Source organism: Fundulus heteroclitus, unplaced genomic scaffold, assembly GCF_011125445.2.
Source record: "Fundulus heteroclitus isolate FHET01 unplaced genomic scaffold, MU-UCD_Fhet_4.1 scaffold_114, whole genome shotgun sequence".
Lineage (NCBI taxonomy): Eukaryota > Metazoa > Chordata > Actinopteri > Cyprinodontiformes > Fundulidae > Fundulus > Fundulus heteroclitus.
In genome coordinates this window covers 158109-230197 of record NW_023396527.1, presented here as the reverse complement: position 1 = coordinate 230197, position 72089 = coordinate 158109, and the positions used below count along the sequence as shown (strand labels likewise).

Sequence of the window (72089 nt, the reverse complement as noted above, 5' to 3'; positions counted from 1 at the left end):
AACAAAGCTTACCGTTCAATCGACTCGGCCCGTTTTCCGGTGTTTTTAAGCCCTCATCGTTTGAGCTGAAGGTTGGTGTGTTCTTCGACAGTGCGACCAGTAAACCATGCGCCTGGGACACCGTCTTGGGAAAGTTTAATGGCTGCAAAGTCGGTCATATCGCTGGTTCTGTTGCGCGTGTAATAACTGGCTGCTACGGGCGTTCTGTAACTGTCTGCCCTACCTAAGCGGCAAAAGGGGCGTTGCTCTTGAGACGGTGACGTCACGTGCGCGGTACCCCATTGCTGCATGATTGCGGTTCAGGCGCTTGATCATTTCCAGCGTGGAATTCCACGGCGTTGGCACGTCTTGGATCAGTGGCTCCTGCTGCTGTCCCAGGGCCGCTTGCTGTGCTTTAAGCTCCATGCTGTTGGCTGCGCTGTGTCTGAAGTGACCCACAATTTTGCGACACTTGGCCAATACATTTGTAAATCCACTATCGGAGAGGCTCACGTTGATGCTTCTCTGCAGCATGTGAGCGATGCAGGGCATGTGCTCATATGGCAGCAGTTTAGCCGCAGCTGTCATATTACGTGCACTGTCCGTCCCTATTGTTGTGATTTTTCCTTCTATTTTCCACTTGTGTGCCACGGTTTGAAACTGTTGAGCACATGCCTCTGCGAAGTGACGCTCTTCTGATTTAATTACGGTTAAAGCAAACGACTTCAGTTCCCAGGTTTCACTGATGTGATGCGCAGTCACTCCCAGATAATTATTGTTACTCACGGAGGTCCAGTGGTCTCCTGTCAAAGCAACATGTTCCGCTGAAGCCAAATCCTCTTCCTTCGTTTTCATTTTAGCCTCATAAAGTTCGTTGATTTTAGTCATCACTGTGCCTCTCGACGGTGGCTTGTAGAATGCATCTAAAGTTGCCACTTTCAAAACTTCTGCGAGGCCCGTGTCCTCGACAATTTTAATCGGTCTACAGTCCTCTGCTATCCATCTGGCAATTTTGTCGGTCAGCTTCTCAGACGTAGACTTACTTAAGGCCCTGCGCTCGGTGAGGGTGACGCATGCCAGGCGTAACACCTGAAGTCGAAGCCCCAACAAATGTATGCTTGGCGTTAAGATGATATTTAAGGCTCGAGGTGCTTAGGTGAAACGAAAAGTCCTTCTTGCAGTGTGAGCAAACCACAACATGTTTATTTATTGTTCCGTCTTTGTTTTTATACTCGAATTGTCCATCCAGCGGTCCAACGGGTTCTTCTGATTTCTCCATCTCGCTCATGTCGGACAATTGAATTGTGGGTAAAAAAGGGCGGGACTGCGTTAATGCGTTAAAAAAAATTGCGTTAATTCCGGAAATTAATCATCTCGCGTTAACGCGTTAATTTTGACAGCCCTAATATTTATACATCAATCTTTAAATAATGTAGTCATTATTAAACATTTTAACTGAATAATTAAATTAAATTTCCACAACAGAATGACACTAAAGTTACCGGTGATCATTTCTAGGGTGAAACTGTCAGTTCCTGAGGTTCAGTTTTCTCTTCACTGCTGATCAAATTTTTTTCTCTAAACTGAATCTTTCCCATCGTTGTAACATTGTAAAGATCTAGTTGTTGATAAAGCATGTAATGTGTTTCAGTGTTGGCTGCAGATGTTAAAGAAGAGGCTCCTGAAGAACAGAGTCCTGAGGGGGAGCAGCAGGAGTCAGAGCCCCTCCACATAAAGGAGGAACAGGAGGAACCCGGGGCCCGTCAGGAAGGAGAGCAGCTCCTTGTGAAGGAGGAGACTGATAGCAGGTTTCCATTAACTGCTGCTCCTATCAACAGTAAGGATTTATTTAGTTTGTTTCTGTGTCCTGTGTTGTAGCTAAAGTCCAAAACTCTCTGGATTGAGTGGCATCCAATCAGACAAAACTATAAAGATTAACCTGTGTCACTGTTATTAAAATGTTATTTAAATGCAAAACACAATAGGATTAATTTATGTCGTAATGTAGGAAATTTTATACATTGCCCGAATCCACACTGCATACATCTAATCCTACCAGAAAGATAGTAATTAGAGGCACACACATTGAAGAGGTGAATAAGTGATTCAAGCTGTGTGGTAATCAGGTAATTATTTTAGTGCCACAGTGTCAGAAAAATATGAGAATGTTAAAACCTATATTTACACTATCTTTATATCCCCTTTGTAATCCAGGGAGGAAACACCATCAGCTTTGCACGTTATACATCTGCATTGTGAAAATGGAGCAGGTCTCCTCTCTGCTCTCTTTGCTCTGACTGAATGCAGGTTTTTCAAGGCAAGGCAAATTTATTTGTATAGCACATTTCAGCAAAGAGACAATGCAAAGTGCTTTACATGATTAAAATACAGGTAAATAAAACAGAATAAAAGCAAGTAGTAATAAAATGGAGAAACAGAATGGAATAGAAACTAAAACCAAACATTAAAAACAGTTTGACTACAAAGTTGAACTAATAATGTTTCACTAAAACAATCGAAGGCAATCCTGAACAAATATGTTTATAATCTTGATTTAAAGGAACTCAGGCTTTCAGCACTTTTACAGTTTTCTGGAAGTTTGTTCCAGATCAGTGGAGCATAGGAACTAAATGCAAACTAAATGAACTAAATTCTCCATGTCTGGTTCTGGTTCTGGTTCTGCAGAGCAGGCTGGAGCCAGAAGACCTGAGTGGTCTGGAGGGTTGATGCCCTGATAAAAAGTCTGTGATGTATTTAGGCGCTAATTCAGGGATTTATAGACTAACAGAAGGATTTTAAAGTATATTCTCTGAGATACAAGGAGCCAGTGTAAGGACTTTAGAACTGGGGTGATGTGCTCTACTTTCTTAGTCTTAGTGAGGATGCAGGCAGCAGCGTTCTGAATCAGCTGCAGCTGTTTGATACACTTTTTAGGCAGACCTGTGAAAACACCGTTGCAGTGATCAGTTCTACTAAAGATAAACGCATGGATTATTTTTTCCAGATCCTGCTGAGACATCAGTCCTTTAATCCTGGAAATGTTCTTCAGGTGATAGAAAGCCAACCTTGTAATTGTCTTTAGATGCTTTTGGAGGTTCAGGTCTGAGTCCATCACTACAACCAGATTTCAGGCCTGATCAGTGGTTTTTAGCTGAAGCAGCTGAATCTGTGTGCTAACTTTTGATCTCTATTGGTCCAAAGATTATTACTTCAGTTTTTTTATTCAATTGAAGAAAATTTTGGGATTTTTTTCAGGATGAGACAGCTGCCTGTGCCTGTGAGGCAGCGCTGAGGGAAGTAGGGAGGGACTCACTGTTCTGAGAGAATGACAATAGACCCACTCAGTTTTTAGTGGTCCTTAATATTAATGATGTCACTCTAAATGTAACTTTTCCTTTAAATTCTACATTGAAAACCTTCTTTGTCCTTGGCCAATCGGTGAAAAGGGTCTGTTCATGTGACATTATGAGACAGTAGAGATGAAAAAGTCACACTGCTACTGAAAAAACTATAATCTAAATGCTCAGAAAGGCGGTGGATCCGAGTAGAGCCGGGCAAATGGAACCATTTTTTTCAATCATCCTTTGTTCTTGAGCTTCTTATTTTATCTTTAATCTCAATTAAATCCACAAATAAAACAAATTGAAAATCGGTCTTATTTTGAACACGATGGGCTAGGCTGAACAGTTGCTCTGTGACCACTCCTACAGTGCTGCAAAACGATCTGTATAAAATCCCAAAATCCAAAAAAATGTTGCCAATCTGTCTTTTTTTAACTAGAAAAATAGCTGTGGGTGGGTTAACAGTTTCACGTCATTTGGTGAGTTTTTAGAAGGAATTAATCAGAAGATTATATCAAAACACTGTAGTTGTCATGTTGTGGCAGAATAGTCAAAACTTCTACATTTAAATAAAAAGACGTCTCCTTGCACTCATTTTATTACTGTATTTTTCGGACTATAAAGGACACTGAAAGTCCCTTAAATTTTCTCAAAAATGGATAGTGCGCCTTATAATCCGGTGCGCCTTATATGTGATTAAAGTTGTGCTTATTGACTGATCTTATGTACAATTGACTCAAAAATCTGTTAAACTGTGTAAGTAAGACCTTGGTTTGCAACAAAGCCGCTCCACTCAATAGATATTCAGAGCATTACGGTACACTTTGTCACTACCTGATCCAACCCCTGAGCTGTCTGCAAGCAGGGTCCGAACTTAAAGGCATACTATGCAACATTTTTCAGTTAATTAATGTGTTCCATACCGTTTTGGATGATTAAATGAGTCATTTCAGGTCAAACAAAGGTTTTCTCGGCCGCCCTGGGGGTCTGTGGGGGAAATACCGCACTTGCAATTGCAAGAGCTCACGGCCCGCACACACAGAAGTCTCGCTTTACGGCGAGAACTCCATGTGTTTTTGCCCTGCCATTCACTATATGCACGCGCGAAAGCAACAACAAAGAACCGCGTGTTAACGTCAAATTAACATGCAATCATATCGAGTTTTATTATTATTATTATTATTATTATTTTTTTTTTTTTATGTTGGCGAGACGCTACCGGCGCGGCTTGGCGAGGCGGTGGCGGTAGCGTCTCGCCAACATAAAAAAAAAAAAAAAAAAAAAAATAATAATAATAATAATAAAACTGGCGAGGCGGCCATGGCCGCAGCTTGGTGAGGCGGCCGCCGCCTCGCCAAGATAGCGCTGCGGGAAGCTTGATGTTCATACCTTCACTGTGTTAGTCATTGTTTGTAGTGCCGTTTTTTCCACTTTTCGTTGCGTTCGCCTGTCTGCTAAGCTCAAAACAACCGCGCCTGACTTGACGGGGAAACCAGAACAGCTGAGCATCTTTACAACAGTGCACTTTTACTTTCGCCCTCTGGGGGGAGCCTCGCTGGAAAATCAACCCCGGTTGCATAGTATACCTTTAACATAGTATACCTTTAACTCGCCAGACACCAAATGCGAGTAAATTTCCCGTTTGGCGAGCGAATTTCAGAGGGCTAGCTGCCACATGGCGAGTAAATAATTGTACTAAATAAATTGTGTTTTTCAGTCATTGGGTAGATTCTTCTGTATTTTTCAATTCATATGACAAAAAACACACGTACGCAAACACTCACATGTGACGTGAGAACGACAGGATCTGGGCTGCAGATGATCCGTTCACAGCTCTGTCCATCCAGAGCTCAGTCTAGACCCGCCTTCTGCGGAGCTGGTTCTGCTTCTTTCACTGCTTCTTTCTGCTGCAGTTAACAGAGTAGCAGGAAGAGCGATCAGAGTCATGATTTTTTGGTCTCAACCAGCGGTGAAAGTGCGAAGCAGGAGGCGAAGGGGGTAGAGTGGCTCCCAGATAAAGCCTTCATTCAGAACCAGTCATGGCTGCATGCTGGATCAGAACAGACCTGCTAACCAGATGCAGTCTCAAACGCCAATTAGTCTGTTTATAAGTTTCGTTTTTATTTATTCTTCATTTTTTAACTACGTGTGCCGTGTTTCTGTGCCTCAACCGTCTAACTGCTCCTCTCCCCTCCCTTTCCTCGGAACCAGGTGCTTTTATCAGCGGCCAGCCTTTAAAATGTGAATCACTACGTTTAATGTCCTTCCACTAGTGACAAAATGTCCCAATTAAAATCAATAGGAGAGTCAGTAGCTGTGTTTCATGCTCTTTTGTTTTTAACGACACAGAACCAGTGGTGCTTCATTGAGCTGCTGCCTTGAGCTTGAAGTCAGGTGCGCAAAATTGCGTTACATGTAATTTAGGTAAAATCTAGCAGCTGGATCATGCATAAAGACGCAGCGTGAACCCATGTGTGCTTTAAGTGATGCAGCTGAGGGGGAAATGTTGGACCGTATAGGCTTGATGAAACTCTGCCTCATTCACCAATGAGACCAACATTGATAAAGAAACCCGTAGAATAATGATAATCTGTAGTGTTTTCATTGCCTGGATGTGAATATGATAATTCACATTGTGCCTTTTATAATCGACTACAATATTTTCTTATAATAATTGGACTGAACTTAAATAGAGCTTTTCCAGTCATGCTGACCACTCCAAGCCCTGTACACTATAGCCACTGTTGTGCCAGTTCAGACGTGACGAAAAAAAAAACTGCATTAATTCGGGACGTGACGGACTGCGTTACCCATGCTGCAATGTGGTCAAAATGGCCGCCAACTCCCATCATGCAACGCAGCCCAAAAATGGCCGCCGCCCTAACAACAGAGCAGAGAGATAACGTTACTAGGAAAAATGTATTTATTGCGGCCACACACGAAAATCTGCCTTCTTCCCTGGCAAACAGCCAACCTGAGAAAACAACAGCTGTAAGCTCCGTTGGGGCAAATCCCACGCCACATGCTCGAGTTTCTCGCTGGACCGAGATTTCTCGGAGCAACTTATTCCCTGCTTACTTAGCAGGAGGTCAACTCAAAAAGGTACCCTTTTTAATTCCCTCTGATCAAATACTGGAAGCCGCCTTATCTCCCAGTGATCGAAGAGGACTACGCTTCTGCTTGGCCGAGCAAAGCGCCGTGAGACCGTCCCTGCTGCCTGCTGCCCGCTCTGGTGCGTTCAGGACGCCACGTGATCCGGAGCTCTCACTGACTCACCGGGACTTTCAACCGGATCCACCTCAAAGTAACGGGGTTCTCCCTTTTTATTTCTTTTTCACCCACACCACAGGGTGTTTAGAAGTGCCTGGGCAGGCGTTAGAACTTTGTAGGTGTTGATTAATGCTTTTATTCCACGGCGAAGTTGGAATTATTTTGCTGAATATATTCTCTTTGTATGTGCATGCATTTTACAATTGATTTTGCTGTGTTGATCTGTGATTTATTAATAACCCCGCCGTGGGTCACTGTTTCAGTTCTTTTCCCATCTTCTTCCATGCTTTCCCCCACTCTCTCTTTTCACTTCTCCTTATCAGTTTAATCTCTTTGTTCGAGCCAATTCGCGGTCTTCGCCAAACTCCCAGTTAGCCGCGCCTTCTCGAAGCGAGGCATTATCCCATCAGCGTAAGCGTGGTTACGTCATTAGGACCTCCCCCCCACGCATCAAGCGAATTGGTAGACCATACGTCATCGTAGCAGCTATCTTGGGAGGGTGTTGTACAACTGAACTGTAGGGAGCTTAGCTGAATTAGCTGTTGTAAGACATCAAGGCGTCCAGTGGGACTCTCGAAGCTGTTCTGTCTGTCAATGCTGCTACTTTAAATGCCGATGTCTCTGAGTGTGGTTTAAACAACTGTGAGTTGAACTAAGATTTGCCACTCGCTCATTTTAATCCATTGCTTATTCTTGTTTTGTTCTTTTATTTCCACCTATATTTTTGCATGTGTAGTTTTAGTAATGAATAAGATTTCCAAAGTCGTTGAATCAGAGAATTACTGTAACAGGGAATTTCTTTTGGTTTAATAAACAACCACTGCGGAATAGACATTGTTTTGTGTTCAGTCCAATGGGGTACCGCGCACGTGACGTCACCGTCTCAAGAGCAACGCCCCTTTTGCCGCTTAGGTAGGGCACACAGATAAACAACAGATAAAGAACGCACGAGTACCCAGTTATTACAAGCGCAACAGAACCAGGATATGACCGACTTTGCAGCCATTAAACTTTCCCAAGACGATGTCCCAGGCACACGGTTTACTGGTAGCACTGTCGAAGAACACACCAACCAATCAGCTCAAACGATGGCTTGAGTGTCTAGGGCTTAAAAAGACTGGAAAAATGATGAACGGTAAGCTTTGTTTTTTTTTTCCTGCGCGGCGATCATATCAGGTGTGGGGGATGCGCGGCGGTCATGCCGTATTCGGCCGTTTTTTTTTTGTAATCACCGTCCGTGTTTAATGTTTCTCGTTTGAAATGTTTTTGAGTAGGCTATCCTGGTAGCAGGCTATCATGTTAGCGCCTGCTACCATGACAGCCTATATGCGATCATGGTAGCAGGCGCTTCTTTATTAACATGTCGGCCACCAAAATACTCTTACCTTGACTTGATGTCGCTGGAATTGGGTCAGGATGTTCTTCGGTTGGGCCCTTTCCTCCGACAAAATGCTTGCTACATATGTAGGCCGACCGGACCGGTGTACCGAGCGCACACATTTCTCCTTGGCAGTCTTGAAGAAAACATCCTTCATATGCGGCCGATCAGCGTACCTCGAGTCGCTGTTGCACGTTCCATAGCAACAATGTTTAAAACCATGGTCTTAGATTTGGAAAAAGCAGTCGTTTTAACGAGTAAAACCTAGGCTAACGCACGTCTCTTTTAAAGCAAAACAGCGGCGGCTTTCAGGAGTTTGCCCCACTGCGTACCACGTGATGTGACGTCATCGTGACGTTACGTTTCTAAAAATAGCTCGTTGGCGGTACCCCATTCACAGTTGCCTGGGTATTCAGAATTCAGAGCTAACCTCCTTTGGAGTTAACATCTGATATTAATACAGAGACAATATCATTGGATGGTGATAAGGAATAAGGATTTAAACTCTAATTGCAGTTACATTGGGGTTCTCACAGTCTGCCGGATAAACCTCGTCGGTTAACAGTCCGACCTGATCATTTATTCCAGCATAAATGAGTTCATAACAGCAAATTAACAAATGCATTAGTGGTATAAATACTTACAAGCTTATAGCTAACATCACCACCATTTGAACTATATTTGTTATAGCGGAATTTTGAGTTGAATGACTTATTACTTAAATTATAATACCAAATTATAATTAATAATAATAATAAGCATATTCAACCAGCTTCTGGCATAACACCACATTCACCCAGTAGCTCTCACTAACGCGCGCACATTCATACACCGAGACACAGCTCGGTGGGCAATTTGGGGTTAAGTGCCTTGCCCAGGGTGGCAAGGGGAAGCTAGAATCGAACCCACAACCTTCTGATTGCCAGACGACTACTCAAGCCACAGTCGCCCTTTATCAAAGTGAGGAAAAAAAGATTTCTCTTCCAGGGTCCAGTCAGCCACGCCCCCCGGAAATTAACATAACATAAAAACAACATTGAGAGGTCTGGTCAGGATTAATATTTTGGTCGGTAAAAAATATGCCTGGCTGGTTGATTTTTACATCTACCGGCCAACTTGGCCGTCGAATCAGGAAGTTAATTTCGGACACTGCCTACAAGACTGCCTGACTGAAATGTCTAAACTAGAAGTGCATTCATGTAAGGCGATCCGTGCCCGGAGTCCGAGCTAGCAACAATAAACCAAGTAAGTTAATTCAATATAAAAGTTACGTTTATTTTGGCCTTTTGTTAGAAACAGGGCAGTGTAGTCCAACTACGCTGTCCTCCCAACAGAGACGGATAGAGAACTGTGGACGTGAAGAGACGGAGTGATATTACACACTTGGGAAGAATATTTAATGCGCCTTATAATCCGTATATGTGAACGTAGATGCATTAAGCACATTGGACAAAGCCTAACATTTTGTTTGAAAAGCATGGCTGAAAAGGTCAATATTGTGTCATCATTACTTTAAGGTAAAAAAGGTAGCTGTAAAAAGGGGTTACAACAGTCATGCCATTTTATTCTATGTTTTACTGTTCTGCATGTTCTGTCAAAGAATTTAATCTAGCAAAATTTCCTAAATATATCAGAATTAAAATGTGCCTCAGTTCAGGATGACATCCAAATACTATCTAATGTGCATTATGTGTTTCAATGTTTCCTGCAGATGTTAAGCAGAAGCTGGTTGTTAAAGGAGAAGCTTCTTTAGACCACAGACCTCGTGCCGACCTGCATGACCCAAAGCCCCCTCACATAACGGAGGAGCAGAAGGGAGTCTACATCAGTCTGCCAGGAGAGCAGCTCAATGGGAAGGAGGTGATTAATGCCATCAGGTTTCCAGTCTCTGCTCCTCCCATAAAGAGTCTGGATGATGAACAGCCTCTGCTGCTCTCACAGCTTTATCCAGACACAATTGAAGGCAGAGAGCTTCCAGAAGAGAATGATGGAGAAGAATCCACCAGGATACAAGATCATGGAGATGCTTCAATTTTTTTAGAGACAGAAGACACTGAGGAAGATAAAGAGGACAGTGATGTAGAGCACCCTCTGTCTGAGCTGAAACAATTGTCAGACTCTGGATATAATAAATGTCCAACAGAGAAGAAAAAATGTAGGAAAGGCCACACAGGAGTGAAGCTTAGCTGTGAAGACTGTGGCATAACATTTATGGGAAAATCAGCTTTAAACAGACACATGAGAATCCATACAGGACAGAAGCCTTTCTGTTGTGATCTATGTGGACAAAAATTTAGCCATAAATCAAGTTTAAACAGACACATGATGATCCATACAGGACAGAAGCCTTTCTGTTGTGATCTATGTGGACAAAAATTTAGCCATAAATCAAGTTTAAACAGACACATGATGATCCATACAGGACAGAAGCCTTTCTGTTGTGATCTATGTGGACAAAGATTCAGTGAAAAAGGAAATTTAACAATACACATGAGAATCCACACAGGAGATAAGCCTTTCTGTTGTGATCTATGTGGACAAAGCTTTAGCCTCAAACATAATTTAAACACACACATGAGAATCCATTCAGGACAGAAGTCTTTCTTTTGTGATCTATGTGGACAAAGCTTTAGCCTCAAACATAATTTAAACACACACATGGGAATCCATTCAGGACAGAAGCCTTTCTGTTGTGATCTATGTGGGCAAAGATTTAGCCGCAAAGGAACTTTAAACACACACACGAGAATCCATACAGGACAGAAGCCTTTCTGTTGTGATCTATGTGGGCAAAGATTTAATCAAAAAGTAAATTTAAACACACACATGAGAATTCATACAGGACTGAAGCCTTTCTGTTGTGATCTATGTGGAAGAAGCTTTAGCCACCAATCAGCTTTAAACACACACACAAGAATCCATACAGGACAGAAGCCTTTTTGTTGTGATCTATGTGGACAAAGATTTAGCGACAAATCTAATTTAAAGACACACACGAGAATTCACACAGGAAAGAAGCCTTTCTGTTGTGATCTATGTGGACAAAGATTTAGCGACAAATCTAATTTAAAGACACACATAAGAATCCATACAGTACAGAAGCCTTTCTGTTGTGATCTATGTGGACAAAGGTTTAGTCACAAATCTAGCTTAAACAAGCACAGAAGAAACCATACAATGCAAGAAATGGCAAGTTTTTTTGTATAGCACATTTCAGTACAAGGACACGTCAAAGGGCTTTACATAAATAAAATAAAAACAGAAACAAATTGGACTACAAATTTAAATGTTTCAGTTGACGGTTTAACTAGAACAGTCAATCCTAAATAAATGTGTTTATAATCTTGATTTAAAATAACTCAGGTTTTTAAGCACTTTTTACAGTCTTCTGGATGTTTGTTTCAGTTGGTAGAATATAGGAAGTCAACTTTTTACAGGTTGTAAAGCGCTTTGGGGTCGTCTGACTATTTAATGTGCTATACAAGTACAAGCCATTTACCAGATTAGGCTTGAATCAGAAGACGTCTGGAGGGTTGATACACTGATAACAAGTTTGTGATTTATTTAGATGCTAAGCCATTCAGGGATTTTATAGACTAAAACAAGTATTTTAAAGTCTATTTTCTGAGATACAGGGAGTTAGTGTAAGGTCTTAAGGACCAGGTCGATGTTCTCTATTTTCTTAGTCTTAGTGAGGATGCAGGCAGCAGCATTCTGGATTAACTGCAGTTATCTGATTGACTTTGTTGGTGGACCTGTGAAAACAGTTTCAGTTTTTGATTTGACTAAAATTAAATGCATGGATTAGTTTTTCCATAACCTATTGAGACATCCATCCTTTAATCCTGGAAATGTTCTATAGGTGATAGAAGGCAGACTTTGTAATTGTGTTTAGATGGCTTTGGAGGCTCTAGTGCAACGGCGCTCAAACTGGGGTCCCCGGACCATGGGTCGGGGGTCCGAGAAACTGTTACGTCGGGCCTGAGGAGGCACTGCTGAGGATGTGTCATGGTTGAGCTAAGTATCACAATGGACACATATTTAATGTCTACCTCATTAATTAAGGTTAAAGCCAAATCAGCTAAAATTAGGAAGTATGACAACAATTACATTAAGTTTGGCTTTATGGACAATGGGGATGGGAGACCAAAATGTGCTGACTATTTTTTTGGGCCTATTCTTGAAAACAATATTTCTTTTTATTTCTTTACATAATAAAAATGTTAGTTTTGTCAAATATTGCACAACTAAAAAAACAAAAAATCAAACAAAACGTTAACAATTGATATCAAGTGGAGGGAGCAGCAAATCTCTAATTTTAGTTTATTTTTAACAACAACATTAATTCTGATTTGTTTAATAATAAAAAAGGCGGTATCAGCATGGGGAATCTAAAGGGGTCCTTGGAAAACCTTTCCCGTTGCTAAAGGGTCCCTGACCACGAAAACTTTGAGAACCCGTGCATTAGTGTACCCAGATTTTGGGCCTGATCTGTGGTTAGCTGAAGCAACAAGCTGTGTGCAAAAATGTTTTACTTATGTTTTGTTTTTATTCAATTGAAGGAAATGTTGGCACATCCATGCATTGATTTCAACATGACCTTGTCAACATATAGCAAGGTCATGTAGAGCTGAAATTCTTCTGCATAGTTATGGTAAGTGATGGTTTTTATGATCTGAAGTAAAGGAACCATGTAGATATTGAATAGGAGGGGACCCAGGATGGACCCTTGTGGAACCCCACATGTGATTTTTTTATTTTCTTCTCTGATGTAAAGTTACATACTGAAACAAAAAAGTCCCATCCTTTTAAATATGATTTAAACCAGTTGAGTGCTGTACCAGAAAGGTTGACCCAGTTTTTAGGTGCTCTAACAGAATGGAGTGATCGACAGTATCGAATGGTGCACTGAGGTCCAATAATACCAGCACTGTGGTTCTTCCACATTTATGTGGATAAAGGTGGTCTTTGTACTGTGGGGAGCACAGAAGCCTAACTGGAAAACACCAAATTGGCTGGTCATTGTTGAGAAGGTGTTTAACTGTTGAAACAGCTTTTTCAATAATCTTACTGATAAAGGGGAGCTTTATTTGGCTGAATTGGGACATTTACCGGTTACAATGGCAGTACTTTCATCATTTAAGTGTTTTTAGAGTTGACTGTCTCTGATGTTGCAAGGCAGCATGGATAAAAATAGCCGGCACGGCAGCTGGTTTTAGCTTGCGAGGTTAACAACCCCTGTTATCAATTTTGTTGGAAAAATGACTCCACGTCTTCTGGAGAGAAGTATTGAGCACAAAAGTGGGTCATTTTGTTCTTCTCTTCTTTATTTCATGTGGGAAGCTACGAAGAATCACCAAATTTTTTCAGTTTTTTGTTTTGAAGTTGCAGTCAACAGTGGAACCATGCAGTGTTGTCTAAATAGACCCCAGTCAGCCACAAAATGATAAAAACAACTTAGGTAATGTTAACCTTCCTGTGTTAACGCTGTAGGTTACAGTCCAGTAGGACCTAACTACGTCATCAACCCAGCATGCATTGCGCATGTTGTGCCGTCAAGCCATGAGGAAAAATCTGATTGAGTTGTAAGAAAAGAACTTTGACTCTTTTACAGGCACTGAGGAACTGCCCACTCAGCAGGGTGCCGTTGCTATAAACCCAAGTTTCCACAGACGTTCTCAGTCAGGCCAAGCTGAGAGCAAAAGCTGATCTGAAATTGCCCGCTGTAACAGGCTCAAAGACCCGTGAGAGCAGCTATGCCTAGGAAGCCAAGTAGAGGCCTGCTTTCCCTATGCTGCAACCCCCTTTCATAGCCTTGGAACCTGGGCCGCCTTCTAATGGCTGCATGCTGCTGATCAGACAGCGTTCATCCTCCCTGCTTCCACAATTTCCAACTAATTTGAGTTTGTTTTTATGGTTAAAACGAACGGGTTTTACACAGGGGTTTAATACATTAATGGGATATTGATGTTTGTTTTCCGGGCTGCTTATTATAACCAAAATACGATTTGAAGCCTTTTAAAAATGGAGCTGAAAGTCTGCTACCCTAATCGTATTAGCTTCCGGATAACATTCGTTCTTCCCAGATACACAAATATGGTTCGTTTCAAACATAAGTTTGTTTATAGTGGAAAAGAAAGTCTAAAAACACATGAGAATTCATACTAGACAGAACCCTTTCTGTTGTGTTCTGTGTGGACAAATGTTTAGCCTCAAACATCATTTAAACACACACGGAAATCCTTAGGACAGAAACCTTTCTGTTGTGATCTGTGTGGACAAAGCTTTAGCCAAAAATCTAATTTAAAGTCACACATGAGAAACCATAAAACGCAAGACAAGGAAAGTTTTTGAATTTCACATTTCAATATCTATTTGATATCTCTCTTATGTATTATTGTTTGTGTTTATTATTATTATTGTCATTTATTTACTGGAACATATACCATGCTTCATCTTACCTCATATTATGTTTTTCAACTGTCTCTCTTATCATTGCAGAAGGCCTGCAGAGATATAACTCTTTTTCTAAGACCTGAACTGAACTGTGTGAATGGCGTTGTATTATCTTGAATGTCACATCATAAATGGTTTCTAACCAGGGACCTCCCTGAACACAATAAAGAGAGAGGAAGCACAGGGTGTGTTTTCAGAGCAGTAAGGAGTTGTAACTGAGCACATCTCTGCTGTTCTCCTCTCAAATAAAACCAAACTAATGCTTGTTGTCTTTCTTCCCTCGTGTTGTTTAATGAATGTTTAGGGTATTTGAACCTGACATGTTTCCAACCACTTACCTCTGTAAATCAACATTTTTAACTCTGACTGTAATGAAGAACAAATGCAGAGCTTGTTTACAAGTGGAAGATGATCTTAGAGTTTGTTTGTCATCCATGCCTCCAAGAATAAACTGTGTGGGGAGAGACAGGCTCATCCTTCTCACTAATTGTCAAGAGGTTATTGATGTCATTGATGAATGGCTTGACTGTGTAACAAAGCCTAAAGCAGATATTGATAACTGGGAGTTGGTTCCACAGGAGAGGAGCCTGATAGCTAAAGGATCTGCCTCCCATTCTGGTTTTAGAGACTCTGGGAACCACCAGCAGACCTGCAGTCTGAGAGCGAAGTACTCTGTTAGGAACATACGGGGTAATCAGAGCTCTGATACATGGGGAGTGGTGGCCTAGTGGTTAGAGCAGCGCACTTGCGCTCTGAGAAGGATGCAAGTACCCAGTTAGATCCCTAGAGCCGGCACTCTGGGTCCCTGAGCAAGACCCTTAACCCCCGATTGCTCCCCAGGTGCCACACAGTGGCAGCCCACTGCTCCCCAAGGGGATGGGTTAAGATGCAGAAGTGAATTTCTCCATTGCGAGATCAACATGTTCAATTATTATTATTATATGATGGAGCTTGATTATTTTAGAATCAGCTACACCTGTTAGAAAATCTAAACTCTCCTGAGTTTCCTAATGTGTTTTTTGTCTGCTTTGACTCTAGATCGAGAGAAGTAGCTATTTTAATCCACAAAAACGTTAGTTTTACAATATTAGACAAAATTATAGATCCTGAAGGTAGATTCATTATAATAAAAACATCTGTTCACAAACAAAAGTTATGTATTGTCAGTTTATATGGTCCAAATGTTGATGACCCGTCATTCTTTTATAAACTTTTATGCACTTTCAAAGCAATTGGATTGTTCTCCTTTTATTGGGGGTGACCTCAGCTTTGGTCTAATTGAGGAAAAAGGTTGATTACAACAGGGAGTCAGCTTGGTTGGCTATCAATAAATGTAGTCAAACAATACATGAGTGATTTTTGAGATACATAGCAATCTCTTCATCCTAACAGTAAGGAATATACTTTCTTTTTAAATGTTCATCATTCCTACTCTCGTTAGGACTACTTCTTAATCAAAAACTCGCTGCTGTCTGACATTTCAGGTGCTGTAATACATCTTATTGCTGTCAGTGATCATGCTCCACTTTCTTTAACCCTAATAAATAAAAAAGTAACCCCCACAAAACAAAAGCTGGAGATTTAATACATCATTGCTTAAGGAGGAAGAATTTATCAAATATTTTAAAGTAGAGTGGGCTTCATATTTGGAATACAACGATCGACCAGGGACCTCAGCATCTATCCTCTGGGATGCAGGGAAATCATTGATGAAGTGAAAATAATTCCATTCTAATCTCATAAAAAGGAGATAGAACACAAAAAGATTCAGGAATTAGAAGAACATTTAAGTTACTAGAAGCCTCCCAGGAAGAGGGTAAGCTGGGTAAAATCTGTAAAGTAAAATTAGAATTAAACCAATATATTAAAACAAAAGTTAATGAATAAACCAAGTTGAATAATAGCTTTATTTAGTTGTTTTACAGATTTGACAGTCTGATAAAACCAGTGAATGCAGTTATTTCCTGTTTAACTTTGAAGCAGAGCTGGTGGAAGTATCAGTGCTCCCTCTAGTGGACGGGGTAGTTGTTGCAGACAGTAACTGAGTTGGGACCCTCCACAGACTTTAAGCACCTTCTTTATTTTCCTCCACAGGCTGCAGAGTCTGTTTAGATTAACATGTATTATTCATTCATGTTTCTCCTGATAAAATGTGTAAAATAATGTGCACTAAATGTGAGACCTCCTGCAACTTTACACTTGTTTAGCTCAGATGACTTAAAGTCTACCGCTGTGAAGTGACTTAGTGAAAACAAAGACTGGTCATAGAGGGAAAGTGTTTCAGCTGTGTGATCAAACAGCTCAGTCTGTAGAAAGTATTCTGTGTGGTCTGTAGGCTCATTTCTCTGAAGGCTCCTGAAGACTAACAAGCTAACAAGGAAAAGCAACGATAAAAAGCTTGAAACAAGTGTTGACCTGTTGGATGGTCACTACAACATGAAACCAAAGTTAAGCTGAAATGGTTCTGGTAAGTTCTGGTTGCTGATAAATTGTTGGACATGATGATTTCAAAGTGTAAAGTTCTCAGACAACCAAATGAAGAACAAAAGCCAACATTTCTTGATCTCCATTCAGAGTAAAACCATCAGAGACAGGTTTCTCCTGAGACCCTGGTCTAAAGAGCAGCTGCTCCACTGTGAAGGTTCTGATGACAAAGCTGTGATTCTGGTGTCCCCTGATGTCAGCTTCAGTTTCTTCATGGATCAGATGGACGGACAGACTGTAGAGACGTGTTCTGGCCTCAGTTACCCAGAAATCCAGCCCTGCTACTAGAGCCTGCTTTGCCCTGCCCTATAAAAGGAAGTGGAAGCCTTTACTTCCTGTTTGACAGTCTGACCTTTGACCTGACCCGGTTTGGATGGAGGAAGCACATGGAGCAACCCTTTGGGTAAGTGCACTTTGAGCTCAAGCGGTGACTTTAAACCTGTAACTGTGTTAATGTGACTGAATGTGGAGTTCAGGTGGTGAGAGAAGAGGAGAAGGTTTAGATGTGAGGAGACCTGAAGCTGCTGCTTTGGTTCTCCAGCTTCTGGATCGGCTCAGTCAGACTGGTTCAGAGGTTGGATTCAGATCTCAGTTTGTTGCATTGAAACACTAATAGAGGCCATTCAGATCCAAGGTTCTTCTAGCTCAGCTTTGGTGGTTGGTCTGTTTGCTGAGGAGCTTTCACAACATGTTGGTGCTAGCATGTGGAGCAGAACATGCTAACTCCTTTGACCTGCTTGGAGATGCTTGACAGTGTTCAGAGACTCTGGTTCAGTTGTGATGTTGAGTTTCTGAAGGTTTGTTGAACTTCTTTGAGCAGGTCAGCTGAATTTAGCATGTTGGACTCAGATGTTGACGCTGAGATGTTTTGGAAGTTGTTGCTGAAGCTCAGATCAGATGCTGCTGTTGAACCAATGTGGATGATCTGTTTTAGAGTTTCTATGTAAGAAAATGAGATTTGAATCAAGCTTTGAAAGTATTTTGATTGAGAAGATCCAGAAGCTGAAGAAGTAAAGCAGTAGGTCCTCCTCAGATCCAAAGGTTCTCCTCTTGTTCTCCTGATGTTACTCCACATTCCCAGTCAGGTTGATCCAGTTTCAGGTTTAAAGTTACTGGTGTCCAAGTTGAGCAGCAAGTGAGGAAGCACAAGCAGTGGAGGTGTGTCAGCAATAAAAAGTCAGCTCTGCAAAGAACATAACCCCCTTCACCAACCTCCTGAGAAGCCAGGGAGGGGACACGGCCCCCTCACCCACTCCCTACACTGAGACATACTTACCTCTCCAGGTCACAGCACAGGCAGGAGTTGAACCCAGGACCTCCACCTCTGGTATCTTCTGGTCACAGACAGTTCCACTGCACCATCAGGTCCACTCCCCTCTCAGTGTTCTTCTCTTGGTACTTTTAAATTTTTCATGCAGAATCCTGGACTCATCAAAATACAGACTCTAAGGTTCTTCATAACAATAAGGAGCCTGATAGTAAATTGAACTCAGACCTTCTAGATTACCAGCCTACAGTCTATCACACTGAGCTACTGACTGACACTGGTTTAACTCTTTCCTATCTTGTTTAAATTTCTCTCAAATTGTTCAGTTTTGGGTTTATTTAAAACAAGGAGCTCATCTGTCTTGATCTCATGACCTCCATAGTGCTGATATCTGAGCAAACATCCTGAGCTATCCAACCAGACGTCTTTCTGCTGTATCCTAAAGCCTCTCACTCATGATCTCTGATCTATCGGCTCAATCTGATAACTGGAGCTGACATCTGGACGTTTAGCAGCTAATAGGAATTTGCTTTAAACTTTACCAACTAAAGTCAACTTGAATTTCATTAAAGCAATAGAGAAATGTCTAAAGTTGTTAAAGTAACTAAACATAATTGATGCTAAAGACTCATTATTACCAGGTCTTGGTCAGTTGATGAACTGAATGAAGACGCTAGATGTTCTCAGTCCTTGATTCCATCATACTGAGCTGTCAGGTCAACTGTCTTTTTTCTGGACTTTTAATTTTCACACTTGGGCTCTTAATGTCTTCTCAGGCTTTGATCCCAAGCTTTATCCAATTTAATCCAATTAAAATATGTTTATCATTGTTTTTTTTAATAAGTATTCTAATTCTTAATAACAAGAACAGAGACAAAAAGCTAAGTTAACCAATAGGTAAAGAATAAACCAAGTTGAATAATAGCTTTATTTTGTTGTTTTACAGATATGACAGTCGGATAAAAATCAGTGAATGCAGTTATTTCCTGTTTAACTTTGAAGCCGAGCTGGTGGAAGTATCAGTGCTCTCTCTATTGGACGGGGTAGTTGTTGCAGACAGTAAGTGAGTTGGGACCCTGCACAGACTTTAAGCACCTTCTTTATTTTCCTCCACAGGCTGCAGAGTCTGTTTAGATTAACATGTAATATTCATTCATGTTTCTCCTGATAAAGTGTGTAAAATAATGTGCACTAAATGTGAGACCTCCCGCAACTTTACACTTGTTTAGCTCAGATTACTTAAACTCTAACGCTGTGAAGTGACTTAGTGAAAACAAAGACTGGTCATAGAGGGAAAGTGTTTCAGCTGTGTGATCAAACAGCTCAGTCTGTAGAAAGTATTCTGTGTGGTCTGTAGGCTCATTTCTCTGAAGGCTCCTGAAGGCTAACAAGCTAACAAGGAAAAGCAACGATAAAAAGCTTGAAACAAGTGTTGACCTGTTGGATGGTCACTACAACATGAAACCAAAGTTAAGCTGAAATGGTTCTGGTAAGTTCTGGTTGCTGATAAATTGTTGGACATGATGATTTCAAAGTGTAAAGTTCTCAGACAACCAAATTAAGAACAAAAGCCAACATTTCTTGATCTCCATTCAGAGTAAAACCATCAGAGACAGGTTTCTCCTGAGACCCTGGTCTAAAGAGCAGCTGCTCCACTGTGAAGGTTCTGATGACAAAGCTGTGATTCTGGTGTCCCCTGATGTCAGCTTCAGTTTCTTCATGGATCAGATGGACAGACAGACTGTAGAGACGTGTTCTGGCCTCAGTTACCCAGAAATCCAGCCCTGCTACTAGAGCCTGCTTTGCCCCGCCCTATAAAAGGAAGTGGAAGCCTTTACTTCCTGTTTGACAGTCTGACCTTTGACCTGACCCGATCTGGATGAAGGAAGCACATGGAGCAACCCTTTGATTTGATCCAGTAGTCAGAATTAAAACTTCCTCTTTCAGGGCTTTAAGTGGAGCAGCAGGTGAATGTCCAAACACTAAGTCAGCAGGACTAAAACCTGGGGACTCTTTAGTTGCTTCACTGGGAAACGAGGACACCAGCAGAGAATCAGTGAGATGTCTGCATGTTTTGGTGACTGGGACCGAGTAACCACACAGGCTGGGTACAGTGTGGGGGGTTGTTCCTCTCAGGACCCCGAGACTCAGATAGTTTTTACCTTGGGTTGTTTCTGAGGAGCCCTGCAGACGTTCTCCTGTGTTCCTCTTTGTCTGGGTTCCCAAAGCCAGCAGAACAAGCAGTGCAGCGTTCCAGTCCTCGGGTCAGAACCAGCCTCTCCATGGGTTGTTGGTGATAAAGCACAGCGCTGCAGCAGGAGGCCACGGACGATGAGAGCGGCTCTGAGCTGCAGCTCCTTGAGTCGTGTGACGTTCTGTTTGTGTTGCTGCAGCTTTCTGAATGGACCGTGTTTGTTCTGCTTCTTCTTCTTCATGTGTATTTATGGAGCCACGCCTCAGTGAGATATATTTATGTACACTGGAGAAAAATCTAATAAAATAATGGAACACTAACTGCATGACTTCAATTTTATTATTACTATTACAACAACTACTAATATTATTATTTTAGCTAGAGATAAACGGTTTTAAAAGTTTTCTGGCTTCCAGGACTTTATTTTATATTTGCATTATGTTGATGCAAATGTATCAGAAACTGGACCTGTTGTATATTTTAGAGCAGGGTTTCCAGAGTGGGATGTGAGATGATTTCCTGATGATGTGCTAAAAGGATTCAATATTTCCCTATTTGTGAAACCGACTTTTAAATTTTATTTTAATTTTATGACTTTAATCTCTTACTATTATAACTTGATTCTCATATCTATCTATCTATCTATCTATCTATCTATCTATCTATCTGTTGTTATCTGAAAAGTTTCATAACCCTTGTTTTAGTGCTAATTTAAAGAAAGTTAAACTTTCTTTAAATGCATAACTATTGTAACTTGATTTAAATTAGACGTTCATTCCTCTTTAACACGTCTGTTTCCTCACCAGCTGAATAGCTCTTCAATATTTAGCAAATATCCACCTATTTTATCTGTATTTCATGAACTGGACCAGAATCAGAGCTCCAGGCAGTGTTGGACCTTCCTAGGCTTCAAACTCAATGTACTGGATGGAAAGATTTTAAGAGTTAAACTGATCATTTTAAAACATGGAACATTTCCAGCATGTGCGGACAGACTGGGAGAAATGAAAAAAAAAATACAGTTTTTCATGTTCTGAGGAGAAACTTGCTTCTGGAGTGAAGCCAGAGCAGAAGCTGTGGAGCAGAACCCAGCTGCTCAGAGTTCTGGTTGGACCTGCTGGACTGTTTTCCAGGAGGAGACGAAGGTTTGGGATGTCGACGCCCCTTTCTGGGATGTCGACGCCTCTTTTTGCAGAAACACCCCGAAATTTAAGTCAAATACGAGAAACGTGGATATTTTGGTAGATGAGTGAGTAGCTCAGGGAATAAGAAGACATGCTGGTTGGTATCCTGTTACCTAAAGGTTGCAGGTTCAACTGCAGAGAGTATCTTGCTGCTTTTTGCTTTCAATAGAGGGAAAATGGAGGTAAAAGTGGTCTAGTCCAGGAGGTGAACCTGCAACCTGTGACTCTGTAGCTCACTTCTTACTCCTCCGAGCCACCGCTCATCACACCAGAAAAGGTTCTCGGGCGCCATTTGTCTCATAAAAATGACAGATTTTGGTAAAAAAAAAAAAAAAAAGTCCAGGAATGAGCCAGAAGCTGAAGCTCCAGCTGAGGAAGAGGGCTGATCAGGAGGTGGGTTGTTGGTCTGAAGGCTCTTGGTTCTGCTCCACAGATCATCACCTGCAGAGTCTCCTCACACGGCTCTGCTTCATGAACCCACTGAAGCTCTTCAAACCACCAGGAGCCCAGTTCTTACAGAAAAATACTTTATTTTTCCTCAGTATATTACTTCATGTTTACATAAATAGAAATAGGTTTTCTTTTTGGACTAGTCCAGAACCTCAGAATGAAACATTTAAAGGCCAGCACGGCATGCAGAGTCACATTTAATCATAGAAAATAAAACAGATAAAAACTGAGTTTTGTTAGTCTTCAGCAGAGTGAAGGAGGTTAGTTGACCCAACTAGAGGAATCTGAACATGATGAGGAACCACCAGCAGGAAGTGGGCTTGGAGCCTTAAAGACGGATGCAGGAACAGCAGCAGAGGGAGACGTCTTCAGCTTTCATCCTGAAAGTTTGAACTCATCTTTATTGTTGTTTTTTTCCTGCATGAAGAAGTATAGAACTTCTGCGGTTGTTTTATGGAAATTCAACCACTCTGCTAACGTCAGAGAGTTTCTACTATGAATAAATCTTGGTGCAATAAACACGTCATGATGAAATTATGATTTTAAGCCCATATAAACGGTGATTTCAGAATACTTTCTTTCCTTTTAATCCGAACACGCTTCAATCCAATCAGGGAAAGTTGGGCATGTAAACAAGCTCCTGTCATTAACCAGCTAACTAACTAAGAGCCGCCTTACGAGCTACCAGACTGATGTTTACGCAGCAGCTGGAAGAATGACTTCAGCCGCTCAGGACTCTGCTCACAGCCCTGAGACAAGCCCTGTCCTCGTTTCCTCACTTTGAAATGGAACAAACTTAAAATATTGTAATGACTTACCCTGCTGTTGAGCTTCCATCGCCCTCATCAATGACTCCATGTTGTTTCAGCTCCTGCATCATCACTGTGGCGTTCCCATGCCATGTCAAATCTTGCATATTACTTTTTTTCTTTGGGACAGCAACATGCTCCCTATCTTTTGAGGACTTAGTTTGAGTCGTGTTCTGTGTCTTCATTTAATAGAATTTACTACAAAAAAATCTGTATCTAAAAATACTACATCTGCCTTGCTGAGTCATCTATAAATAAAATGGGTAGCACTGCTGCCTTGCAGCAAGAAGGTCCTGGGTTTAAGTCTGACCCTGGGTCTTTCTGCATGGAGTCTGCATGTTCTCCCTGTGGGTGCGTGGATTCTCTCCAGGTACTCTGGCTTCCTCCCACAGTCCAAAAACATGACCGTTAGGATAATTGTTCTGTCTACATTGTCCTTAGGTGTGTAAATGGTTGTTTGTCCTCTGTCACTGTGTTGCCCTGTGATAGACTGGCAACCTGTCCAGGGTGAACCCGCCTCTCATCCATTGACAGCTGGAGAAAGGCATGTGTCAGAAAATGGAAAGAAGACATCTATTTTCCAGGTAAAAACAACATGATCAGATATTTACTAGCTTTAAACAGGGATTCATATATTTCCAAATCAAGACTTCCTCTGGGTAAATCAGATCACAACCTTTTTCTCTGCTCAGATTATAAACCCCTTGTCAAGAGACTACCTGCAACAAAAAGGGCTGTGAGAAAGTGGTCATAGGACCCTACAGGGTTGTTTTGAAACTACCAATTGGGTTTCTCTTTGTCAGCCACATGGAGAGGACATAAATGCCATAACTGAGTGTGTGACTGATTATATGAACTTCTGTATGGACAGCATCATCCCCACCAGAACAGTGATATGCTTCCCTAATAACAAACCCTGGATCACCAGTGACCTGAAAGAACTGTTGAACAAGAAAAAAAGAGCCTTTAGGGAGTGAGTCAGGGAGTTATTTAGGAGTATACAGAAGCATAACAAACCTTACATTTGAAACGAATTGTAGTTGTACACCCGGGAAGAGGAAGTTACCGGAAGCGAATAGCATAGGCTAGCGGACATTCGGCGCCAACTTTAAAAAGTTTCGCCTTTATTTTAGTCATAATGAGTGGACTAGATAACACAGACATCAATATCCCATCAGTGTATAAAACCCTTGTGGAGATGACGTTTGTTAAAGCCATAAAAACACACTCAAGTTACATCAGCAATGACATAGTTCTAAGAATGCAAACAAGGCTAACGGTGAGAGTGCATTATGTAAACCTTCTAAATAAACCATTTAACTTTCCCTGTTTATTTCTCTGCCAAACCTGTCGGTGTCTCGGTGTGAATCTGGTTCACTTTGGCCATCCAAGGGAAAGTACTCCAGGAAAACGTTGGTCATTTCAGCAGCAGACATGCGGCTCTGAGCTAGCCAATACGCGGTCGGAGCAGGCCCCGGGTCGTAGTCCAGTCCCCGCCATGCAGCAGGTGATTTAAGTCCAGATTTTGCTCTCAGCTTGGGAACTGACTCCTCCGACTGGAGTCCTGAGGAAGCAAAACAAAGCAGATTTTGGCATGGACAGGTTCTTCATTCCGGCGTCTGAGGCAGAGTGTAAGACTGTAGACTTAACTCTGATTCGCTCAACAGTCCTCCGATGCAAGTCAGGTCTTCCGATCCACAGAGGACAACGAGAATTCCCCCCCTCTTGTCGCTCCATTGAAGCGACGGCAGATGAGTTTCACAGAAAGCATATTTACTCAGCTTGTAAGGTTCGATCTCCATGTGGCCCGCATGGTGGCTAGTCTCCCCAACCACCCACTCCTCCAGAAAAGTCTGGCTCTATAGCAGGGCATCCTGCTGTGAGAGGCTGTCTCTGCGTGGATGTGTGAAATTCCTTTCAACGCATTTTAAGTTCTCCTCAGGTTACATGTTGTTCCCAATTCAATCTAATTTTCATTTATTTATAGCTCTATACATCTCCAGTAACATAAATTCTGCATTAATCATAATCAACATCTTCAAACACATGTATATTATTTGTTATTGTCTTCCTTCTTCACCACTAAACTTCTCTGAACTATGAACTTTAACAAAAAGCTGAGCTAAAAAGCAGGGGTCTTTACCACTTACAGATTGGGACTACAATTGCCTCCTTTCACTGCTCTGTTATTAAACCATCTGACCATACTTTATTATACAACCTTAATACCATCTGTTTACTTGATATATTCAGATATTTCAACATTCAATAATGCATTTCATCCCTCCCAGGTGGGGCCATGCCACATTTATTTATGGCTCTATTTATCTCTCTATTTATAGCTCTCCAGTAACCGAAATTCTGCATTAATCATGTCATCATAATCATCAACATCCTTAAACATTGTCATGGTTCATAGTCTCTTGACCCACATGCAGAACACACAGAATAGGCAGGAGGACGGTTAACAAAGTTTATTAAATTAATGAAAAACGATCGCGGGGATTCCTTCGGAGCCGCAGAAAACGTAGGGTCCCTCTAATACGTGACCGGGTTCTTACCACTGAGCGAAGGACGTACCGCCGAGGAGAGTGAGCGGAGGATGCGGAGCTTTTGGGGGCGGAGGCTGCTGGTGTGAGCAGCGGAGCAGGTGGCTGTTGCTCCTGGGGCTGCTGACAGGTGGAGGGCTGGCTGGGTTCCGGTGATCGGACTGCGGATCGGGGGTGACGGCTGACTGCTGGGCGCCGGTTAAGTGCAGGGGTCGGCGTGATCTTCAGTTTATTGAGATGACAGGAGAGCGGAGCTGGACAGAGAGAGGTCAGCTCAGCTTCAGGACTGGACAGTTCCCCAAGGGACTCCGAAGCGGGATTTGGAGCTTTCCACCTGAGGCACAAAGACAGGCTTTAGTCAAAGGAGGAGACGTTTGTGAAACGCAGGCTGTGAGCTCCTACCACGTATGGTTAACACTCTGGCGAAGAGGTGCAGTCAGCCTCTTCCTTTTAAAGCCGTCCCCGCAGCCGCGCTGATGTTGAACACCTGCGCTCAGCACCGCCCAGTGGTCAGCAGCCACCTGTGAGAGGAAGAGAGCCACCGCAGCAACCTGACACCCATGTACATTATTTGTTATTGTCTTCCTTCTTGCTCTTCTTTCTTTACCACTAAAATTCTCTGAAATATGGACTTTAACAAAATGCTGAGCTAAATCTTTAGCTTTACTTTTATTATCTAAAATAGTCTTCTCCCCACAAATAATTACAAGATAATTAAAGACAACCTTGGTGAAGCTTTGCTGTATCTGATGACATACTACTACAGCCTACATTTCACCTCTACAGTCATTCAGACTGAAGTGTTAAAGGACAATATCCACGAACAAGACAGCACAGGCTCATCCAAAAACGTCATGGCAGGTTGGAACAGTTTTATTGAGAAGTAGAGTTGTTCCAGCTAAGTGTTATTGACATTCAGCTTTGTGTTGAAAGGTTTTGATCTGAGGGCTGTAAAGTTACATAGGTTTTGTTTTTAAAAGAACAACGTGTATACACATGCAAAATAAAAAATGTGTACAACAATGACAATTAATCTGTTTAATTTTCAAGTTAAAGGCTAAAGAGTTCTTATCTAAATGATGTTTTCTAATGGTACGGTCAAAAGAAATCAGCCAAGATATCAGTGTTCACATTTCAGGCCATAATACAGGTAAAAGCCAGTAAATTAGAATATTTTGAAAAACTTGATTTATTTCAGTAATTGCATTCAAAAGGTGTAACTTGTACATTATATTTATTCATTGCACACAGACTGATGCATTCAAATGTTTATTTCATTTAATTTTGATGATTTGAAGTGGCAACAAATGAAAATCCAAAATTCCTTGTGTCACAAAATTAGAATATTGTGTAAGGGTTACATTTTGAAGACACCTGGTGCCACAAACTAATCAGCTGATTAACTCAAAACACCTGCAAAGGGCTTTAAATGGTATCTCAGTCCAGTTCTGAAGCCTACACAAAGATGGGGAAGACTTCAGATTTGACAGCTGTCCAAAAGGCGACCATCGACACATTGCACAAGGAGGGAAAGACAAAAGGTTATTGCTGAAGAGGCTGGCTGTTCTCAGAGCTCTGTGTCCAAACACAATAATAGAGAGGCAAAGGGAAGGAAAAACTGTGGTCAGAAAAAGTGTACAAGCGATAGGGATCACCGCGCCCTAGTCAAGATTGTGAAAAAAAAAACATTCAAAAATGTGGGGGAGATTCACAAGGAGTGGACAGCTGCTGGAGTCAGTGCTTCAAGATCCACCACCAAGAGACGCTTGAAAGACATGGGTTTCAACTGCCGCATACCTCGTGTCAAGCCACTGTTGACCAAGAAACAGCGCGAAAAGCGTCTCACCTGGGCTAAGGAAAAAAAGAGCTGGACTGCTGCTGAGTGGTCCAAAGTCATGTTTTCTGACGAAAGCAAATTTTGCATTTCCTCTGGAAATCGAGGTCCCAGAGTCTGGAGGAAGACAGGAGAGGCACAGGATCCACGTTGCCTGAAGTCTAGTGTAAAGTTTCCACCATCAGTGATGGTTTGGGGTACCATGTCATCTGCTGGTGTCGGTCCACTCTGTTTCCTGAGATCCAGGGTCAAGGCAGCCATCTACCAGAAAAGTTTTAGAGCACTTCATGCTTCCTGCTGCTGACCTGCTCTATGGAGATGGAGATTTCAGGTTCCAACAGGACTTGGCGCCTGCACACAGCGCAAAATCTACCCGTGCCTGGTTTACGGACCATGGTATTTCTGTTCTAAATTGGCCAGCCAACTCCCCTGACCTTAGCCCCATAGCAAATCTGTGGGGTATTGTGAAAAGGAAGATGCAGAATGCCAGACCCAACAACGCAGAAGAGTTGAAGGCCACTATCAGAGCAACCTGGGCTCTCATAACACCTGAGCAGTGTCAGAAACTCATCGACTCCATGCCACGCCGCATTAATGCAGTAATTCAGGCAAAAGGAGCTCCAACCAAGTATTGAGTATTGTACATGCTCATATTTTTCATTTTCATACTTTTCAGTTGGCCAACATTTCTAAAAAATCCCTTTTTTGTATTAGCCTTAAGTAATATTCTAATTTTGTGACACACGGAATTTTGGATTTTCATTTGTTGCCACTTCAAATCATCAAAATTAAAACATTTGAATGCATCAGTCTGTGTGCAATGAATAAATATAATGTACAAGTTAAACCTTTTGAATGCAATTACTGAAATAAATCAAGTTTTTCAAAATATTCTAATTTACTGGCTTTTACCTGTAAATGACTGGCCAAGGCCGGAGATCACTTTAGTGGAATTTATTCAGTTTTTCTTTCAGGTGAGCCAAAGATGGCAGATGCAGAATATATGCAAGGACATCCAGGCAGGTTAAAGATGGACAAAAAAAAAAAAAAAAAAAAACAGTACCTCCCATGTTATAGTCATTCACCCTCAGTGTGACTTCTCTGGAGTCTAACCACAGACTGCCTGCCTGTGGAGCAGAGCCCTGCTTTTAAAACCACAAGCTCCACCCACAGGAAGTCCAAAAAAAGCAAACAAAAAACAAACAAACAAACCAGAACAACTAAGCAATTACTTCTAACTCAAATAAATTAAAATATACAAAATAATGAGGAAAAAAAATTACAATCAAAAATACAATACTCAGTTTAACAAAACACTCAGTACTTCTGATGACATCACGTCATCATGTGACCCCCTCCTAGCACACCACAGTCCAGAAATAAGCCTGCTTGAAAACAGAACTGGGAAAATGTTTAAAACTGAAAATAAAAAAGGTTAGAATGAATGCTAATCATCCAAGAAGCGTTGTTTGAAGGAACTTTCCCAGACAGGCAGATCATAAAAACATTAAACATAACGGTGCTACATGCTAAGCTAGCATTAGTTCCTCCTATGCTACATGCTAAGCTAGCATATATCATTGCATAACGTTTTGTCTGAATGCACTGTATTAGTTTTATTATTTGTTCAAACAGGACTGGGAAAAAATATTTTCATCCTTAAATTATAAGGTGTTGGGTGTTGTACTAAAAATTAGTTTTATTAGAAAGTTAAAACTATCGATTAAGAGTTTAGCACCCTCTGGTGTACAAATCATGAACAAGAGAAGATCCCATCAAAAAAATACCCGAATTGTTTATTTTTTACAAAAACCGAACAGGGAATAGAACAAAGAACATAAAGCAAAGGCATATTTTTTAAAAATGCATTTAAGTACAAAATACATATGCAAATCAAAGAATGATAAAAAAACTGAAGATATTCAAAATAAAATATGTTTCTATACTCCTAACGTGTTAATAGCTGGGGTTTTTTATGTACTTTAAGAAATCGTGTATATATTCTTATTTCCCTAACCACAACTGGGAAACATTTTTGCTATTGAAAAAACAAACACAGATGTATTTCTGTATTTATTTGTAAAATATGCAATATTTATGCAAATACAAAGATATACAAAAAGAAACCCCCGGCCCGAAGAAAGACAAAAGAATAAAAAAAGAAATTTTGCCTACGGGAAGTTATTCTGTTCGCGCGTGCGCAAATGAGCTGATGGAACGGATTGTGCTACCGGTACGGATCGGGTACTGGCAGGCTTCTTCGTCGTTTCAGAAGAGGGGGAGGGCCCACGTAACTGGAAATAGATTTTTTTTTATTGAACAATTTCAAAATGCAAATTTCAACAATATAAGTACAAGTAAACATAAGACGTCATCCAAAACAACTGTTAGGAAAGAAAATGAAAATAAAAACAACAGTGTAGCTCATATATCGTGCTAACATTTCTGAAAACTTTAAGGCAGTATTATTTCCTAATATCTTGACAAAGGCATAGAGATATTTGATATCATTCAAAAATGCTTGAAAATTTGGAGACGTTTTAAAGAATCTGCACGGGGAGCAGAGAAAAAAGCGTCCGAGCAGGCACAGAGCTCTCTGTCAGGGGCCCATGTCACTTGGAACCAAACAAAGACAAAAGCAAACTCCTACAAAGACTTGAGCATACTGTAGGGATTAAGGGGAAAGCATTAGGCGGGTTTAATAACAAAGTGGAATCTGTCGGACAAATTCCACTTTGTTCATGTTAATAATAAATCTTCAAACTCTAAGGTCACTTGTGGAGTACCACAGGGTTCAGTCCTTGGACCGATTCTCTTTACTCTACATATGCTTACGATTGGCAAAACTTTCAGATAGCATGGCATTAATTTTCACTGTTACGCTGATGACACTCAGCTATATTTATCCATAAATCCTGATGAATCCGATCAATTACTTCAACTACAGGCATGTCTTGATGACATCAAAAGCTGGATGACAGTTTTCTGCTTTTAAATTCTGACAAGACAGAAGTTGTAATCTTTGGACCAGAGTGCTCAAAAAATAAACTTCTTAACCAATCACTTAATCTGGATGCCATTAATTTGGCCTCTGGTAATAAAGTAAAAAATCTTGGTGTTATTTTTGACCAAGACGTATCTCATATTAAACAGGTTTCCAGAGTTTCCTTTTTTCACCTCCGGAATATCGCCAAAATTAGAAACATTCTGTCCAGGGGTGATGCTGAAAAACTAGTCCATGCATTTGTTACTTCAAGGCTGGACTATTGTAATTCTTTACTATCAGGAAGTCAAAAAAATACAGTTCAAAGTCCTCAGCTGATCCAAAAAGCTGCAGCAAGAGTTCTGATGAAAATCAACAAGCGGGATCATATTTCTCCAATTTTAGCTTCCCTTCATTGGCTTCCTGTTAAATCAAGAATAGAATTTAAAATACTTCTTCTAACATAAAAAGTCCTTAATAACCAAGCTCCATCATATATCAGAGCTCTGATCACAACAGAAAGGCTTCTGTTCTGTGTGGATTCTCATGTGTTTGTTTAAAGCTGATTTGTGGATAAATCTTTGTCCACATAGATCACAACAGAAATGCTTCTCTCTCGTGTGGATTCTCGTGTGTTTGTTTAAAGCAGATTTTTGGATAAATCTTTGTCCACATAGATCACAACAGAAAGGCTTTTCTCCTGTATGGATTCTCATGTGCGTGTTTAAATGTGATTTTCGGCTAAATCTTTGACCACATAGACCACAACAGAAAGGCTTTTGTCCTGTATGGATTCTCATGTGTTCGTTTAAATGTGATTTTTGACTAAAGCTTTGTCCACATAGATCACAACAGAAAGGCTTCTCTCCTGTATGGATTCTCATGTGTGCGTTTAAATGTGATTTTCGACTAAAGCTTTGTCCACATAGATCACAACAGAAAGGCTTTTGTCCTGTATGGATTCTCATGTGTTCGTTCAGAGTTGATTTTTGGCTAAATATTTTACCACATAGATCACAACAGAAAGGCTTTTGTCCTGTATGGATTCTCATGTGTCTGTTTAAATTAGATTTTTGGTTAAATATTTGTCCACATAGATCGCAACAGAAATGCTTCTCTCTTGTGTGGATTCTCATGTGTTTGTTTAAACCAGATATTTGGATAAATCTTTGTCCACATAGATCACAACAGAAAGGCTTTTGTCCTGTATGGATTCTCATGTGTGTGTTTAAATGTGATTTTTGCCTAAATCTTTGACCACATAGATCACAACAGAATAGCTTTTGTCCTGTATGGATTATCATGTGTGTGTTTAAAGCTGATTTGTCGCAAAATCTTTGTCCACACAGATCACAACAGAAAGGCTTTTTCCCTGTATGGATTCTCATATGTCTGTTTAAACCTGATTTGCGGCTAAAGCTTTTTCCACATAGATCACAACAGAAAGACTTTTGTCCTGTATGGATTCTGATGTGTTCGTTCAGAGTTGATTTTTGGCTAAATCTGTGACCACATAGATCACAACAGAAAGGCTTTTGTCCTGTATGGATTCTCATGTGTCTGTTTAAATTAGATTTATGGTTAAATCTTTGTACACATAGATCACAACAGAAAGGCTTCTGATCTGTGTGGATTCTCATGTGTGTGTTTAAAGCAGATTTTCCAATAAATGTTTTGCCACAGTCTTCACAGCTTAGCTTTCTTCCTTTCTGGACTTTCCTACATGACTCCACATTTTTCTTCTCCGTAGAACATTTCTTATATCCAGAGTCTGACAAGTGTTTCAGCTCAGAGAGAGGGCGTTCTTCATCACTGTCTTCGTCATCCTCCTCAGTGTCTTCAGTCTCTAAAGAAATTGAAGCATCTCCATGATCTTGTATCCTGGTGGATTCTTCATCATTCTCTTCTGGAAGCTCTCTGCCATTAATCTCATCTGGATAAAACTGTAAGAGCAGCAGAGACTGTTCATCCTCCAGACTCTTTATGGGAGGAGCAGAGACTGGAAACCTGATGGCATTAATCACCTCCTTCCCAACATGCAGCTTCTGTTTAAAATCTGCAGGAAACATTGAAACACATTATGCACATTAGAACGTATTTTGATGTCAGCTTGAACTGAGGCACATTTTAATAAATACATATTTGGTAATTTAGTTGAAATTTGATTTAACTAAAACTGTTTCTTATTGTTATTTTTGCATTGTTTTTCTTATGTATTGTTTGTTTACAGTTACTGGCAAAAGTAATCGCACCCTTGGGCATTTTTCATGTTCTGTTGCCTCACAACCTGCCAGGTAAAATGGATTGTTGGATGATGGAGTTTGCACCATTTTATCTAAACAACATTGTAAGAGATTTTGAGAGTCGACTGCAAAGTTGATTGCCATGGAAATTACAGTTAAACTGACTCTGAAGGCAAAGTGTCTGACATACTCAGAATGGACAGAATGACTGATATGCGTCAGCAAGGACGTCTGCATTACATATCTTCTCCACCAATGTGATGAATGGAACACTGATATACTGGGAACGCCCTGAATGGGTGGTCTGTTTGTGAGAACTAAGGGGGTTCTCAGATATCAGTGGCGTTTTGTTGTTATGAGAACACAGTACAGACTGTAAACATCCCTCTGCCTTTTAGATTAAATAGGGATAAAATATAGTTACGGTTTGAAGAGTCTTTTTTCTTACTACAGAAGTCTACAATAGAAGCACCACATTATCAGATAAAAGAACAAGGGGAGGCCAAGAACAGGTCGACAGTATAACAACATTGAGAACTGTAAAAAGCAATAAAACAGAAAACTTCAGATTCCATGACTATAACATCTCCTTAAAAAGTCAGTTCTTTGTAAAGCTACATTTTTTACCTTTAAGTGCTGATGACACGATATTGACATTTCCTGCCATGTTTTGTAAACCAAAAAGGTATTCCCTGATGATCCATTTAATATTTACAAACGCATCTGCATAACATGGAAGGAGGCAGAAGTGACGTTAGCGCAAGAACAATTTCCAGGGTTGTTGGAAGGCTAAAGTCGGTGAAGAAGGTCAGACGGACTCATGAGAAGTGGAAGCTTAGCCCTCTGCAGCATCTGCTCTGAACATTTTGAGCTAGATTGTTGATTTAATTTCAATCTTAAAAGAGTCACTGTGTGGTCCATTATAGACCAATTCATTGTTATTGTTTTGATCCCGTTTTTTCGCACATGCGCGGCGGACTGGTAGGCAAAAGGTGAACACAATGGCGGACGAAAACAAAGAAAAAGACGAGTTCTCAACGTATTTTTGTTCTTTAGATAACGTATCACAAGATCGTTAAAGAGTAAGTTGCACAACAAGTCATAGGCATAGTTTAGATTCCAAAAATAAACTAACTAAAAGCACGGTCTAATTCACCTGTTTTGTCACGGTGGTTGGCAAGAACAGTACTGTTTTTGCCTACCAGCGGGACCCCGATGTAGCGCGGATGTAGCTCGTGATGTCACGCGTGAATTGGTCTATGGCCTCCCTTTGCTCTTGACACAAGTGATACATTTCTCTCACGGATAATTCTTGGTCATTTAAATATTTCTCTCTAATGCACATGCTGCCTATGGTGGTTCAACATTGTTTTAGTTAGCTAAAACAATGTTGGACGCAGTAATTTTCTCTGGTCCCCTGCCTGATCTGACCAGTGATGACATGTTTATCCGCGTGTCGTCATTCAACCGCTGGTTGTCTAGGTGGTATCCTGAAAACAACGTGGGCTACATTGAGAACTGGTGAACTTTCTGGGGAAAACCTGGTCTGATCCGGAGAGACGGCATCCATCCCACTTTGGGTGGTGCAGCTCTTGTTTCTAGGAATCTGGTCGGATTTATTAGTTCTCCTAAATGCTGACAACCCAGGGTCCAGACCAGGAAGCAGAGCCATAGTTTAACACACCTCTCTGCATCTTCTGTACTGTTATCCACCTATTACCCTATTGAGACGGTGTCTTTCCCACAGCCAAAACTGAATAGATCAAAAACGGATCTAAAAAGGAACAAATCATAAAAATCTAATAAATATTAATATGACTCAACTTGAACCAAAAAGTAAAACAATTATATGTGGTGTATTAAAAATAAGGTCTCTCCCCCCAAAGACTTTTTTAGTTAATGAATTGATTTCTGATAACCAGATTGATTATGTCTAACAGAAACCTGGCTACAAGAAGACTACTTTACTATAAATAAGTCAATTCCGTCTAATTATTTCAATTTCCACATTCCTAGATCTGTGGGAAGAGGAGGAGGAGTAGCAACCATCTTTCAGTCTGATTAATTAGTCCCAGGCAAATTAATAACTACAGTTCTTTTGAACATTTACCCCTCAGTTTCCCTCATCCAAACTGCAAAGCAATAAAACCTCTTTTGTTTGTTGTTTTGTATCGTCCACCAGGCCCTTACACTCAGTTTTTGGATCAGATCAGTAAAAATCAAATAACTGGCATTCTCCCAAACATGATTATCTCGTCTTCAGTAAGTAAGGCAGCGTTGGAGGAATCTTTAGAACCTGCGCAGTGTTTGAACTGTTTAGAAGCAGTAGAGCTTTCTGAGCCATCTAAAATTTTAGCTTCATCTAAACCTTCTACCTGTATGTTTTACCCAATCCCAACCAAGTTGTTTAAGGAGGTATTCCTTTGATCAGTGGTCCTATTTTAGACATGATTAATCTATCCTTAGTAAATGGATATGTACCACAGGCTTTTAAAGTAGCTGTTATTAAACCTTTACTTAAGAAACCTTCTCTTTATCAAGATGAGTTAGTAAATTACAGACCTATATCTAATCTTCTTTTCCCATTTAAATTCTTGAGAAAATAGTTAATAATAAACTATGTGAACATTTACAAAGTAATGACCTACTTGAGGAGTTTCAGTCAGGCTTCAGAGCTTATAGTGCTGAAACAGCTCTGGTGAAGGTCACTAATGATATTCTCATGGCCTTAGATAATGGACTTGTGTCTGTACTTGTCCTGTTAGATCTCAGTGATGCATTTAAAACAATTTATCACAATATTCTCCTACAAAGACTTGAGCATACTGTATGGATTTAGAGGAAAGCATTAGGCTGGTTTAAATCTTATCTGTCAGACAGATTACACTTCATTTTAATAATAAATCTTTAAACTCTAGGGTCACTTGTGGAGTACCACAGGGTTCAGTCCTTGGATCAATTTTCTTTACTATATATATATATATATATATATATATATATATATATATATATATATATATATATATATATATATATATATATATATATATATATATATATATATATATATATATATATATATATATATATTAGGGCTGGGCAAGTTAACGCGTTAATTTCGCGTTAATTCATTAGACTATTAATGGCGATATTTATTTTATCGCGCATTAACGCATGTTGCTCAAATGCTTTCAGTCAGTGTCAGTCAGCAGGCGCGCTGACTGCAGCCCGCTGTCACGGCAGCACTCTCCCACTCCCCCTCCCTTCTCGTACATGGCTCAGCGGCGCCAGCCAATCAGCATGCAGGCTCAGCCTGGCCCGCCCACTCAGCTTCACACAAACTTAGCAAACAAACAGCTGAGAGAGACCGCAGCAGCGAAAAAACATGAACGGAGGAAGTACCACCGCTTGGCTTTATTTTAATACCGTAAATGAAATCAAGCTGTATGTTTTGTAAAAAGCCGGTTCATTTTAGTGGAAACACAACAAATTTATCTAAGCACGTGAAAAAACATGAAAACGTCGAGCCCCAGAAACGGAGAGAGGAGACGAAACTTCTCTCACTGCCCCGACAGACCCACAGACTGACGTCACTGACTGAGGCGTTTCAGTCCTCCAGGGAACATCCAGGTAGATCAGTGGATGGATGGATGGATGGATGTTACTGGAGCCCACACATAACATGTAATTAAGACCTTGAAAGAACCCAGTACATATATTAAAAAGTGTTATTTAAGATAAGATAACATTAGTTAGTCCTTTTTTTATCCCACGACGGGGAAATTTATAGGATTAAAGCAACAGGCAGGTGCACACAACACAGACAAAATTACATAAGGATTGAAATATATAAGAGGTGGATTAGCGAAAAAACACTGAACATAACATTATTATTATTATTATTATTATTATTATTATTATATTATTATTTAATTGTAATAATAAAATAAAAACCACAAAACCCAAAAGGTCAACAGTTTCATGGTTCATCAAGCTTAGGGACTGGCTAATATACAGCAGGTCAAAAAAGGCCATATTTTGGCTGCAGTGCTTGCTGTTCTCTTATGAAGAAAAGATCAACTAGTGCACTAAATTCAATAGATGGGTTGAAAATATCCAGTATAAAATAAGTGCTACAAATGTTACAACACTTTTGTTCATATGGCAGCAGAACATTAAAATAAAAGTGCTCTTTACACTACTTTTGAATTCATTCTTGGAGTTTGTAAATACAATGCGATTAATCGCGATTAATCGCGATTAATCAGGGCGATTAATCGCGATTAAATATTTTAATCGTTGCCCAGCCCTAATATATATATATATATATAACTTGGCAGTGGTTACAACTAACTTGTTTCTGTCATATTCGATGCTGGAAGAACTTTAAACTGAAATGCTTGCTAACTCGATATGCTTGCGTTTATTTGACGTTGACACGCGGTTTTTTGTTGTTGCTTTCTCGCGTGCATATAGTGAATGGCAGGGAAAAACAGGCAAAAACACATGGATACTTTGAAACGAGAAGCGACTTCACCGACGGCGTCGATGCAGACCCCCCCCCCGCTCCGCTCCGCACAAAACTTGTTCCGTTCGCCAACTCACCGCCTCGCCTAAGCAAATTCCTGCGGGAAACACCGCCTTCCGCATGTCGGCTTTGTTTTTTTCCGGCCAGCACCTTTCTTCCTCTGAATCCGAGGTTTGCTTGACAGCGAGGTTATTGGCGCATTATCGCCACCTACTGTTCTGATTCAAACCCCTACACCGCAGCAACAGACCTTCACAAAATAAAAGCATGTGAGCAACATGCGTTAATGCGCGTTAAAGAAAATATCGCTGTTAATAGTCTAATGAGTTAACGGGAAATTAACGCGTTAACTTGTGTGTGTGCGTGTATATATATATATATATATATATATATATATATATATATACACTTCCGATTGGCAAAATTATCAGACAGCATGGGATTCATTTTCACTGTGATGCTGATGACACTCAGCTATATTTATCCATAAATCCTGATGAATCCAATCAATTACTTTGACTGCTATGACGCTGATTTATGGCTTTGGACTCACACGCGGGTTTGCGACATGCTTTACGTTACTTAACTCATGAGAGCTGAGAGATGGAGACACAGGAGTCTGAAGTCTTAAACCCGTGGTCACAACAAACAAACAGCTACGCCGGCAATCCAAGATGAAGCACTTTTACCAAAAAGAAGGGGTACGTCTGTGATTTGGTTACATTTTGGATTTAAAGAAAAGTAGAAAACGAGGTTTGCAGGGTGGTACATTACACCTTGACAACAGACCCGTGGACAAGCAGGGTGACGCAGCCCTATAGACCAGTTCATTGTTACTGTTTTGATGCGGGTTTTTCGCGCATGCGTGCCGGACTGGTAGGCAACAGGCAAACACAATGGCGGACGCAAACAGATAAACTGACGAGTTCTCCACGTATTTTTCTTCTTTAGATAACGTATCACAAGATCGTTTAAGGAGTAAGTTGATGGTTGATGGTATCAGATTGCCAGATCCACACAGCAAAAGCCTAAAGGGACGGAGCGAGTCTGAGAAATGCTGGCCAAGAGTTCCGTACCCCTACATATACAGCTGCCTTATAAACACGCAGGCCAGTACACACGAGAGAGCATGGAAGCTCTAAAACCACTGGACGGCTACAATTATTTCATATTGGGACATACGCACCAGCAAACCCCGCGACCCCATGAGGGATTAAGCGGGTCAGAAAATGGATGGATGAATGTTCAGATATGTTTGTGTAACAGCAGAAAGCAGATTCGGACACACCGCACCTCTGCAGAGACGAAGACCCACCACCGGTACGTTAAAAAAAAACATTGTTCACAACGGATTATTTTGGTGTTTTTGTCTTATTTAAATGGGTGGGGGTGTCAGCGACGTTGCAGCGTAAACACAGACGTACTAGCGGGCGTAATGCAGCCGCTGTCTGGTGAACATTATTGCACACTGATTGCACGAAGAAAACTAAAATGATGCGGCAGCGCATCGACTCTGCTTCTCCCGGCCCCGTCTAGCGATCGCCACCTCCCCTCCGCCGCTATTTAAGTAGAACAATGACTAGTGCAGAATTAAGTTGTATTTACCGGAGATGAAGTGTAGACTGCAAATTCTGTCGTGGTATGATGGCTCCCACAGTCGATTGAGATTGTCTACCTGCGTCCTTTTCATTGAAATTATCCATTTCTTTCTTCATCTGTCGGTAAACAACAGAAACGTACACCCGACGATTTGGAATGCCTCTGTGTGCAACCGGGAGCACAACAAGTTGTAGGCATTGTTTAGATTCCAAAAATAAACTAACTAAAAGTACGCTCTAAATCACCCGTTTTGTCATGTAGTAGACGAGAACAGATCTGTTTTTGCCTACCCGCGGGACCCGGATGTAGCGCGGACGTCACGCGTGAACTGGTCTACATGTGTAACCATCCATTTCGTCACTTAAGACTGGACCCTTTGCGCTCGCCGTTTACAGACTGACTACTTTCCAGAGTAGTATGATGACTGTACCACCAACAACCTTCTAGACATGGCAACATTTGTTGACCCACGGTTTAAGACAGCCTATATGAAGGAAGAGTGGGTGGAGTTCATAAAGATGAGAGCTGCAGCAGAGCTGGTGGACATGGTAACGCCGGCACCTGAAAGTGCAGAAACAGCCGCCTCCTTTTCACCACCAGCTGCTGAAGATGATCCAGACCTTCGTTATCCAACAAAGAAAAAGAAGAGTTTGGGGAGCTACTTCAAAAAGGCACCTGCTGCAGGCCAAGGCACCAGCCACTCTCAGCCAAGCAGAGCATCCATTGAACTGGAGCTCTCCATATATCTTCAGACACCTGGGCCTGATTCAGAGGCTGACCCTCTGGGATGGTGGAAACAACATGACTTAAATTTCCCATTAGTGGCCAGGCTGGCTCAGAAGTACTTGTGCATGGCCCGTTTACACTACACCTAAAAACCGAGCCATGCCGAGACCAGTCCGAGCTTGGATCAGTTATCCAAGACAAGCCGACCCGTTTACACACAAAGTTTATCTCAGTTCCTTGGTTGCTCATCGCCCCCTAGTGGTGATCTGCGGTACTACCGCTCTCTGGGATTGAAGGCGGAAGCAGCAAATCAAAACGGTGGCGCCCGTAACATTCAGGAAGTTATGCTTGATATTTCGGTGTTTGCTGAGAGTCAGGGGAAGTGGATGAGACAAACGAACGTCTAATAAGGATTTACAGACACAGGAAACAACGACAGACGCTGAGGTTCATCACACTGCTAAGCAGAATCATCTCTGGAAATCGTGTGGCACGGTAAGGAAGCTAGTATTATTATGAATGTCTGAAATGTGTCTGAATGGAGTGTGAATCAGGACGAGCAGCCAGACTGCCGGAAAACCCGCGGACAATCAGCTGACTGTAAGGGCATGACGTGGTCTGCTCATGCGCTCTTTATCAGGAAACCGGGCCAAAAAATAAAACCAGGCCGATACCTACCCAAGAACTGGTCTGCAGTTAGCGCGGTCCGGTTATGTTTAGCGCGGTCCGGTTCAGTCTGCTGACCATTTACACACAAGAGTTATCTCGGTTACCGAGCTCGGACTGGTCTCGGCTCGGTTAAAAAAGTGTAAACGGGCCTATTGTCACGTGTAAGAGGTCATGTCTTAAGACAAATACAGCTGACCAACTTGTCTTCCTCGCACTCAACCTATAACTTTGACAGAAACGACATTTCTACATTGACAATGTATCCTTTGTTTGCACTTTTTTGATGGTTGATGCCTTACACAGTTTAGTTATATTCAACCCTGATTTATTTAATTTTGATAATTTATATTGCCATTATGGTATGCAAACTTTGCACTACAAGGCTGAACATTTAAGAAACTTGAACTTTTCTACGCAGAAACTTAAACTAAACATTAGTGCACTTTGATTTATTTTGGTAATTTAATTTAAAAACCTGTAGGATTTTTTTTAATAACCTGAAGGATACTGTAGCACTACCTCCGCCTCATTTTATGTATTTATGTTGATGCACTACAATTTATTTTTCTAATTTGTGACAGTTCTATAAATGTCACTTCAAAATAAAGTTGGAAAAAGTAAGCAATTATGTTTTGTCAGACGGCTTACCTGCTATTACCATCTAATATAGAACAGATTACTGGATCAATGTTTGCTTCTGTGCTTTTTTTGTCTCTCTTGTGTCTCTGCTCTGTCTTCTGTAACACCAGTCGGTCGAGGCAGATGACCGTTCATACTGAGCCCGGTTCTGCTGGAGGTTTTTCCTTCCCGTTAAAGGGGAGTTTTTCTTTCCACTGTCGCTTCATGCTTGCTCAGTATGAGGGATTCCTGCAAAGCCATGGACAATGCAGACAACTCTCCCTGTGGCTCTACGCTTCTCCAGGAGTGAATGCTGCTTGTTGTGACTTTGATGCAATCAACTGCTTCCCTTATATAGGACATTTTTGACCAATCTGTATAATATGATTGATTTTGACTTTGTAAAGTGGCTTGAGATGACAAGTTTCATGAATTGCCGCTATATAAATAAAATTGAATTTAATTGAATTGAGTCCAGTACAGTACCTTCAGCCCGACTTCATTAGTAAATTAAAATCTAAATCTTAAATCAACAAATTATTACCATCAGATTAAATTGTATTCTGATTTAGAGGACTAGCTAATGATCCATAATCCAAGCGTACATCTAAACACTTGTTCTGATTAACTCATGAACACAAAGTAGTACAAAACTTCTGCGGTTTTATGCAAATTCAACAACTCTGCTAATGTCAGAGAGTTCCTACTGAAAGTTAACGTGATTTCACTCTGTTGTGGAGAAAAAAGAAAGAATAATGTGTCCAATCAGGCTTGGACCTTCTTGCTTTACAACCTGTTAAAGGCCAAACCTTCACATGTCATTTTTAGTAGTTTACACAAATACTTCATACATCTACTCCTGGCCCGGACCCTCTGTCTGATTTAACAACCCACTGTGGCCCACGAGTCAAAAAGTTTGCCCACCCCTGCAGTAGCACATCCTATGCTACATGCTAAGTTAGCATTAGCAGACCATGTGCTATATGCTAAGCTAACATTAGCGCACCATGTGATACATGCTAAGCTAACATTAGCACCTCCTATGAAGTCAGCCATGTTTCGACATAAATGACTGTCATAATATGAGAAAGTTAATTTAAAACGTGAACAACGAGTTGTGATGAAGAGGAGGAATCCATCAGCTGCTGAAAACGGCTCCTAAACTTTAGCTCCATCCACACAGTTAGCATGAAGAAGGAAATCTCCAAACCTAATCGGTGCAGCAGAACTCTGGGCTGGAAAACATCCCCCATCATTGGTGTCTCCTCTGCTGCGTCCTGCCGCTCTTTGAGCTCCTGCTTCCCTCCAGTTTCTCCGCTGTGCCTCCAGCTGCTGGAATCTTTCCAGACTTCATCACCTGCAGCAGCTGCTGCTCTCTTTCAGCTTCACCAACACTCCCGATTCTGGCCTCACAGCAAAACAAGAACAAAGAACCCGGAGGACCAACGCGGCTGTGCTACCTGGAAAAGGAAAAGGACAAAAGGAACCGGAAATATCTTCTTCTTCTAATTCAATTATGATTAATGCCTCATTACTGCCATCTACTGGTGAGGAGTATGGCTTGAATGTCGCTCAAAAACAAATCTGATCCTATTAAACAAAGATTCTGTCCAGAAAAAAATCTGGCCTGGTAGCTTTTACTTCTTTACTATTGATTTTTTTTAATAAACCAATAAGATCTTTCGCATTTTTTCCACATTTCTCAGGTTTTGAATCAATTGATTTTTCTTAACCTGATCATTCTGACAATGCAAAAAAAAAAAAAAAAAAAAAAAAAAAACTCTTCTATTGTTTCATCTTCCCCAAACTCACTTTAACCTGTCTGCTGTTTCCCTGCTATGAATAAAGTTCTGTTTAGTCCAGGATGTCCAGGTCTGAGTGGTAAAATAATTCTCTCCTCCCTCCTGTTCCTTCCTGTTCTTCTTTTCTCTCTTATTTTCTTTGGATATTTTAAAACCATCATCCCTTCATTCCTTTCTCACATAATTTTTTCTCACGTCTCTTTCATTTACTTTCTTATTATGTCCTTTACTTCTGTTCTCCCAAACATAAAATCAGTATCAACTAATAAACATTTGGGGCTTTCCTTTGCTCTAATATCTGCCATTTTATTCCCCTTAACCCCACAGTGGGCTGGTACCCATAGAAAGTTAACTGTGAGCCCCATCATGTTGATTCTATAAAGTGTTTGTTGTCTCTAAATTAATACGTCTGCTCTACTATCTGACTGGCTGTGCTGTAAACTGGCCAAATATGAATTAGAGTCTGAATAAATGAGTGATCTTAATGGTCTCACCTCTTCAACCACTGAACATCTAACACAGTGATTCTTAACCATAGGGCCGCGGCCCAAAGTTGGGCCGCCAGCGCCCCCTTGTGGTCCGCAAAAATATTTCAGTTTTGCACCTGTGGGCCGCAAGGGCCGTGGGACTGCGTGCAGCTTTCGACCATGTGGTGGCGGTAATGCATCACTCAGTTGTTTAAAAAGCGCCAATACACAGAGAATTAGACTGTCTACTTCGCAGCAAAAATCAATAGACCAGTTCATTGTTATTGTTTTGAGGCGGGTTTTTCGCGCATGCGCGCCGGACCGGTAGGCAAAAGACGAACACAATGGCGGACGCAAACAGAGAAACTGACGAGTTCTCCGCGTATTTTTCTTCTTTAGATAACGTACTACACGATCGTTTTAAGAGTAAGTTGATGGTTGATGGTATCAGATTGCCAGATCCACACAGCAAAAGCCTTAAGGGACGGAGCGAGTCTGTGAAATGCTGACCAAGCGCTCCGTACCATGACATACAGCTGCCTTATAAACACGGCAGGCCAGTACAGACAGAGAGCACGAAAGCCATGAAACCACTGGACGGCTACAATTATTTTAAATCGGGAAAAAGGCTCCAGCAACGCCCGCGACGCCATGAGGGATTAAGCGGTCAGAAAATGGATGGATGGATGGATGTTGTTCACACATGTTTGTGCAACAGCACAAAGCGGCGTCGGACACAGGCCGCGTCTCAGCAGAGGCCCGGTAGGTTAAAAAAATAAATAATTTCACTACGGATTATTTAGGTGTTTTTGTCTTGTTAAAATGGGTGGCGGTGTCGGCGACATTGCAGCGTAAACACAGACGTACTAGCGCCCGTGAACCGGGGCGTAATGGCAGCAGCAGCTGCTGTAGCCCCTGCTGCTAGCTGCTGCTAGCCGGCCCGGCCCGGCCCGTGTAGCCGGGCCGGGGCGCCGGCCCGTGTAGCCGGCGGCGCCGGCCCGTGTAGTGTTTACGCAGCAGCCGCTGGCTGCTCCCGCAGCCCGTGAACTGGCAGAGCAGCCGCTGCCTGCTCCGCCGCTGCTGCTTGGCTGCTGCTGCTACCGCTTCTCCGGCCCGTGTAGTGTTTACGCAGCAGCCGTTGCTGCTTCTGCTTCAGACAACGGCTGCTGCTGCTACCGCTTCTCCGGCCCGTGTAGCGATCTGTGTACCCTCCGCCGCTATTTAAGTAGAACAATGACTAGAGCAGAATTAAGTTGTATTTACCGGAGATGAAGTGTAGACTGCAAATTCTGTCGTAGTATGATCGCTCCCCCAGTCCATTGGGATTATCTGCCTGCGCTCTTTTCATTGAAAATATCCATTTCTTTCTTCGTCCTTTCTCCTTCGGTAAACGACAGAAACGTACATCCAACGATTTGGAATGCCTCTGTGTGCAACCGGGAGCACAACAAGTCGTAGGCATTGCTTAGATTCCATAAATAAACGAAGTAAAAGTACGCTCTAAATCACCCGTTTTGTCATGTAGTAGACGAGAACAGTACTGTTTTCTGCCTACCAGCGGGACCCGGATGTAGCGCTGACGTCACGCGGGACGTCACGCGTGAACTACCCTATAGACCAGTTCATTGTTATTGTTTTGATGTGGGTTTTTCGCGCATGCGCGCCGGACTGTTTGGCAAAAGGCGAACACAACGGCGGACGCAAACAGAGAAACTGACGAGTTCTCCACGTATTTTTCTTCTTTAGATAACGTATCACAAGATCGTTTTAAGAGTAAGTTGATGGTTGATGGTATCAGATTGCCAGATCCACACAGCAAAAGCCTGAAGGGACGGAGCGAGTCTGTGAAATGCTGGCCAAGCGCTCCGTACCGCGACATACAGCTGCCTTATAAACACGGCAGGCCAGTACAGACAGAGAGCACGAAAGCCATGAAACCACTGGACGGCTGCAATTATTTTATATCAGGAAAAAGGCTCCAGCAACGCCCGCGACGCCATGAGGGATTAAGAGGGTCAGAAAATGGATGGATGGATGTTCAGACATGTTTGTGTAACAGCAGAAAGCAGCATCGGACACAGGCCGCGTCTCAGCAGACGCCCGGTAGGTTTAAAAAAAAAAAAAAAAACATTTTTCACTACGGATTATTTAAGTGCTTTTGTCTTGTTAAAATGGGTGGGGGTGTCGGCGACATTGCAGCGTGAACGGGGGCGTAATAGCAGCAGCATCGGCTGCTGCCGCTCCTCCGGCCCGTGTAGCGATCATCACCTCCCCTCCGCCGCTATTTAAGTAGAACAATGACTAGAGCAGAATTAAGTTGTATTTACCAGAGATGAAGTGTAGACTGCAAATTCTGTCGTAGAATGATCGCACCCCCAGTCCATTGGGAGTGTCTGCCTGCGCTCTTTTCATTGAAAATATCCAATTCTTTATTCGTCCTTCCTCCTTCGGTAAACGACAGAAACGTACATCCAACGATTTGGAATGCCTCTGTGTGCAACCGGGAGCACAACAAGTCGTAGGCATTGTTTAGATTCCAAAAATAAACTAACTAAAAGCACGCTCTAAATCACCCGTTTTGTCACGTAGTAGACGAGAGAAGCTCTGTTTTTTGCCAACCACAGTGCCCGGATGTAGCGCTGACGTCACCCTATAGTATGAACCTGCAGGGTCGGAGGCAGCATTCTCAGGACAGCACTCTCAGGACCCTAGGTTTTTTGACAGCGCCACCGCCGGGTCGGAGGCTTCAAAAAATACCTCATCCGTTAGCTAAAAGTTAGCTCACAGTAGTAAAAGTTGAGAGCTAGCGGACGTTTACATTGGATTACCCTTCTCGCAAAAATGGATAAGTTTTTAAAAAGAAAAAATGAAGACGAACGTCCTGCCGACACCCCCACCCAAAAGACAAAGTTTTTGCGGAAATACAATCTCGACTTCATTAAATACGGTTTCGTAAATGGAGGAACAGAGGCAGTGCCAAAAGCCCAGTGTGTGGAGTGTGGGCTAATGCTGTCCAACGAAGCTCTCAAGCCCTCAAAACTACAGCGGCATCTAGAGACCAAGCACCCGATGCTCGTGGGAAAGCCGGTGGAATATTTTAGGAGGAAGGAAATTGGGCTGCAGATGCAGAAAAGGTCTGTCGTGTCACTGACAAGCAACTCTAAATGTGCATTGAAAGCCAGCTACCTCGTAGCCAGACGTGTGGCTCAGAGTAAGAAAGCATTCACCATAGCAGAGGAGTTGATTCTGCCTGCCGCTGTTGATATGTGCCGTGAGCTAATCGGAGAGGACGCCGCAAAAAAGCTGCTGACCATCCCACTCTCTAACGACACTGTGAGTCATCGTATCGCGGACATGGCCTCAGACATACAGCATCAACTTACAGAAAGAATAAAAAGTAGTCCTTTTTTTTCTTTGCAATTAGACGAGTCCACGGATGTCACGAATGCTGCACTGCTGCTAGTTTTTGTTCGCTATCGCTGGGACAGTAGTTTGCACGAAGACATACTGTTTTGTGGAGAGCTACCAAAACGAACTACGGCTCAGGAATGTTTCCGCTGCATGGATAACTACTTCACTGAGAACGGCCTGGACTGGCAGAACTGTGTCGGGGTGTGCAGTGATGGTGCAGCATCAATGACTGGCAAGCATCATGGTGTCATTACACAGATACTTGGTCGTGCACCAGAAGCAAAATGGACACACTGTTTTCTCCACCGTGAAAGCCTTGCAGCAAAACAGATGTCACCGGATCTCCACCAGGTGATGGATGTAAGTGTGAAAACCATAAACTTTATTAAAAGCAATGCTGTGAACTCCAGATGTTTTGCTAAGCTTTGTGAGGACATAGAAGCAGATCATGTCCAGCTGCTATATCACAGTGAAGTGAGATGGCTCTCGAGAGGACTGGTCCTCAATCGTTTGTTTGAACTGAGGAATGAGGTGTTCTCTTTTCTCACTGAGAAAAAATCTCATCTTGCACATTACTATGCTGACACAATGTTCACAGCAAAACTTGCCTACCTCTGTGACATTTTTTCACTACTGAACCAACTGAACACCTCACTTCAAGGAAGAAACAGCAACATATTTTGTGTTGCAGACAAAGTTGAAGCTTTCAAGAGGAAACTTGCTTTGTGGACCAAGAGGGCCCAGGAAAAGAGGATGGACATGTTTCCACTTTTGTCTGACATTTTGGAAAACTCCCCTCAGGTGAAGATCAGTGACTCAGTCTCCCAGCACCTCTCCCAACTGGCAAAGAAATTTGGTGACTACTTTCCTGAGGATCCCAGAGAGGGAAACATGTGGATTTTGGACCCATTTTCAGTGGATTCCACTTTAAATTATGTTGCTTTGCCCTCACACCTGGAATCCCAGCTTCTGGATGTTTCTACTGACAGCACTTTAAAGCTGCAGTGGGGCAAACTGGACCTGGGCTCATTCTGGATTGCTGTCTCAAAGGAGTACCCATGTCTTGCACTGAGGGCTGTGAAACTCCTTCTCCCATTCACAACTACGTACCTGTGTGAATCAGGATTCTCCATCGTGGCCACAACTAAGACCAAAGCCCGAAACAGACTCAGAGCAACTCTAGAGGCTACTCTGAGAGTGAGCCTTTCTCCCATTCCACCCAGACTGGATCTGATTATGTCTCAGAGGCAGGCCCAAGTGTCTCATTAAGAGGTGAAGATAAAAGGGAGTTGTATTATTGTTGTTAATTGTTGTTATTATTTGTGTCATTGTTCATTTGTCACAGATATAAAGGTTCTTCTGGTTCTGCCATGCAAAAATGGAGACTGCTGAAGCAATTTTACAATGGCTTTGCAGATTATAAGGCTATAGTTTCATTTGCACTTTAATTTCATTTAGTTTATTTATATTTATAGATTTATATTATTTGAATGCATTTATTTGATCACCCCCTTTTTATTGATTTCATGATTTATTTATATATATATATTATTTTATTAATTTAAAGTAAAACTCCTACTATTGGTCTTTTTTAATATGATTAAACAGCCTGAATTGATCCTTAAATTTTTTTGATTTGGTCCATGAATTATAAGCCTGTTCGGTGTCTTGATGTGTGTGTGCAGGTTTATATAAACGTTTAATAAAAGTTTTTGTGATGATCCCCTTTTATCATGTCATTTTATTAGACAATTTTTTTGCTTGTTAAACAATAAGTGGATTTGGTTTATTATTGAATACAAATCAAACTGTACAATGTTAATATTTAATGGGCCCCGGGCCACTTTGTACTTTAAAAATTGGGCCTCAAGGTCGAAAAGGTTAAGAACCCCTGATCTAACAGTATTGACAGCATTTCTCCTGTAGAAACTGAAACTACATCCTGAAGCCTTTTCCCTACTTTGATGGAAAATAGTGGGACAATGAACGCTGTCTCAACATGATTAACTACATTTTCTGAACCATCTGTGTATATATGTACATCATGATAATACTGGATGATATATTCATGCACTGCTTATGCATTCAACATAAAGATCTATCCTTGTTCTTTTCTAATAATGTAAAACCAACTGCAGCCTCAGGAAGCCTCCATGGTGGTATTGTACACACGTGGACAAAGATGTTGGTACCCCTCTGTTAATGAAAGAAAGACAATAGTAACAATAGGTACTGAAATAACTTGAAACTGATAATAATTCTTCTCCTGGTGAGCAAAGTGCTCCAGTTGTCTCAGGACTGAAGGCTGCCTTCTCCAGACGGCGTTTCAGCTCCTTCCATCCATGTTCAACAGGATTTAGATCAGGACTCATAGAAGGCCACTTCACAATAGTCCAATATTTCACTCTTAGCCGTTCTTGGCTGCTTCTAGCTGTGTTTGGCTCATGATCCTGCTGGCTGGAAGTCAGGCTGATAGATAGATGTGTCTGTGTTTATTTGGTTATATTTTAAAGCTTTAGAAACCCTCTCCACACTCTTTATAATCCTTTCTCACTTTGTTTTTACCTAGATTCTTTCTTCAACCATTTTTATTTAAAATCCAAATGATTTTACCTTTTAGCTCTTACATTTTACAGAATCATGATGCTTAGTTGCTTTGTTCCTCATTAATAACACATAAATGCAACAAAAAATGAACAATAAGAGCAAAACAAGAACTAAACCAGACGACTAAAACTGAGGGACCCCTGTAGACTTTACTGTAGTCTCCTCAACTGGTGAAAAAGAAATAAACTCTCTCCAAACGGTCCTTTAATGAAGTGAATATTGGACACAAAGGACTGTGGAGAGAGTGTGATATTGTGAAAGTGATATATTGGTGATTTAATGTTCAGCCCCCGTAAAGACTCACTCTTTTGTCCTTTTAGCCAACAGAAGATCCAGCTGCGTACCTTCAGAGGAGATCTCTGCCCTGTCTTGCTCTTGGATGAGCCTCGCTGTCTCCTGGCAGGTGGAATCTCTCCCATTCCAACATTTGCCAAAGACAACCTTGGTGAAGCTTTGCTGTATCTGATGACATACTACTACAGCCTACATTTCACCTCTACAAAGTGTGTCCCAAGCCTTTTGTCTGTCATTCAGACTTAAGTGTTAAAGGACAATATCCAGGAGAAAGACAGCACAGGCTCATCCAAAAACGTCACGGCAGGTTGGAACAGTTTTATTGAGAAGTAGAGTTGTTCCAGCTAAGTGTTATTGACATTCAGCTTTGTGTTGAAAGGTTTAGACCTGAGGGCTGTAAAGCTGACATTTACATTTAAATCCTTTACTTTCAGATCTACACATCAGTTTTTTCTTTCATCAACACATTATGTGCCTCAAATGTTCTGCTTAATATGAGGATTTGTTGCTTTAGGTGTTGCTTTACCAGTTCTGACAGAAACACTAAATAAGTTACAAAGACAATTTGTCTTGTCATTCATGTGTACAGTGATTGAAAAACATGTTTTGTTTAGGAGAAACTATTTAAATAAAGTTCTACACACACGTGGACAGAATTTGTCACAGTGGTCACAGAAATAACTTGAATCTGACAAAAGTAATAATAAACAAACATTCTACGACAATAAATAAATGAAAATCAGTCATTGCTTTAGCATCAAAAGAATGATTTAAAAAATAAACTCATGAAACAGGCCTGGATAAAAATGATGGTACCTTTAATATTTTGTTCATCACTGCAATCAAACGATTCCTGTAACTGATTAGTCCACAAATTAGCCCAACAAATGAGTCCATGTGTGAATATACTCAGTATACTGTGTCTGATGTTCTTGTGTGTAAATACTTTGTCCTGTTTTAAGATAAATACCCTAATAATGATTCTTGAATGCAGCAGATTCATCTTATTTAGTTGCCCTGGTTTTAAGATCTTCTCCATAAAAGTGATTGAGAATGAAAACTGAAAGAAGCATTAACAGGCTAGTCTTGAGTTTAATTGACTTATTAACGTACTTGGAATAAATATTTCACAACTTTTAAGATATTTCTCACTTGTCTAAAGCCTGGATATTTTTCCTTTTTCCAAGAATCTTTTCTAGGTCAATTGTTGTCGGGTTCAAACACCTAAAACATTCATTAACAACACAAGAAGGAGAGACAACAATGAGGTTTGGTTTTCAAATTATCTAGCAAGGAGAGGAGCTGAGATGCTTAATCCAGATCTCCAAAACTGGCTCTGAAGCACTCCGTCCCCTCCTTTCTTTTTATCAGGCATTGTCAAGCTAAGGGGTAGGGAGAAGCAAAACAACTGTGACCTTGGAGATAATACCAAGCAGTTCACACAGTACAGTTATGGGTAAGCACTCCAGATGCTGAATAGAGTTCATTAAAACACTTATTATAGTCACAACATAGTTCTCTGCTTTCTGCAGGCCTTCTGCAGAGATGAGAGAAAGATCAGCCACATGAAATCCACTTTAATATCTAAAACCTTAAAACTTCTTAGTAGTAAAGAGTAAATATATGATAAATGCAATGAAAATAGTAAATTAAATAAATAGTAAGAATAATTCTATCAATTGTCTCTCTGAACTGTCAGATTATTTCACTTAATTTGGGGAGATTCAGACTAATATCTAGCATTTTTAACCTGTTTTTAGAAGACAAGTTTTTGCAGTGTTCTAACAGTAACTAGTCTTCTTAAACAGAGTTGACATACAGATGATGATTTTATTTTAATTATATGAATAGGTTTTGTTTTTAACAGAAGATGGTGTAAACACATGTGCAAAATGAACAATGTGTACAACAATGACAATTAATCTGTTTAATATCCAAGACTAACATGTTGTGAGGGACCGAGCCGGACAAGCATGAGGACACAGTGGTGATTTTCAAGAAAAATGGGTTTTATTTCCCCAAAGTAACAAAAGTCCACACAATAATTACAGGGCCCTTAAAAGAGGTCAAATAAAGAAACTAACTCAAGGCCAAAAATATCAAAGTTAAACAAAACCTCAAAGTAACAAACTGAGCTGACACACAACAGACAAAGGGGTCTTAAACACTGGCTGATCAGACCAGACTGACCCACTGAGGAAGAGGGAAAGGGAACATCTAAACACATTTGAAGGAGAAATCACGGTCATATTCAGAATTCAAACTTCTGAAACTACTTTAAATATAAAATTATTACATACTGTTCAATAAATGAGACGTTTTTTTAATTAAGAGTAATTTTCAATTGAATGTGCTTTACTGGAGGTATCCATGTTGGTCAAGATCAGTACTGCCACCTCCCAGTTTATGACGTCATGTTGCAGGAATCGGCTGTTGAGCAAGTCCCAACGCTCTATTTGTTGTTTGTCACTGCGCTATTATCCAAGATGGCGACGACCAGTGCTCAATGCGAAGCAGAGAGTGATGGATTAAATAGCCACAGCCATGGGAGCTCCGTGGATTTATCGTCATCATCTGATAGAGATTTGGAATATATAGAAGACTTTCTTGATAGCAACCTGACTTTTGACGAAATCCAGCCATACCAGTTTGAGCCGAGGAGACCAAAAAGGGACGATGTGAGTTAAATCTGTCTGCTGCTGCTCTGGTGTTTAGGCACCACAGACGCCTCCTTATTTTTGTGTTATTCTTCTCAGTTGGTTCTTCTTGCTGATGAAATATCTCAGTGTCAACATCAATTAAAATTAGGGCTGTCAGTTTTAACGCGTTAACTTTGTTAAACCATAACGGCGCCTTTTTTTAACCACATTGATGCTTTTTCCCCCACAACATCCTCCAGACTGTGTTTTTACCCTTGGTGCCTTCAGTTGTTCCAAAGATGCTAGAGACTAGCATAACAGACCCGTGCTCACTGTTGTGAGGCCCACTTATTTTATGCCACTTTGGTCTTCTGTTTTCTAAAGTCGCTTGTAAATTTCACGAGTTGCTGGTTGCAGTTTTTTGGGCTCGTTTCTGAAAGTGTATAGAAACACAAAGTATCACAAAAAGGACTGACATTCCCGCAGAAATGCTTTCACCATTCCCCATGGCTACATTACAGTCCAATAGTGAGAGTCTACTGTTGTCCTTTTCATGGAATCAGGCTAAATTAATTGTTTCTAAACTAGGTAATCTAAAAGAGATTATTGCTGTAATTTGATTCTTTTAGTAAACCATGTAACTTGTTATAATCTCAGGTGTTGGACAGGTGTAATGTAGCCTCAGTGTGAACATGTGATGTTGCTCACAGAGGTCAGGTGAATACTCAGGGAGTTTGTGTGTTTACTCAGAGACATGAAGAATTAGGAGGAACATTGGTGCTCAATATAATCCCCCCCCCCCCAAAAAAATAAACAACAAAACTGGATTTTTTTTCCCAAAGCTTGAAGACGTTTAGCTTCCCATCCAGAAAGCTTTCTCAATTCAAATGTCTGGAGTAGTGAGGAGTTCCAGGCTTTACATTATTGCCCAATAATTATTTTCTTGCTTAAGTGGAAGCTTTCACAAGACACATCAACTCTGTGGACTCAGTGGACAACAGCATCAAGTTTACCAGAGAGGATGCCAACGACAACAAGCTACCTTTTCTGGACTGTTTGGTGAGCATGGAAGGAGATGGAAACCTCAACATTGAAGTATATAGGAAACCCACTCACACAGACCAATATCTTCTTATTGACTCACACCACCCACTGGAGCACAAACTTTCTGTCATTAGAACCTTACAACACCGGGCCGAGCATGTCCTACTAAAACAGAAGGAAGCACAAGGAACAGAAACACATCAGAGATGCCCTCCAAACCTGTGGCTACCCTAACTGGGCTTTTGTCAAATCAGCAAGAAAATCCAAAAGACCCGCTGCAGAACATAATGGTGAGAAGAATAAACACAGAAACATCGTCATCCCAGATGTTGCTGGAGTCTCTGAAAAACTCAAGAGGATTTTCTCCAAACACAAAATCCCAGAACATTTCAAAGCAAACAGGACCCTAAGACAGAAGCTGGTGTCTCCCAAGGACAAAACCCCCAAACCTAAGATGAGCGGAGTGGTGTCTGCAGTTCAGTCAGTGAGGAATGTTCTGATCTTTATATTGGAGAAACCAAACAACCTCTCCACAGAGGTCCAAATTAGATTTTTGGATAAATCTTTTTCCACATAGATCAGAAAAGCTTCTGTCCTGTATGGATTTTCATGTGTTTGTTTAAACCTGATTTATCGATAAATCTTTGTCCACATAGATCACAGCAGAAAGGCTTCTGTCCTGTGTGGATTCTCATGTGTGTGTTTAAATGTGATTTTTGTCTAAATCTTTTTCCACATAGATCACAACAGAAAGGCTTCTCTCCTGTGTGGATTCTCGTGTGTCTGTTTAAAGTTTGTTTTAGGCTAAATCTTTGTCCACATAGATCACAACAGAAAGGCTTCTGTCCTGTGTGGATTCTCATGTGTGTGTTTAAATTTCCTTTTTCGCTAAATCTTTGTCCACATAGATCACAACAGAAAGGCTTCTGTCCTGTGTGGGTTATCATGTGAATGTTTAAATGTTGTTTTAAGCTAAATCTTTTTCCACATAGATCACAACAGAAAGGCTTCTGTCCTGTGTGGATTCTCGTGTGTCTGTTTAAATGTTGTTTTAAGCTAAATCTTTGTCCACATAGATTACAACAGAAAGGCTTCTGTCCTGTGTGGATTCTCATGTGTGTGTTTAAATTTCCTTTTCTGCTAAATCTTTGTCCACATAGATCACAACAGAAAGGCTTCTGTCCTGTGTGGGTTATCATGTGTCTGTTTAAGTCGTATTTTGTAATAAATGCTTTGCTACAGTCTTCACAGCTAAGCTTCCGTCCAGTCTGGACTTTCCTTCCTGAGTCCACATTTTTCTTCTTTGTAGAACATTTCTTATATCCAGAGTCTGACAATTGTTTCAGCTCAGACAGAGGGTGATCTACATCACTGTCCTCTTCATCCTTCTCAGTGTCTTCAGCCTCTGATGAAATAGAAACATCTCCATGATCTTGTATCCTGATGGATTCTTCTCCATCATTCTCTTCTGGAAGCTCTCTGCCTTTAATCTGGTCTGGATAAAGCTGTGAGAGCAGCAGAGACTGTTCATCATCCAGACTCTTTATGGGAGGAGCAGAGACTGGAAACCTGATGGCATTAATCACCTCCTTCCCATTGAGCTGCTCTCCTGGCAGACTGATGTAGACTCCCTCCTGTTCCTCCTTGATGTGGGGGGGCTTTGGGTCATGCAGGTCATCAGGAGGTCTGTGGTCTAAAGAAGCTTCTTTAACAATCAGCTTCTGCTTAACATCTGCAGGAAACATAGAAACATATTATGCACATTAGAAAGTATTTTGATCTCAGCCTAAACTGAGGCAAATTTTAATGAACATATATTTCGGTAATTTAGTTAGATAGAACGCTTTGATTTAATTACAACGATTTCTTCTTGTTTATGTTGCACAGTTGTTTATGTCTTGTTTGTTTACAGTTTCTTGCTAAAGTTTTCACACCACTTGGCATCTTTCATGTTATTTTTCCTCACAACCTGCAAAGTAAAATGGATTGTTGGCTGATTTAGTTTGCACCATTTCATTTACATAACATGCAGCAGAGTAAAACACAGAATAAACCAAAAGAAAACTGGGCGATATGTCCTACAATCAATATAGAGATATAATGAGCAGTTCACCTCGATAACGATTAGTGGATGATAAAACACAAAAAAACACAAGCTACTTCAAAGCCAGGGATATTGATGGTATAATCCACCTTGACAATCATGGCGACTGCCCTTCTCCCATCCTAAAAAATGGTTTGGGTCACACCGCAGTTCATTGCTCCTCCAGCAGGGTTGGAATGGCCCCCAAAAAGCTAAAGTCCAGACACCAGAGAAGGAGGCTAGGAGGCTAGGAGAGGAGCAGCAGAGCAGGACATCAAAAACAGTTTTTTCTGAGAATGGTGAGAATAAAACTACAGAGGGCAGCTGATACAATTAGCCTAGTTGTTCATTCATTTTATGTCTGTAACACTATAACCTGTAACAGGTTATTGTTCTAATAAAACATTAGAACAATAAAAACAAATAAAAAAAGATACAATGATAGAACAAAAAAATAAAAAAACAACTTCTCAAAGTGAGTTAAAAGCCAAGGAGAAATAATGAGCAGATTTAAAAACATTTGTTTGATTTGTTATAGCAGCTTATTCTACAGTTTGGGGGCAGCAGCTGAAAACGTTGCTTACCTATCAACTTGCTCTTAGGCTTTTCTATGGCTGCTGAGATAACCAGCTTTCCCTTTTACGTTTAAATGATTTTACTGCTTTGTTGTAAGGTTTGAGTTAGTAAAAAGCCCGGGAGCTTACAGGATAGCTCCCGCTAGCTATTTGGAAATTCTGCTATGTTGATGTAGTATGAGTGTTAAAGTTATAACAAACTTTATTTCCATAAGGATTTTATACATTGTTGGGATATTAATGTTGGTGTTGTCTGGTCTGCTCATTATGACCAAAATAGAGCTTTAGGCCTTTTTAAATTAGCTTCAAATGTCTGCTAGCATAATGCTATTAGCTTCCTGGATATCATTTGTGTTACCAAGCAACTACTGTTCGTTGTAAACATAAGGTTTGCTTTTGCTTCACTCCACCATCATTTGATAATGCTATGAGCGTTATTAACACATTAATATGGAACATTAATGTCGATTTAATGGTGTTTTGTATAACTGTAGGATTAACCCATTTAGTGACCAATCACTACAGCGACCTCTAGCTTCCCAGAGGAATAATCGCAGTAATAAAATCAAGTGTCCTAAAGCTTACTGACTTTACTGAGCAAATCATTCTTTAAAATGTTATTCTATACAATACTGTATTATTTAACCCAGGATTTGCATTTTGAATGGGTTGAAACACATACCAAATGTTCTAAATTAGTTATTTAATCTCATTCCACATTAAGTAAGATGAACTTTGGTTCACTTAGATCTGCAGTGAACCAAGATTCACTGAATCATTCTTATGATGGTGATCAACTATTTTATTTTTTATTTTTGTTTCTTTGTGAGTACAAAGTCACTTAGCTTCTTTTTATCTTAATTTTGCTTAGTAGTTTTATTTAAGTTTCACTAGGCTCGTGGAGAGAATTTGATGATTGAAATATAGTGTTAATTCAGATAAACAGCATTATATAGTGATGTTCTCTGGATGTTTATTTTATTTCTGTTGATAAATTCTTAAACTTGAAGAGAAGTTGTCACTCCTTTATTCTATCTGTGTGCAGAGTTTGCTGTTAAAAGAACATCAGTGCTTGAATCATTCCTTTCAACTATTGTCCTGATATCAGCTGTTTGGGCTGATATTCAACCTACGGACTTGGACCTTAAGAGCCACGCATAGAGCTAGCCACATATAGGTGCTGAGTTAACCAACTTTCCCTTGGAGTGACACACTGGCAACGGGACTCCCATCGCCACAACCAGAGAAAACGGGAGAGGTTCGGCACTGAAATAAACAGAGAAAGTTTAAAATGGTTTTACTTTATTTTTTTTTTTTGAATAGTGTCTTGTCTGGCAATGTGGCAATAAGAATTATTGTCTTAATGCCACAAAGAGCCCAACAAATTTTACACTCACAAGTGCAGCATGGACCTTACCAAGCTCCGCCCCCAACTGACCTAAAAGATCTGAAGTCTCACAAACAAAGCCTCGCGGCGCTTTAATTCTATGGAAGTTTCTATGTAAACACGGCGTCTTGCACTTGGACTGATTCTTTGCGGAGTATTCCCGACTCGATTAGTGCGTCATTTCTGCCTGATTTTGAACAAATATCATCTACAACAATGGACAGAGGAACTAACAAGTTCATGTCATCATTTTTGGATGAGTTAAAGGTATTTGAGCCACGCGATGCCTCCAAAGTTGTGCACGTCACAGCAAAATGCTTTCGGTCGATGAGGAAAACGGCAGACCCTCACACCCTCAGCATTAATATAGATGTGGACAAGATAACTGATGCCTATTGTTCTTGCAAGGCTGGGTAAGTTGTGCATTCATCGTTTTGTCTGTTACTTTTGAAATCAGTGGATGCTCTTTTTCGTGCGCGCCTAGCTGTATGCACTCGCGCTCCGTCTGCTGGTGTCGGATAAGGATGGGACGCTGTTGGCCCATCCCCGCCGACAAAATGCTAATAAATAAATAAATAAAAAGCAATAAGTATTATGGCTTTGCTTTAAGTATTAAAGCAAAGCCATAATACTTACACCAGCACACACTCCCTTGTTCTTGTTGATCCTACGAAGGTTGAGCTGCTCATGTGGTCGTGCACAAGCTTTGATCCAAACCCGGCATTCTGCTCCTGATTTTGGAAATCTGTGAATTTTCCAACCACAAATACGATCAGGATATTTGACATCACCAGTACAGATACCCCTCTGGCAATGGAGAACCATTATTTTTCGATTGTTGATTCGAAAACTTTATGCCGGTATGCTAGTACAGTAGTAGTCTAGCACTACATTAGCTTGTGTTTGTGAGACTTCTTCGCACGTTGTAGCCACTCTATGACGTAGAATGGGCATCAGCCAATGAAAAGCGGCCCCTCTGGTAAGGTCCATTACCGCTTTTGCCATAGTGCTCTGCTTGTGTCGGTGCGCTTCCTGGGACGTCACTTCCTGTTTGCGGTAAGGCGTATTGTGTCACTTCCTGTTTTCACTGCGTGAGAAACGGTTTGTTGCTCCAGATTCTCTTGCTTTTATCTTTAATCTCTTTGCTGTAACATCTGTTTCTAACACATAAGCACTTTTAAAACATTTTCTGTTGCTGCACATCACGCTTGGGAACTCCTCGTGTTTCACAAACTTTTTTCTCACGCTCAATAGTCAGAAACGTGGCACTAGAGACACCAGGGACCATAGTTAAATGCCTGCCAGGGGCCAGAACGGGCGACATAGAATCTTACCTAAAACTGCTGGCTAAGGATAAGCATAAATACAGTAAGATTATTATTCACGCTGGCGGTAATGACACCCGGTCACGCCAATCGGAGGTCACTAAAGTTGGTGTTGCTTCGGTGTGTGAGTTTGCTAAAACAATGTCGGACTCCGTAATTTTCTCTGGTCCCCTGCCTGATCTGACCAGTGATGACATGTTTAGCCGCATGTCATCATTCAACCGCTGGTTGTCTAGGTGGTGTCCTGAAAACGACGTGGGCTACATCGATAACTGGAGAACTTTCTGGGGAAAACCTGGTCTGATCCGGAGAGACGGCATCCATCCCACTTTGGATGGTGCTGCTCTTCTTTCTAGAAATGTGGACGGATTTATTAGTTCTCCTAAATGCTGACAACCCAGGGTCCAGACCAGGAAGCAGAGCCGTAGTTTAACACACCTCTCTGCAGCTTCTGTACTGTTACCCACCCATTATTCTATTGAGAAAAAAAAACTTAACAGATCAAAAACTGATCTAAAAGGAACAAATCATAAAAACCTAATAAAAATCAATACGGTTCACCTTGAACCTAAAAATAAAACAATTAAATGTGGTCTATTAAATATAAGGTCTCTCCCTCCAAAGACTTTGTTAGTTAATGAATTGATTTCTGATAATCAGATTGATTTATTTTGTCTCAAAGAAACCTGGCTACAAGAGGACTACGTTAGTATAAATGAGTCAACTCCCTCCAGTTATTCAAATTTCCACATTCCCAGATCTGTGGGAAGAGGAGGAGGAGTAGCAACCATCTTTTCAGTTTGATTTATTAATTAATCCCAGGCCAATTAATAACTACAGTTCTTTTGCACATTTAACCCTCAATTTCCCTCATCCAAACTGCAAAGTAATAAAACCTCTTGTGTTTGTTGTTTTGTATCGTCCTCCAGGCCCTTACACTCAGTTTTTGGATGAGTTGTCTGATTTCTTATCTGATTTGGTGTTAAATACTGATAAAGTTATTATAGTGAGTGATTTTAACATCCATGTTGACACAGAATGTGATAACCTTAGTGTAGCCTTTAAAACTATCCTAGATTCAATTGGTTTTGCTCAAAATGTGCATAAACCGACGCACTCTTGGCTCCATACTTTAGAACTTGTGCTGACATATGGCATTGATTGTGAAGAATTAACAGTATTTCCTCACATCCCTGTCCTATTTGATCATTTTTTAATAACATTTGAGTTTAATCTAACTGAGTTCTTCACCCCCAAAAGAGGGTTCCATTATAGTAGATCTTTATCGGATAATGCTGTATCAAAACTTAAAGAATCTGTCCCCTTTTTAATATCCTCCGTATTGCAGAAATGCCCCGTAGATGGCAGCAATGTTGTTTCTTCCAATTCACAAATAGATGTTCCTTGAAGCACAATGTTAGGAAATTGGAGAGAAAATGGCACTCCACACACCAAGAGGAATCCTACTTAATCTGGAGGGACAGTCTATTGTTGTATAACAAGACCCTTCGCAGAGTTAGAGAAGCATATTTTTCATCATTAATTGAGGAGAATAAGAATAATCCTAGATTTCTCTTCAGTACAGTTGCCAAACTTACCCAGAGCCACAGCTCTGTCGATCCATCCATTCCCTTAGCTCTTAGCAGTAATGATTTTATGGGATTCTTCATAAATAAAATTGATTCCATTAAAAATAAAATAATTGGCATCCTCCCAAACATGATTACCTCGTCCTCAGTAAGTGAGGCAGCATTGGAGGAATCCTTAGAACCTGCGCAGTGTCTGAACTGTTTAAAAGCAGTAGAGCTTTCTGAGCTATCTAAAATTTTAGCTTTATCTAAACCATCTACCTGTATGTTAGACCCAATCCCAACCAAGTTGTTTAAGGACATATTCCCTTTGATCAGTGGTCCTATTTTAGACATGATTAATCTATCCTTGGTAAATGGATATGTACCACAGGCTTTTAAAGTAGCTGTTATTAAACCTTTACTTAAGAAACCATCTCTTGATCAAGATGAGTTAGTAAATTACAGACCTATATCTAATCTTCTTTTCTTATCTAAAATTCTTGAGAAAGTAGTTGCTAATCAACTATGTGAACATTTACAAAGTAATGACCTACTTGAGGAGTTTCAGTCAGGCTTTAGAGCTCATCATAGCACTGAAACAGCTCTGGTGAAGGTCACTAATGACATTCTCATGGCCTCAGATAATGGACTTGTGTCTATACTTGTCCTGTTAGATCTCAGTGCTGCATTTGACACAGTTGATCACAATATTCTCCTACAAAGACTTGAGCATACTGTAGGGATTAAGGGGAAAGCATTAGGCTGGTTTAAATCTTATCTGTCGGACAGATTCCAGTTTGTTCATGTTAATAATAAATCTTCCTCAAACTCTAGGGTCACTTGTGGAGTACCACAGGGTTCAGTCCTTGGACCAATTCTCTTTACTATATATATGCTTCCGATTGGCAAAATTATCAGACAGCATGGGATTAATTTCCACTGTTATGCTGATGACACTCAGCTATATTTATCCATAAATCCTGATGAATACAATCAGTTACTTCGACTGCAGTCTTGTTTTGATGACATCAAAAGCTGGATGACTTTAAATTTCCTGCATTTAAATTCTGACAAGACAGAAGTTGTAATCTTTGGGCCAGAGTCTTCAAAAAATAAAGTTCTTAATCAATCACTTAATCTGGGTGGCATTAACTTGGCCTCTGGTAATAAAGTTAAAAATCTTGGTGTTGTTTTCGACCAAGACATGTCATTTAAATCCCATATTAAACAGGTTTCCAGAGTTTCCTTTTTTCACCTCAGGAATATCGCCAAAATTAGAAACATTCTGTCCAGGAGTGATGCTGAAAAACTAGTCCATGCATTTGTTACTTCAAGGCTGGACTATTGTAATTCTTTACTATCAGGAAGTCCACAAAATGCAATTCGAAGTCTTCAGCTGATCCAAAATGCTGCAGCAAGAGTTCAGATGAAAAACAACAAGAGGGATCATATTTCTCCAATTTTAGCTTCTTTTCATTGGCTTCCTGTTAAATCAAGAATAGAATTTAAAATTCTCCTTCTAACGTATAAAGCCCTTAATAATCAAGCTCCATCATATATCAGAGCTCTGATTACCCCGTATATTCATAACAGAGCACTTCGCTCTCAGACTGCAGGTCTGCTGGTGGTTCCTAGAGTCTCTAAAAGTAGAATGGGAGGCAGATCCTTTAGCTATCAGGCTCCTCTCCTGTGGAACCAACTCCCAGTTTTGGTCCGTGAGGCAGACACCCTATCAATTTTTAAGACTAATCCTAAAACTTTCCTTTTTGACAAAGCTTATAGTTAGAGTGGCTCATGTTACCCTGAGCTATCTCTATAGTTGTGCTGTGATAGGCTTAGGCTACTGGAGGACATCAGGGTCTAATTTTCTCACTCTACTGATTTCTACTGTTCTCCAGTTTTGCATTGTATTACATTGAAATGACTGTCGTCATTTCAGCTTTTAACTTTTTGCTCTCTCTCTTTTTCATCATAGTAGGTACACCTGGTCTGGCGTTCTGTTAACTGTGACATCATCCAGAGAAGACGGCTCACCCGCTATTACCATCTAATGTAGAACAGATTACTAGATCGATGTGTACTTTTTTGTCTCTCTTGTTGTGTCTCTGCTCTGTCTTCTGTAACCCCCAGTCGGTCGAGGCAGATGACCGTTCATATTGAGCCCGGTTCTGCCGGAGGTTTTCCTTCCCGTTAATGGGTGGTTTTTCTTCCCACTGTCGCTTCATGCTTGCTCAGTATGAGGGATTGCAGCAAAGCCATGTACAATGCAGACGACTCTCCCTGTGGCTCTACGGTTCCCCAGGAGTGAATGCTGCTTGTCGGGACTTTGATGCAATCAACTGGTTTCCTTATATAGGACATTTTGACCAATCTGTATAATCTGACCCAATCTGTATAATATGATTGAACTTGATTTTGTAAAGTGCCTTGAGATGACATGTTTCATGATTTGGCGCTATATAAATAAAATTGAATTGAATATATGTAAATAGTTTTATCATGATTGATGTAGGTAATAATTCATGCTATGTGGATACTACATTGAAAAAGTAGGTGTTTGTGAGAGTGTGCTTGTGTGTGTTATGTTTATCCCTTGGGGAAAATGCTCAATAGTTGTGAAGAGCCTAAGACCACCGCCCCCCGAAGGGACCCCCAAAGTAAAGGTGCCCAAGAGAAGCCAATGCAGGAAATCCTTCCCCCACCTCACAGAGGGAAGAGGGGAGATGGCCCCCAAGGAAACCCCCCGGCTGCTGCAACGCCAAGACACCAGGAGCCGTGGGGAAGAGCCCGTGGGCTCCGCCAGCAGCCAACTACGCTGAGGCCCCGCGAAACAGCGGCAAGGAGTGATCCGCCCGGGCACCCATCCCCAGACACCGAGTACCACCAATGCACCAGCAGCCAAGGCGCCAGCCAGCGGAGAGGGGCAGGGCAGGGCAGATGGGCTCTGCACTAACCGGAGACTTGAGGTGTCCTTGGGAGAGGGGGCAGCTCAAACCCAACCTGACGTAAGAAAAGTCAAGTCAAGATGGGGAGGGGGGCGGGACTCCCCCACAACCCAACGTTCCCGGATCTTGCTGCGGTCCCAGCCCCCCATCCCGCACCCGGGCCAGATGGGCCACGGGACAAGACCCCCGAGGATGGCACCAACATGACCCGGACAGGCAAGTCAACCAGAGCCCCCCACTCCCCCCATATAAATCCTGAATATTCACCACTCCTTCCCCCTCCATGCCCGAACGACACAACCCTCACCCATTCTGATTCTGATTCCCCAAGGGCCTACATGTGTGGCAGCGTGATGGAGCAGGCAGAGGGAGGAGTCGGGGATGGGGAGGGAAACTCTGCTATGCTGATGTAGTATGAGTATTTTATGGTTAAAACAAACTTTATTTCCATAAAGGTTTTATACATTAATGGGATATTGATGTTTGTTTTGTCTGGTCTACTCATTATGACCAAAATAGAGCTATAGGCCTTTTAAAATTAGCTCTGAATGTCCACTAGCATTAGCTTCCTGGATATCATTCATGCATCAGACATAAACAGCTGCAGTTTAAGCTGCAGCACAGGCTGCACTGTTCTCCAAGTAAAATGGTGAGAATACACCCTGGTGCAGATCCATTCTGTACCAGCTGTAGGCGTGGCCTCGTTAGCCTGAGTCATAGGTTTAGGCTTTGCCCCAAACTTCAAACGTTTTAGGAGGCAGTTTTTAGAACAATATAATTTATTTTTAAAAGAAATGTTAAACTGAGTTCTTTAAATGCTATTGATGCTATATGTTGTTGCCCCTCAGCCTGAGGGGCAACAACATTTAGCTGGCATTGATATACCTGAGGGCCTCAGGTATATCAATGCCAGTGAACCACACCAATGCAGCAGCGTTCATATTGCTGAACTGGAAAAAAGCTGCCCCTCCAACTCAAACGGTGGATGGAAGATGTTATGAACCATCTAAAGCTTGAAACATACTGTCAGTGACTCTGTTCATAGATTTAGAGTAACCTGGCAGCCATTTATTTCATGTTTGGGACTTAATTCTCTTAAGAGTAACATCTTACCCAGCCCCTCCTTTTTACCTCTTTGTTGAACCTGATAGCTGAATCTCATCTGTCTCATCTGTTGGGATTGTATTATCCTGTTTATTATGTTGTTTATGCTGTTTTTGAATCTGTGAAATTAATACAAATTATAATATTTTTTTTCTCTTCCACCTTTCAGTTTGTGTCCATTGAATGTGAAATAGGCCCAAAATAAGCCCTAATAAAGTTTTTATCAAACGTATCCCACAGAGCACTATAGTGAAAGCAGTAATGCTCCACTTGTGAAAGTAAACCTGTTGGCCTCTCCTTGGCATCAAGACAGCAATTCTTGGTGCTCCACAACCAGACAGGACACGTAAAAAACTGACAGAATCAAGGCTGCCAGACAACCGGTGCCACCGGGTCCTCTGACTACCACCAGCAACCAAAGCATGTGGAGTGTCTTGCTCAAGGACACAACGACAGAGGATCGGTGTGGGGCTTCAAACCATAGACATATATAAAGAGTAGACCCCGCATCGACCGCTCTCGCCTATAGGCGCTGACGAGATTTAGGGGCGCCATCTTGGGGCGGTCGACAACTCCGCTCAGTCTAATGTGTTAACCAGGTGCAGAATCAATTTTAATCAACTATAACTCGTTTAATGTTGAACTAAATTTCACATTTGTTTTGCTTAAAACTTTAAAACTATAGCTATTATAACATATGGTCCAGTGCGTTTAAATAATCTTAGCGGGGTTAAAAGTAATAGAATATTCTGACAGGATGTATGTATGTTTCAAAACACAGCTACTCATAAGTTTTTTATTACTATATAAACAAACACATTTGTACATGTACACATATATATGTACATATATATATACACGTTCCAAATAAGAACCCGTGATAGGCAAAATCCCTGAAGTAGTAACCTTTATTTTTTATTTTTTTACAATTATTATACAATGAAATACTCCATAGTACATTGAAACCAAAGAACAAAATCTTTTTACAGGCCTAAGCATTTGTTTAACAAATAAAAGTACTGTATAAACGTTCTTTTATTATTATTGACAAATATCTACTGTGCTGTAAAATAATAATTTTAATCATCAATACGAAATGAAGGCTTCACATTGCTGAGATCAGCACCGCCCCACCGCGACCCAAGTCATTGGATTAGAACGGGAGAAAAAGAAAAATGATTATGAAAAAAAATACGAAGTACAGTAGGACAAATAGTGACTCAGGTGTATTTCACTGCTCTTCTGACTGAGCCGCTGCATCCTGACTGCGCTCTGTAACGTTTTTTTTTTCTTCTAAAGCCCGCGGTGCTGGTGTGCTTTTTTTTCCGGGAGAAGAACATAGTTATCGGTAGTTGTTGTCGCTCTTCTTGATTCTGGACAAAAAGATTCTTATAAACCGACATGCCAACACCGATTATTTTTGAGAACTGTAATGAATGAATATATATATATATAATTCCCCAATGTCTAAAGCTCTGATGCCCTCACGGAGTAGATGCAATTTTGGAGAGACTAGGTCACAAAAACTTGGACGTGTAGACCTGTATCTCTCTGTCTAATATAAGAAAAATCACATTATAAAATAAACAGTATATTTTAATCTTACTTGTGAAAAGTTATCCCTCGAGCCCAGACGTCAATAGTCCATCGATTTAAACAAAAATAAGCCGCACAGTGCTGAGATATCATTAGTGTGTTCAGCTTGAATCAGCAGGTCGACCGCCCCAAGATGGTGGCCGTAATTCCTGCGCCGCGGCAGTCAATGCGGGGTCTACTCTTATATTATGTCTATGCTTCAAACTGCCAACCCACCAGTTCCAGGAAAAACTCCTAGCTCCTCCCCCACTGTCCATCAATCATCTGGGAGATCCAGTTTGTTTTGTGGTTCCTGGTGAAAACATCTGTGGACCAACCTGATCAGAAACTGGGATCTGTTCAGGTTGGGATCTGAAGATTTATTTAGTATTTCCCCCAAAGCGGATGAGTTTTACTTTGCCTCCATATCTGACGGTGAAACTGGGATCCTGGCTGAGTTTGTTCCAGCAGCAGGAGCAGCTTTGTGTTTCCTCACAGACCAGCAGACTCTAGCATGAACACTTGACCTAGAGAGTCAGGAGATCTGAACTGGAGCCTCTAGAGGTTGAAGAAATAGGATGGGAGCACGTAGAGTCAGACTGAGCTGACATTTAGTCTGATAGGAAGCTGATGAATCCAGAGAGTTTTGGCCTTTAGCTGCAACACAGGACACAGAAACAAAGTAAAGCAATCCTTACTGTTGATAGGAGCAGCAGTTAATGGAAACCTGGTATCAGTCTCCTCCTTCACAAGGAGCTGCTCTCCTTCCTGACGGGCCCCGGGTTCCTCCTGTTCCTCCTTTATGTGGAGGGGCTCTGACTCCTGCTGCTCCCCCTCAGGACTCTGTTCTTCAGGAGCCTCTTCTTTAACATCTGCAGCTAACACTGAAACACATTACATGCTTTATCAACAACTAGATCTTTACAATGTTACAACCATGGGAAAGATTCAGTTTAGAGAAAAAGATTTGATCAGCAGTGTAGAGAAAACTGAACCTCAGGAACTGACAGTTTCACCCTAGAAATGATCACCGGTAACTTTAGGGTCATTCTGTTGTGGAAATTTAATTTAATTATTCTGTTAAAACATTTAATAACGGCTAAATTGGATACAATATGACAGTTAAATAAATACAAGATAAAACATGACAGTTAAACATATATATATATATATATATATATATATATATATATATATATATATATATATATATATAGCTGATTAATTGAACCGTTGTTGAATAAATGTCTTTTTATTGTTTTGTTGCATTTAACGACACAGTTTTATATTATTAGCAACTTTTTGGCCTGGTATTTATTTAAGTCAGTCATTGATTATTATCCGGTATGTATTCTGAATTATGACAGGATTGGTCCTCCATAGAAAACGGCCAGAAGAAAACGTTTTTCGGAGGAATTTTTCCAAGCACAAAGAAAAACTTGATACTGAACGGTGCTTCATGCTAAGCTAGCATTAGCACCTCTTATGCTACATGCTAAGCTAGCATTAGCACCTCCTATGCTACATTCTAAGCTAGCATTAGCACCTCCTAAGCAGAGCTGCAGGCTTAGCCAGTTTTCTGGGGGAAACCCTGCAACGAGTTGTGAAGAAGAGGAGGAATCCATCAGCTGCTGAAAACGGCTCCTAAACTTTAGCTCCATCCACACAGTTAGCATGAAGAAGGAAATCTCCAAACCTGATGGGTCCAGCAGAACTCTGGGCTGGAAAACATCCCCCATCATTGGTGTCTCCTCTGCTGCGTCCTGCCGCTCTTTGAGCTCCTGCTTCCCTCCAGTTTCTCCGCTGTGCCTCCAGCTGCTGGACTTCTTTCCAGACTTCATCACCTGCAGCAGCTGCTGCTCTCTTTCAGCCTCACCAACACTCCCGATTCTGGCCTCACAGCAACACAAGGACAAAGAACCCGGAAGTGATCAACGTGGCTGCGCTTTGAGGAAGAGGCACATAAAAAACGGCCGCCATCTTGGTGCGGTCATTCTGCAAACAGCACCAGGATGCCAGAGGCAGATTCTCAGGATTTCTAATTCAATTCAATTCAATTCAATTTTATTTATATAGCGCCAAATCATGAAACATGTCATCTCAAGGCACTTTACAAAATCAAGTTCAATCATATTATACAGATTGGGTCAGATTATACAGATTGGTCAAAATGTCCTATATAAGGAAACCAGTTGATTGCATCAAAGTCCCGACAATCAACTTGTTTGTAAAACGAAAGATAATTATGTCAAGGTTGCCTCTTTGCTTTAATTTAAATATTTTTCTTCTTAATATCTGATAAAATAAATAATTTTGCTTATTTTTGTAGTGTTTTTGAGTCATTATATTAGAATCGGTAAAATTGGACACTGGTATTTTCACGTTTTGCACCCAAAAGTATTGTTTCTATGTATATCTTATTACATTAGGGAGATGTTTAACTTTTAGGAAAAAAAAAACTTTCTTTCATCTCAGGCATTAGTTTCCTCTTAGTTTTGATCATCATTTCCAGATGTTGTCACTCAAATTCCTCAACTCTGTTATGGAAACTTGGAAGGCTCTCTGAATATTATCATAAAATAAATTGGGATAGAAATCAACATTTTCACATAGATCAAATGTCCCCCATACTAATTCAATCATTTTAAACTGAAAGATGACATAAAATCACACATTTGTGTCCTCTTATTTCCTGAAATGTGACTAATCAGGGAAAGCACTCTTGTTATTTTTCATCAAAAATGTTTTTTAACCTAAGAATTATAATCAAAATAAATTTTATATCATAGCTTTTAATATCTTGGATAAAAGTCAACAGACATTAAATAATTTTTTCAACATTTAAATTTTATTTTTTTTATGAAATTGTAGGTGTGACGGGGTTGAGACCAGCATAACAGGGTTGAAGATGGTAACGGGGTTAAAGGGACAAATACAATTTTACATATTTACTTCAATGTACAGCACTTTCCGTTGGCATTATACTGTATTTAATTTGGAACCATAGCAAGGACACCAGATATAAATTGCTGTTAAATTGAGCTTTATTAATCTAAAGTAAAAACCAGCATATTACCAACAGTAAAACAATAAGTGAAATGATTAAATGCAACATAATGTGAACTGTGTGTGTGTGTAGGTATAACAAAGCCTCATGGGAGATGTGCTAAAAGTAACATCCTCCTAATTCCTAACATACAGTTACACTTGTAATTTGATATATTAATAACAATGATCAGACAGTGAAGGATTTTAATGTGTCTGTATCAGTGTTTGTGTCCATGTTAAAGTGATTTTGCATGTGTTCCTGTATCAGTGTGTGTGTCTGTATATATGCATGAATGTGCCTTTTGTTTCATTAAGTTCATATTGTGAGTGGGTTCCACACCTCTTTAAAGACTTCCACATGGCGCTTTGTAACGTTTGTGGGGGTGGAATAAGTTCAAGGACTTCATCAAACAGGTACCAGTGAAAATCATCCTGATATGGCCAGAAGAACCGCTTTGACCCAATACCATGCATACATTTGACCTGGACACGTGTCTCTTGTATGTTTAGAATGACACCTGGATACAAATCATCATCATATCTGAGAATACAGCATTTACCAATCAGCTGTGAACTTTCCCACTGCTTTGTTTTCCTGTATTTCCCTCAGCAGCTGGCTGTGATGCAGCCATTTCCATCTTCTGTCTGAAACTGAAACACTGGCTGTTGAAGCACTTGCAGATAAACTGCTGACGTGTTGAACTCATGCAACTTGCATCCAGAACCATCAGTTCTCCTGGAGCCAGAGTAATGACCTGGTGGATTCTCATGGTTCCAGGAACAGCCGGTATCTTTGGCATTTCTCCATTGCTCCTTCAACATCTTTTCACAAAGAAGAGTTTAACTCTTGTGTTTGCTTCAGACAAGGTCCTGAATAACTCTTCTGCATCTGGGATGTCACGGCCTTTTGCCACCATCTTGTCAGCTGCTCTTTTTAAGGCTCCCCCAGCACCATCTGCTCCTTTTCCATTGACATTGTTAGGAAGATGTTCTGTTGTTAATACAAACAGGATTCAAACTTGGCATCAGTAAAAGGTCAGGCTGTCTTTTTCATAGCCTTACTAAATCTGGAACTGTCCAATCTACCATACCAGGTCTGAGATGGTACCATGTAGGGAGTCTCAAGCCATGAACTTTAAAGCCAGATATCATGTTTAGCTTTGAAGGGCTCCACAAGCCATCAGAATCAAAGCAGAAGCAGGAGCTCAGCTACTTTTAGCTACTTTGTAGACGGCATTCTGGGAGAAAGAAGAGTTTTCATCCACTTTTTTCCACTCTTGCTGCTCATGTGCATTAATGCGCCACCATGAGAGACGAGGGCAAGCTTCTGCTTCTGCTGCTCACACGCTGCACTCTGGACTCCCCAGCAGAAGAGAAAACAGACTCTGCAATAGTTAGAAAAGCACTTCTCACTAACTTTGCAGCTGCACACCTTGCAGAGGGAAAAAGGCCTGAAAAAAGAGGCAAAGCAGCCACTTGTTCCATCCTCTGATGATTAGAAATGAAAGCAGGAAAATCTGCAAAGTGCTTCTTTAGGATCCTGTTCTACGGCTGCAGCTTCTAGCTGCTAAATATCTGCAGACACTTTGGCTTCAGCAGCTTGTGGAGAGCAGCTCTAAAGGAAACTTTCTCACTATGGGGGCTTTATTTTCTGCTGGAACTTTGCTGCTTTTAGCAGCTTTCTGTCCTCCAACACTTGATGCTCAGACCAGAAGCTTAGCTCTGCTTGCTCCCAGCTCAGAGGATGAAGGACGTTTGAAGGTGAAGACGTGACTTTATGCACATGTTGATGGAAATCAAGGACTATTGTGAATGAAGGAGGAGGAGATGGCTGGTCTTGATGACTCAGCATTTCTTGGATCCTTGCAGGGAGAACAGCAGCAGTCTGTGGAAGAAGTTCAATGTGCTCTAAGCAGACAGAGAAATGTTCTCTTCTAGATGTGGCTGACTAGAGGCAGCCTTCAAGAGCCACTCCCCGACTGAAGCCTGCAGCTTTCCTTTCTGCCTAGCGCTCTCTGTGCTCCTCAGCCTTGGCTCTCTCTCTCAGACTAAACACAATCAGGAGGGATTGAAGACTTTTGTCTGGCTGGCAGCACAGAAACTTTTGGAACTTTTCTATCTGAGCAACACATGATTGATTTGCTCCTTTAAATAGTCACAGTCATGCTGGGCTCTGGGAGGTCAAAGGTCAGCTAGGTCCCAGCAGGGAAATGCTGATGGCCAAGTTGCTGAATCTTTGCAGCTTTTCCATCTTTTTCTTTTTCTGCCTGCGTTCAGTTCAGATGATCTTTTAGTTGCTTCCTGCAGAGATGTGAACGTTCCACCATGATTCCTGTCTGATTCCAGCAGAGCAGCAACTCACATGATGCTTTAAAGCCAAACTGAAGAGGCAGATGCAGACAGGAAGGATTGCTGGCTGCAGTTAGTTGCTGTGGACAGCAGGTGGCGCTGCTGCATGGCCCACAGAGGGAGAGCAGCAGCGCCACCTGCAGGGACACATGAAGAGCAGCCTGAAGCTGAGCTGGGAGACATGAAGCTTTAACATCTGCTGAACTCTTCAGCTCCTCTTTCCCTCACATCTGGCCTGAAGCAGCTTTAAGGTGGAAAACTGCTGCAGCTGGAGGAGATTCAGCAAAACCAACATGTTGCTTTGCTTTCTGGGCCACAAGCTCCACAGGAGGCTTGGCAGCATCAAGGTGGATGAAGAAGAAGAAGAAGACGTGAGAGCAGCAGCAGCAGTCACCTCCACACAGGCTCTGCTTCCTTGCTGAACATCTCCAAGCAACACGTTTCCTCAGCTGTGCTGTTAGGATGCTGCTCTGAAACATCTCAGGAGGACAGGACACTTGGAGACACTTTGGAGAGGAGATCTCCTGAAATCAGACTCACCTAAAGCTGCTGAGAGCCTCAACATCTCCAGATCCTCAGCAGACTGAGCTGAGCTGCTGACCAGTCTGCTGAGCAGAACTTTACTGGACCTGCAGCTCTGACTGGGATCTTCTTCCACTTTGGCTTTCAGCACAAACATCAGCAGAAGATTCCCAGAAATCACACATGAAATCAATCTTTTCTGGGACTCCAAGCTGGGAGAAAGTGAAGCTGACTGTGGCAACATTTGCTGAACACTTGCAGATGATTTCAGGGAGAAAATGATCCCCGTAGAACCAGGACTGAATGTTTTACAGCGTAGAAAGAAAGAAAGATTAGAGTCCAGCTAAACATGGATGGAGCCTTTTCATTAGCAATCTTTCACCTAGCATAAGAGCAGCTAAACAACTGCTAACACACTTCTATCACTGTTTAACAACCTTTAAATGCTCCACAGCAGATTAGTTTACAACAACAATCATCAAACTGTCACTTATTATGCTTCAAATCCACTTATTGAAGACAGAAAACCAAACTTCATAGCTTCTCCCACGGAATGCGAACAGAAAGAGGATGGAGAGCGTGGGACACCCTTCACAGACTATAATGGTATGATCCGTTAATTTGTCTTTTTAAACTCCGAACTAACACTCAGAACAACAATCCATCAACTCAATATGTTCACCAGGAAAGTTAATTATTTACATTTTTATTCGCAACACCTTAAATTTGAACAGAAATAATAATTTAGAAACAGGAAGTTACCCGCTGTTTTTCAACGGA

At 41.1% G+C, this 72089-nt stretch overlaps 1 long non-coding RNA gene across 1 annotated transcript; it reads right to left on the bottom strand.

The window, feature by feature from the left end:
* Positions 1-25271: 25271 nt before the first annotated feature.
* On the bottom strand, positions 25272-49433 carry LOC118558249. Its single transcript, XR_004928258.1, has 3 exons — positions 49343-49433; positions 25764-26139; positions 25272-25695 (listed from the first exon to the last, which is right to left on the bottom strand). It is a non-coding gene; the product is annotated as an uncharacterized LOC118558249 (long non-coding RNA).
* Positions 49434-72089: the final 22656 nt, after the last annotated feature.